This window comes from Eretmochelys imbricata, chromosome 24 (genome assembly GCF_965152235.1).
Source record: "Eretmochelys imbricata isolate rEreImb1 chromosome 24, rEreImb1.hap1, whole genome shotgun sequence".
Classification (NCBI taxonomy): domain Eukaryota; kingdom Metazoa; phylum Chordata; order Testudines; family Cheloniidae; genus Eretmochelys; species Eretmochelys imbricata.
This window is the reverse complement of record NC_135595.1, coordinates 6,997,167-7,059,889: the sequence shown is the minus strand read 5'-3', so window position 1 is coordinate 7,059,889 and position 62,723 is coordinate 6,997,167. Positions and strand designations below refer to the sequence as shown.

At 43.4% G+C, this 62,723-nt stretch overlaps 2 protein-coding genes, 2 long non-coding RNA genes, 1 pseudogene and 1 gene segment (V, D, J or C); 4 read left to right on the top strand and 2 right to left on the bottom strand.

Moving 5' to 3' along the window:
* Positions 1-4,558: 4,558 nt before the first annotated feature.
* LOC144279905 (immunoglobulin kappa light chain-like) lies at positions 4,559-6,151 on the bottom strand (annotated as a pseudogene).
* A 1,066-nt stretch (positions 6,152-7,217) lies between these two features.
* On the bottom strand, positions 7,218-12,355 carry LOC144279567 (uncharacterized). Its single transcript, XR_013348684.1, has 3 exons — positions 12,325-12,355; positions 8,132-8,208; positions 7,218-7,320 (listed from the first exon to the last, which is right to left on the bottom strand). It is a non-coding gene; the product is annotated as an uncharacterized LOC144279567 (long non-coding RNA).
* A 604-nt stretch (positions 12,356-12,959) lies between these two features.
* Positions 12,960-16,568, top strand: LOC144279904 (T-cell receptor alpha chain V region 2B4-like). The segment is given in 3 exon segments: positions 12,960-13,072; positions 14,289-14,627; positions 16,234-16,568. Coding segments are annotated over 3 exon segments (738 nt in total).
* A 1,447-nt stretch (positions 16,569-18,015) lies between these two features.
* LOC144279867 (uncharacterized) lies at positions 18,016-20,058 on the top strand. The gene is made up of 3 exons (XR_013348704.1): positions 18,016-18,122; positions 18,203-18,255; positions 19,279-20,058. It is a non-coding gene; the product is annotated as an uncharacterized LOC144279867 (long non-coding RNA).
* A 2,668-nt stretch (positions 20,059-22,726) lies between these two features.
* LOC144279902 (immunoglobulin gamma-1 heavy chain-like) lies at positions 22,727-29,323 on the top strand. The gene is made up of 6 exons (XM_077841607.1): positions 22,727-22,793; positions 24,012-24,350; positions 26,058-26,369; positions 27,833-27,946; positions 28,027-28,079; positions 29,103-29,323. The coding sequence occupies exons 1-6, from the start codon at positions 22,730-22,732 to the stop codon at positions 29,133-29,135; spliced, it is 915 nt and encodes a 304-aa protein (XP_077697733.1). The 5' UTR covers positions 22,727-22,729; the 3' UTR covers positions 29,136-29,323.
* Positions 29,324-45,171: 15,848 nt separating this feature from the next.
* Positions 45,172-56,696, top strand: LOC144279722 (uncharacterized). Of its 4 annotated transcripts, none has more exons than XR_013348690.1 (6): positions 45,172-45,319; positions 49,781-49,852; positions 50,442-50,646; positions 52,510-52,613; positions 55,115-55,222; positions 56,495-56,696. XR_013348690.1 is itself a non-coding variant. In XM_077841330.1 (5 exons), exons 1-4 carry the CDS (start codon positions 46,095-46,097, stop codon positions 55,217-55,219), a joined length of 327 nt encoding a protein of 108 aa, XP_077697456.1. In that variant the 5' UTR covers positions 46,036-46,094; the 3' UTR covers positions 55,220-55,222; positions 56,495-56,696. The 4 variants fall into 4 exon arrangements, 1 of the variants encoding a protein (XP_077697456.1); XR_013348691.1 differs by lacking the exon at positions 45,172-45,319 and adding an exon at positions 46,036-46,140; XR_013348689.1 differs by lacking the exon at positions 50,442-50,646.
* Positions 56,697-62,723: the final 6,027 nt, after the last annotated feature.

The window sequence follows — 62,723 nt, the reverse complement described above, 5'->3', positions numbered from 1 at the left end:
CCCAGCCCAGCTCTGGGCTCCTCCAGCTCCAGCCCCCGCCTCTGCCCCCAGCCCAGCTCCGGGCTCCTCCAGCTCGAGCCCTGGCTCTGCCCCCAGCCCAGCTCCGGGCTCCTCCAGCTCGAGCCCCCAGCTCTGCCCCCAGCCCAGCTCTGGGCTCCTCCAGCTCCAGCCCCCGCCTCTGCCCCCAGCCCAGCTCCGGGCTCCTCCAGCTCCAGCCCCTGGCTCTGCCCCCAGCCCAGCTCTGGGTCCTCCAGCTCCAGCCCCCGCCTCTGCCCCCAGCCCAGCTCCGGGCTCCTCCAGCTCCAGCCCCTGGCTCTGCCCCCAGCCCAGCTCCGGGCTCCTCCAGCTCGAGCCCCTGACTCTGCCCCCAGCCCAGCTCCGGGCTCCTCCAGCTCCAGCCCCTGGCTCTGCCCCCAGCCCAGCTCCGGGCTCCTCCAGCTCCAGCCCCTGGCTCTGCCCCCAGCCCAGCTCCGGGCTCCTCCAGCTCCAGCCCCTGGCTCTGCCCCCAGCCCAGCTCCGGGCTCCTCCAGCTCGAGCCCCCGCCTCTGCCCCCAGCCCAGCTCTGGGCTCCTCCAGCCCCAGCCCCTGACTCTGCCCCCAGCCCAGCTCCGGGCTCCTCCAGCTCCAGCCCCCGCCTCTGCCCCCAGCCCAGCTCCGGGCTCCTCCAGCTCCAGCCCCCGCCTCTGCCCCCAGCCCAGCTCCGGGCTCCTCCAGCTCCAGCCCCTGGCTCTGCCCCCAGCCCAGCTCCGGGCTCCTCCAGCTCCAGCCCCTGGCTCTGCCCCCAGCCCAGCTCTGGGCTCCTCCAGCTCCAGCCCCTGACTCTGCCCCCAGCCCAGCTCTGGGCTCCTCCAGCTCCAGCCCCCGCCTCTGCCGCCAGCCCAGCTCCGGGCTCCTCCAGCTCCAGCCCCCGCCTCTGCCCCCAGCCCAGCTCCGGGCTCCTCCAGCTCCAGCCCCTGACTCTACCGTCAGAACCACAGTAAGTGTCAGGAAGGGGCCAGCAGCCCCCTCACAGGCATGACAATGTCTTTCCTATCGCAGCAGGAAATCTGTCACCTCCACGGGTGTGGTTCTTTCTGTGACTTCCTGCTGTTTATACTCTAGATGGACAAGTCAGGTTACTTTCGAGTTATATTTTGCAGCTGAGCCACAGGCAGCAGCCATGAAGAGCAGAAGCAGTAACAACAATCCAACAGCTTTTACATAAAAACACCACCTTACAAAATGGCTGCCGTCGTCGAGGTCGGCAGTGAACCAGCTGTGAGTTTCCAGGCTCGGATCCCAGTGTGGGTTATGATTTTTCTCTTCCATCAGCCACTGCATCCTGATCTGGTTGTGATTCCTTGACTGAAACTTCACTTGGGCATAAACCCTTTGACCCTGTTTGACAACATTTCGTACCATTAGTTACCTCCATGCAAGGTCAGATAACTGTTTGAGTTTGACACAGGTGGTTTCAAACAGGTTACTAAGCTTTACTGAATGCTCCTCTTGAAAACGGTGTACATTATTAGCACACAAACGATTGTGGAAACCTTGCTTTGAGAGTTCAGCACATAGCTGAAAAAAGAGTTTAGGATTCAGAGAGTTTTTAATGCACCTTTTAACTCCTCTGAGGCTGCAGTTCTCCCTCCTTTACCGTATTCCCAAAACAGACAGAATGGGCCAAATTCATCCAGGGTGTAAATCCAGCTCCAGGAGAATTATAGTGGCGAATGGTCTGCGTCCTGAATTCACTCCTTTTGCACAACCAGCAAACAGTAGTGTTATACTAAGAGGTACTTGTGACAGCTTGGATTACAAACCTCTGCGATTAGGTGTGAAAGCACCCTTCAATTAATGTAGCTCTTGGACTGAATTAATCAGAATGCCCCCACCTACGGCAAAAGGGAGTTATGAAACCACACTGACTAAGTGGGCAGAGGGGGTTTGCTGAGTATTGCTTGTGTGGGGTGTGTGCAGGGAAAACACACAGACACTGAGAACAGACAAGAACAGAGAGGCAGAGGCAAAGAGCAGGAAAGCCAGGCAGGAGCCTGTGAGTAGCATGATCCTGGAAAAAGCTAGAGAGAGAGATATTTTGGGCCCAGTGTTGGCTGAAGAGGCTTGGGGATGTTAGCTAAGAAACTTCCCCTTTTGTTTTTGGTTCCTCATGCATTTGAGAAGCAGGACTTTGATGCAATCTTGTTTATTTACAAGGAATGAACAAAGAAAACAGGAGAGTCCATCAATTTCTAGTTCCAGCTGGAGCCCGAAGGCCCTGAAATTTGACTGGCCACTTGAGTCAAAGAGTGGCAACAGGCCCGTTAGCGCAACTACTTCACCCCCTACATGTGTTTTCTGACCAATTTACACCCAGAGCCAGATTATCCTGCCACTTCACGGGGAGCTGTGCATGGGGTAATCAGGCTCCTGCTGTGTAATTTACATGACTGTTTACATCAACTGAATTTGCCCAGAGATTCCCATGGGAGTTTCACCTGCTTGTTTCAGGTGGAAATTGGCCCTGGGTGATAAAGCAAACGATGACTGATATAAAGAGTGTGTCAGTCCTCAGATGCAATAGTGACTCCCTGGCTGAATATAGGGCTTTTCTCTACCAAAGAGTTACTGAGCAGCGGAAGGAATACATGTTCAGCAAGGCCAAGCAGAAGGGACTGAAAGAACTGTTTTCAGTTTGTGTCTGTGTGAGAAGTCAGCCCAAATATTAATAGGGCTGCTGAGCCTATCGGTCTGTCCATCTAGAATGGACTGTGATGTGTTGATTACCTGGACTGGAACAGCCGTGAATCCAAGCCAGACTCAGAGACACCATCAACCCCACCAGGAAAACTGCCACCACATGGTGCAATATCTGCAGTATACACCAGCCGGGATGGACTGTGGAGGAAGCAGACTCCAGTGGATCATCAGGAGCTGGGGTAGTCATGTTTGCACCGTTTCATTAAACCAGTGGTTCTCAAACTGGGGATCGTCACCCCTCAGGGGGTCGTGAGGTTGTTACCTGGGGGGTCACAAGCTGTCAGCCTCCACCCCAAGCCCTGTTTCACCTCCAGCATTTATAATAGAGTTAAATATAAAAAAAGTGTTTTTAATTCATAAGAGGGGGTCGCACTCAGAGGCTTGCTGTATGAAAGGGGTCATCACCACAAAAGTTTAAGAACCACTGCGTTAAACCCTTTGGCTTAATTTACAAACCTGGTTCCATTGAAGTGAATGGGATTTTTGCCATTGCCTTCAGTAGGGCCAGGATTCCACCAATGTAGTTGACAAGTCATAGGATCATAGCAATGTAGGGCTGGAAGGGACCTCGAGAAGACCTAAAATCCAGGAGCCTGTGCTGAGGCAGGACAAAGCAAACCTAGACCGTGCTTGACAGGTGTTTGTCCAACCTGTTATTAAAAACCTCCAGTGATGGGGATTCCACAGCCTCTCTAGGTAGCATGTTCAAGTTCTTAACTACACCAGAACCTCAAAGTTAAAAACATCTTCATGCAGTCTCGAAGATAATCACTAATGACATTGCATCAGCTACTTCCTCAAGTATTCTAGGTGTGGAAGGGTGGAGTGTTGTTGCTGTCACACTCAAGGCTGCTGAGCTGTTACAACTTCTCAGTGCTCCTGTCCCTGGAGCTCTGGTGTTATCAGCACCAGCAGAGAGCGCAGCCTGTTAATGCAGCAGACCTCGACATTGCTCAGAGGGGAAGACTACAAGCACAGCTCTTGGGTTGGTGACAAAGGCACTCAGCCAAGTTTATTGCCCTCAAGTCACAGTCCTAATGATTCCCACAAGTACATTAACCAGTGAGTGCCCCCTAGCAAGGAGCGGCTCAGTCAGCAGTGGGAATTTCTGCTGTCCCCTCAGCCACACAAAGGATTAAGGCAAGGTCCCCCAAAATTTATAGACTAAGACAAACAACCGGGATAAGCAACTTTCGTACCACCTTATGTGTCTCATGACATCTGTTTGTTACCTCCCCTTGAATCTTGTTCCTAATATCTCGGACAAAACATCCTTATTCATTATTCTGTCAAACCATCTTATCTTGTACTGGATTAGGGTGGATCTGTACTAGCCTTCTGGAATGAATTTATGTAAATATCTAGTGCCTAGTACTTCCTAGGAGTTCCTATGTTTTAGGAACTTTGCCAAGTTCATGTACTGGACAGTGAACTTGTAAGCATCTGCTTTAATACATGGCCTGACTTTGGTTCACAGCCTCTAGTTCAGGCCTCAGGTCTTGCATCAGCCCCAGTGCTCCAGGCTGTCTCTCTCTCTAACACACTAGGGTGAATTTCATCAGGCCCCTCTGACTTAAATACATACAATTTATCTAAATATTCTTTAACCTGTTCTTTCCCTATTCTGGCCTGAGATCCTTCCTCCTTTTTGTTAATATTGATTGTGTTAAGCAACTGGTTACAATTAACCTTTCCAGTGAAGACTGAAGCAAAAAATGCATTAAACACTTCAGCCTTCTCTCTGTGTCATCCGTTATTTACTCGCCTTGCAGGTTAAGTAAAGTCGTAGTTTCTTTTAGTTCCAGAAGCAAATATAAAATCACTCACGTTCAAAATACCTGGCACTTTTCTTAACACTGCTGCCAGAAGAGTTGAATTTGACTTCACATGTGAAAATTTTCACACTGGTCCAGGTGTCTTTTGGGATGCTAAGGTGACTTATGAGCATTAAGGAGCCATCCTTTGCTTTCAGTGATCGCATTAGCGCCTGTTCTTGCAGATCCCCAGAAACATTCCAGGAAATTTGGACTGGGTTGGAGACTCCGTGGACAATGCAAGCCAGATCAACCGTCCCAGTGGAAATGAGGCTGTGGGGAGATGGAACCAGAAGCAAAACCCAGCTGTTGCTGGTGTAGCTGTCTGAGCAGAATAAAGCAGAGAATTTATTGTTCCATCCTACGTCTGACTCACAACAGATCTGCCGGCTGTTTATTATCTAATTAAGGGCACCAATTTTACTTTCTTACAATTGTACACTTCCACTGAAGTCAATATAATTACACTAGTGTAACAGACTGGCCGTTAGGAATGTTAATCTCATGAGATGGGGGTTCGTTCAAAGTAAAAAATTCTGCAGAAGGAAAAGAATAATTGTTACTAAATGCATTTGTGGCTGTTAGGTCAAAAACAATCTGGCAGCAATAAATAATGATGAGGGTAAAACTAAAGTGCTTTGGGATCTACTGGTGAAAAGCATGAGGTCTGAAAGAAGTGGGTTTATTATTATTATTCAGGAGCTTTTTTTCTTAACAAAATCTGTCATCTTTAACCATTAAAGGAAAAAAATTTAATTGAGTCCCCTAAAAATGCAGAATCTGCTTCTTAGCAGCTCCATTTAGTTATTATTTTTCAGCTTAGTTTCTCCTTTTCAACCATTTCAGCTTTGAAAGTTGTACCATGTTCCATTTTCCTGGTTTTTTTTAACATCTCTGCATTGTTAATCACTTTTCCCCTTGAGTTATACCTTTATCTTTCCTTACCTCCAACAATCAGTGTGGTTCCATTGTTGAAAATCAGATAGCTGCTGGATTAAACTGCACAGTAATAGTCACCAGACTCCTTCTGCTGAACATTGTAGATTTCCAGTGTCATGCCGCGTGTCTCGGGTTTGCAAGCAAACTTACTTACATTTTGATCATTTAAGCACTTCTTGATGCAGGTGGGCCCCTCACCTTCTCTTCTCCTGTACCAATAAACCGAAATGCCACCTCCTTCCAGTTTTTCTTTGGAAGAACAGGGGATCTTTGTCATAGCACTAATTTCGACAAACAGGAATTGCTGGGTCGGGTACAGAGACAACTGTGCTCCCAACACTGCAGAAATAAGACAGATAATGTCATTATAGTCAGCTTTCATTGGATCCCTCTCTGCCATAGACGAATGGGATAGTTCAAAAATAAAACTGATTTAGTCTGATAATACTTATGCTCTGTAAAAGTGGCTGCAGTGTGACTGCTAGAAACCATGCTAAAGCTAGGACAAGTGAATGGAAGTGCACCTAAAATGAAGCAAAACTCTGCTAAGCTACCACAAAAGTCCACATCCTCTTGCACTGGCTATTTTCTCAATGCTGTTCAGTAACACAAGGAGTTTTACCCATGGAAGAGAAAATCAGATACTTGGCAAAGAGCATGTTTGTGGAAAACACAACGAAAGTCTGATACGCTGCTTCAGTGAAGGGTCATTTCTGATGAAGAACACAGCCCAGGAGAGTGTGCTGTGGTGTAGATGGATATCAACTGACTGGGGGGGGAGGGGGGAGGGGAGGGGAGAGGAGTGGGGAGGAACCCACAAGGGATGCTGACTGTTGATGAATTAATATCAGACCCTGATATACTATAGGGTACATTTTCAAAAGCACCTAAGTTGCATTGATTTTCTACGGTATTTTTTGCCCTTAAGTCTGATGCCTTTGAAAATTTGGCTCATAATGATTATGAGTAAGTATAAATACCCAAATATAGGACAACACAGAAGAAAATATTCTACCACATACAGCATGCAGTGTTGGTTTCTAAAGGGTCTGAATAGTGTGCAGTGTTGGTTAATGTGCCACTGTTGCATGGTACAATGCATCCAGCACATGGTATGAAAAACCGAGGGAGTTAATTCCTGCACCCACCCATCCTTCTGCTGTATTTACTGATAGCAACAATGACGATCTGGATCGATAGACGGTAATGATCTTCTGGAGGCCAAGCTTGGAGGACTTTATTTACCATTTAAATCACCAAAGTGAAAGCTGCAGCTTCTTTCAGAAATGACAGAACTGACGCCTCCTTTTATGTGTTCCCAGACTATGGGAGAGGTTGGACCACCAGTCTCCTTACTCTCCAGGTTGGATCCCGTCCTGCAACCTGTGCACATCCAGAACACCCACTGGGGCATGGCTCCGCGTAGGACTGGGCCTTTTTGGCATCACATTTACAAGGCTGTAGAGGTGTCATGGGCTTTATGAGAACCTGCTATGCCACCTATGCCATGGCACATGGCCTGACTGAGGTGCATAGTGGGCAGGACTCGGTCCTGGAGTGCCCCCTGGCAGTCCATTGTAGAATCACGGTTGCATTCCTGCCTCAGTTTCTTGTACTCCATTCTGGGATGGAAGCTGTATTCACTCAGCCTTCCTCTGAGTCTCCAGCCGGGTTGCTCTCCTTCAGGGGTTATACGGGACCTCACCCCACAGTTCTGCTGGTCCTGGGTGGGTCTCCAGTCAGCAGTCCCAGGAATCTAGCCCTTGCCTTAGGGCTTCTCCTACCCCTGTTTCTGGTGGGGCCCTTTTACAGGTTTCTTCAGTCCCTTCTTCAGCAGGTAGAAGCAAAGGAAATTAAAGCAGGAACAAAAAGTAAAATTAGTGCTGCCACCCAGGTCTGGTGTCTCATCAGTCTTTACCCCCTTCCAAGAGGGGATGGCAGGGGAACCCAGGCCTGCTCTTTCCTCTGGGTCCCAGACCAGGAATCCTATGTTAGGCAGTCAAAAAGACTTATTTTTGTTTAACTCTCCGGCTGCCTCCCTGGGCTGCTTCCTACGTCTATGCCTGACAGGTATTGGCAGGGAATTCATTTGCCTGGGCAGCTTTTTCCCATCTGACCCTGTGGAGCTCCTCCCCTGTCCCTCTCCAGGTACATCTACGCTGCGATAAAAAACCTGCGGCGCCAAGTCTCAGAACTAGGGTCAACTGACACGGGCTTGCAGGGCTCACGCTGTGAGGCTATACAATCTCAGTATAGATGCTCAGGCTGGAGCCAGGCTCTGAGACCCTGCAAGAAAGGAAGGTCTCAGAGCCCGAGCCCTGCAACCCTGTGTCAGCTGACCTGGATCAGTCATGCAGTGTAGACATACCCAGAATCTCTTTGGCAGCTGCCCCATTCCATCTGGGATGCAGCTTTTTATCCCAGCTGTTAAACCTGCCATTTAGCTGCAGCTGGGGAAGTGATTGCTTCCTGTCTTAACCCTTTAGAGTCTGCTGTCTTCTAGGATCTATACATCCCATCACAGGGAGGATATAATGCCTCTGCCTGTTATCTGGCTCTTCCATTACTATTGATCTTCTTTCTCGCTATCTCCTCCTTATTTGTGCCATGACATTTAGTTTGTTGCTTGTTTAACCCACCTCTTGTTTCCACTGTCTGTCCCAAAACCAGGGGAGGTGGTGAACATGTGGGTCACTACAGCCAGTTAGTTCATCATCTGAAAGAAAGGGTGAAACTCAAAGTGGAAAAGGGCATTTCTCACAACTGGTGCTACTCAGGCATATTGAATTAGTGAGGAGCCCAGCAGGGCCTTGAGGCTGATAGGAGATTTTCTATCACAACCGTTTTCAGTGAAAAAGTGGGATCTGAAACAAAATGAATTTTTTTTGCTGAAAAAATATCTGCTTTCCTCAGAAAATTTTGACTATTTGTTGAAAACCCAAAAAACAAAAAGTTTTAGTTTTTTTCCTACAAAACGTCAAAAATTTCTTTGTAAAAATCACCCCAGTTTCTGACCAGTTCTTCTCTGCAGCACTTGGACAAAAGGCAGGCAGATGCCCATGCTGCAAGGAAAGGTCAACCCCTCTGTCTGTCATCTAAGGCTAAATCAAATTCATTCTATAAAAAGTTGGACCCCCACTTTACAACTATATGTTACATTGAGCGGGAGCTTTCACGGGAAGGTCATTGTTCGAAATGGTTTAAAGAGGCTTTCTGGGTAACATTAGTAAGACTTATATGAATTATTTAAATGAGTTACATTCAGTTGATGGTGAGAGATATGTAAACAATTTTCACTAAATTAGAGCTAAACACAAACTGAAACGCCCCTGAGGTTTGATAACCTTTGGTGAAGTTGAGAAAATTGTTTCCTGTCTCTCTGCTCTGAGATGAAAACAAAAATAGATAATCCATGCAGAGAGTCACAGTATTTCTGGCCAGACTCAAACAAGGAGCGGAAAGTCTCTTGGGATCATATGTTTGGGTCAGAGTTTTCAGCCCTATTTCCAAACTCAGGGCTAGAGCCTGTTGCTTCATTAGGCAAAATTCCCATTGATGTAGGTGGAAGTTTTGCCTGAGTGAGGACTGCAGAATCACAACCCAAAGCATTTCAGACAGATACATATCCCAGCTAATCCTCCAAAGTTCTTAAGGTTCAGTTGTCACTATTGGGGAAAATGCCATAGGGCAGTGGTTCTCAACCAGGGGTACGTGTATCCCTGGGGGTACGCAGAGGTCTACCAGGGGGTACATCAACTTACCTAGGTATTTGCCTAGTTTTACAACAGGCTACATAAAAAGCACTAGCAAAGTTAGTATAAACTAAAATTTCATAGAGACAATGACTTGTTTATACTGCTTTCTATACTATACACTGACATGTACATACAAGATTTATATTCCAATTGATTTATTTTATAATTATACGGTAAAAATGAGAAAGTCCGCAATTTTTCAGTACTAGTGTGCTGTGACACTTGTGTATTTTTATGTCTGATTGTGTAAGCAAGTAGCTTTTGAGTGAGGAGAAACTTGGGGGTATGCAAGACAAATCAGACTCCTGAAAGGGCTACAGTAGCCTGGAAAGGCTGAGAGCCACTACCATAGGGGACAGAGAATGCAAAGAGTATTGTACCATATTGTGCTATCTTCTCATGGAAGATATGGCCCACTGAGCCCTCATAAATACAATCTTAGGCAAATACTTATGCCAGGGCTTTACTTTATTCCCTTTAGGAGTTCCATTGAAATCAATGGGATTACTCCTGGGAATACAGTTAGCACATGTCTGCAGGACTAGGGCCACAGATCTACAAATGCTTCGTAACATCTTTTTGTGCAGATGGGCTAAGATGATCTTCAGAAGATAAGAGAGAGAGAAAAATAAGGAGATATATTTAGATCTACATTACAAAAACATGTACGCTATTTTTTTCCCCTGTGGTTCAGTGAGCGAGGAAGTTCATTAGCGAAGGCTGGTTCTTTTGTGGTGAAACCGTTAGACAACAAGTGATTACAGACAACAAGAAAATAAAGTGTTTTGCTCTCTGACAAACAAAACAAGAGTGGCAAAAGTAGTGAGTTGACACTGACCACAGGCAGATGCAAATAACCCAGCAACCAGCTCTGAGCTTTTGCAAATGATTTTGATGCTCACAACACAGATACCCTGTTCCCTCCAAAAAAGCCCAACTAAACAAACAAGCAAAGCGAAAAGCCCAGCTAACTGTAAAAAACGAAAACGAATAACTAGACAAAGAACCCCCGCCACCCCCCGCAAGCCGTCAAAACATCACCCTGCAAAATATTAGCCTAACTAAATAAACAAACCAAAAATAATAAAATAATAAAATCTAAAAAATTAAAAACAAAATCCCAGCCCTAACTTCAGTTTTTATCCCCAGTAGGGAGGAGAGCCAGAGACTTCTTAAAGCCCACTAGAGACTCTGCTATTGCTATTACTTTTATATGACAGGTACTCAGATACAGCAGTTTTGGGTGACATGATAAACCCTGGAGATAGACGACTGATCTATGTTAAAAATACTCAAAGTTCTAGACTGCAGCCTGTCATCAATTTTTATGCTACAGGGATATGCACTTCAAAGAGAGTCCCAAATGCAGGTGGGTCGATGGACATGGAGAGCCTCATATATGCATTTTTCAAATGTAAAAGAAAAGAGATGTCGAATGAATCCTTCTCTTTCCTGTAAGGTGCTCTTTGGGAATGAGAGTATATTTATTAGCTGCAGCAAACACTCTGGCTAATTGAAAACACAACAATGCTTTCTGTTTGGCTGAGATAATCTGAATCATCTTCTAACAAAGGGGTTTTGCATAGTAAATTCCTGTGTATCAACTTGAAGAAGGGACTCCTAAAAGTTCAGATATCCCAGACTCCCTTTCTAAAATTGGTTAGAACAGCTTAGACTCTGGGTTAGGGGCTTTTTATCATAGAAATAAAAATCTAATGCCTACAGTAGCTTTAAACTTTGTCTTAACATTTAACATCCACTGGACTTTCATTAGTGAAGATCAGTTTTATAGTGAATGTATATAAAAGAAATGCAACTGGGTGAAATACTCTCCATGTCCTTTAATTAAATTAATAGGGACCAAGCAAATAAACAGTAGCCATACAACACTCCATGGTTTTGTTGCAGTTTTTTAAAAGTTGAGGATTTTTATTTTAAATACAAATAAGTAAATTTAGTAGCAATGAAAGGAGAAAATGAGGAACAGTTAAGGCATAATCAATGGCATTGCAATCTTCTCCCATACAGCTCTACTGAGATGCCTGAATTGCTTCTCTGTTACAATTATAGCATGGATTATTGACTCGATTCACAGGAATTTCATATGGGCATGTCAGCATCACATAATTAACATACCTGTATCATAAATACCTATAGTACTATAGAAGTAACAAATAAAATAATAATAGGATAAACGTCATTAGGATGAAGTGTGTCTCAGCATTCTCTAACTTTTGGTGTTTAGGGCTGCTGGTCCATATCCCCTTGGGATGGAATTCAATGTACAGGTGGTTGGCTAGATGAGAAAAGTTTTGAAATTAATTTTACAAAACATTTAGATTGCTTTAGCCTATTTTTGATCAGGAGATTGGCAAATATGTTAAATTCTCAGGTTTCACAGTAGCAGCCGCATTAAAAAAGAAAAGGAGTACTTGTGGCACCTTAGAGACTAACCAATTTATTTGATGCATCCGATGAAGTGAGCTGTAGCTCACAAAAGCTTATGCTCAAATAAATTTGTTAAATTCTCAGGATGTCGTGTGTTTTTTTAAGCCATCCACACACTATCAAATAGCTGCATTAAAAAAAAAAAGAATATTGAAGCCAAGTGATTCATTTCCAATTAGACTGATCACATTTATAACATGTAAAATGCACCAGGTGTTTTTAAAATTTAAACTTTCCTATTAACCATCCACAGCTACTTCCGATAACATTTTACATTTCTAAGCACCATGACAAATGCAACAGACAAGCTTCAGGTCGTAGCTGTCTTCTCCTAAATTTCATGGATGTTGAAATAGCCTGAGTCTCATATATGGGACACAGGCTAGTGAGGTCCGTGTGGCTGCTTGTGCCATAGTGTATTAAACTTCCCTTGAGCTAGGCATCAATGAGACATGATTTCCAGGTGTTTTTTTAGAATATTCAAATATGTAAGATGACCATGTTTCCAAATACATGAGTGAAAAGGGTTTACAAGAAAGGAATTGGAATGTCTCCATGGGTATTTCAGTTCTTTTTTCTTTCTAGCTCATTTTGAATGTTATTGCAAAGAACATGCATTAGGCACATACCTGTGTGACCCACAATTAGGTTATGTCTCAAAGATCTCAACTGGAATAACCGTATGCTTCCATTTTCTAGACCCATCCATTCCTTTCCCACAGGATCTCTTCCAAAAAGGTTTATTTCATCTGCAATAATAATTAAACAAACAAGCTAATGTATTTTTGTCCATTTCCCACACTTCCATAGTGCATGACAACCCTCTTCAATGATTTCCCATATTCTGTGTTATAATATCAGGGGGAATCTTCAAAGCCACAGTGATGCACCTTATTCTCTTTCTACTGGGGCTAACATCCCCCAAATACGTATGAATGTCTGAAACGCTGAAGCACAGAAAATAATCCACATAAGTTTCAGTCCAAAGAAGGGCTTGTCCCATCCATCCAGATATGAGAAGAAAGATTCCTTTTAAAATACACACTCTACTGTCAAACAGTCACACCTGGAATTTGTTGCGTGATGAATTTTAGAGGCAGCTGAATATTATTCCCCAGGTTTGCCCTGCTGGCTGTCAGAATAAGATTTTGAATGCGGTTATTCATATCTCCTGGCCCTCTCCTTTGTCACACATGTTGCCCCCACAGAACTTTAAGAGGAAATATGACATCTTCCTCTCCACGTGATAAAGTCTCTCATCAAGAGATCCATTAACTAACAGGCATCTACCATTCTCAGAGCATCAAATTTGCATGACTGAAGAAAGCCAGAAAATGTCCTACCAGATAGCTTGGGTGATTCTATTCTGTCTGCGGAGTAAGTATTTTAGCCTGATATTTCATGTTTGTTTTCTATCTTGCTACAAAAAATTACTTTCATGTGCAAGATCTTCTGAAATGCGGGTAACACCAAGAGGAGCTGATGGGGAGAGTTAAACAGTCATAGGTTTTAGTTCACCAACTAAAATACTAAGAGAGGTAATGAAATATTACGTTGTGCTCCCCACAACACCTTGAATATAGTTTAACATTTTGGATACTGTAATGGATTGTTGTTCAAAATCCAGTTCTCTTTTATGCTCATGTATTTTATATAGGCTTCCAGGGGCATTAGTCTTTTTTTTTAGGTGATCAAAAAGATGATTTTAAGCCTGAAGGTCTAAGATAATAAAGCACTCCCTTTCATGTACAATTTTGGTCAAATAACATTCATTTTATTGTTTTTAACTCTGACTCAAGGTTAATATGAATCGGAGACTGCAGTCTAGTGGATAGCACAGAGGACCCAGGAGTCAGAACACCTGGGTTCTATTCAAAATCATGTCACTGATTTGTGGGATCCTGTCCAAATCTCTCCACTTACCTGTGATACAGTTTCTCCATCTGTACACAGGGATAATATTTCATCATCTCACAGGAACACTGTGAGGCTTAACTCATTAATAGCTGCAAAGCAGTTTGATTATCATGTGACAGGATCTAAGTGCCAAATATTATTAGAGTGACCAGATAGCAAGTGTGAAAAATCGGGACACTTTTTTTTGTGGGGGTATAGTTGTGTATATAAGACAAAGCACCTAATATTGGAACGGTCCCAATAATATCGGGATGTCAGGTCACCCTAAATATTATTCAGTAGTATGATTGGGAGGTTTAATTAATTGTGATAAGTGCTTCAATGTCTTTGCATGAGAGGTGATGTAGATGTGCAAAGGGATTGATTAGTATCCATGGGTGCAGAGTGATTATTGTTTGTGTTACAGCTATGCTACACTTGAAAATATGGTAAAAATACTATATTAGAAAAAAAAATGTCAGCAACGTCTGTTTAGTTTAAAATACATCAATTTTCCTACAGTGTATTTGAATCTGAAGAAAATACCTAAGTACGAAAATAAAGTTATCCCACCCCCCATTTTTAAAACAATGGTCATTTTGCTTGGAGCAGATGATGTGTTATATAGAATATATTGCAATGGGTTAGCCTCTTACAAGTGATTATTGGATTCAGGTTTTTGTGTTCCCTTTTATAGTGACTGCTTCACGGGAAGGGATATTGATCCAGCAGAGCCCAGCACAGATCTTTCTGGCCTCTGGAGAAACTGCACGGATAGACTGTAAGCTTTCAACAAGAAGACAGTATATATACTGGTACAAAGAGCTTCAGAATGGAAGTTTGCACGGGATTTACCAGAGTTATGAGTTTGCTGCAGCTCCACATGAAAAATACTCGAGTTCAGTGAACATTCCGGCAAAAACGTTTACTCTGATTATAAGTAACGTACAAAGAAATGACTCTGGGGTGTATTACTGTGGCCTTGCTGTATACGTACATCCGAACTTTGGGAATGGGACCAGGCTAATTGTCACAGGTGAGTTTCCAGTGGGACAATTCCAGAGGTCTGCGGGGTTCTGAGCAGAGCTGTAACTAGGCATTTTAGCGCCTGGGGCAAGCCCTACTGGCTTTTGTCTTGCCTTGGTGGCTGGGCTGGCTGGGGTTGCTGCGGGGATGGCCCAGCCATTGGCTCCAGAGCCGATCCCTGAGAGCTGCCCCAGCCCTTTGCAAGGCAAGCCACAGCCAAGCGGGGTCAGGGCAGGTGGAGCCCAACTGAGTCATGTTTCTTCCGGCCCTTCTGCCTCCTACTGCGCCGGAGAATTTTCCAGCCAGGCTCCCGCAGGGATAAAAATGGCTGTTGGGTGCTGCGGTGACTCAGAACTGAGCTGAGCTTCCGAGCCCAGATCCCCGAGCACCAGCCTCTGCCGTGAGCCCAGACCATGAGCCACGCCTATAAACCCCCTGCTGCTGCTGGCATCCTGCACCATCCAGTGCCAGGCTGAGGGGCTCGCTGTGCTGGGGATCCTCCAGCTTCCAGATCAGGCTGGGGGTGCTGCACCCGCTGCAGAGGCCGGGGACAGCTGACTGCATTCCCTGCTTGGGCAGCTCCAGCAGTGGGGACACCAAGGGGTCTGAGAGCTAGGAGACAGGAGCCTACGGGGAGAGACAGGAACAAGGACAAGGGTGGCTCGGAGCAGGTGCAGGGGAGCAGGTGGGGACAGTGACTGAGGGGCTGTGGGAGGAGTTGGGGAAGCCAAGAGCTGTGGTTGAAGGGGAGCCTGGGAGGCAGGTATGGAGAGACCTTGAAGGCCTCTGAAGGGCTTGGCAGAGCCTTTGGGGCCCTCGTGGGGAGTGAGCTGAAGGGCCAGGAGGGATCCGATCTTTTCTTTCCACCCCATTTTTCCAACCTTGTAGCTTTGTGCCCTGAGCAGCTGCCCCGCTTGCTGAGAGGCAGAACGATCTTGGTAGTGGATATTGTATGAGACTGTGAATTAGGAAACCTGGATGGTAATCCTGAATCATTGCCCACCCATCACTCTGCTACTAAAATGCGGTCATGACTCTTACGCGCCTCGCAGAGTGCTTTGATATCTAACTACTGATGAAAAGTGCATCAGCGCCAGCTGTTATTACTGTCCTACCTTCTGATAGTCACGCTCACGGATTGTACCTAGTGGAAACCACCTGAGCCTGGGCCCTAATGCATCTTCCTGCTGGCCTTAGAAAACTTTATTAATCCGGCTCTTTACCAGGCATTCACTGAGCTTCATGAAAGGATTCCCGCCGTGTGGTTTCAAGGGAAGCGTTTTTCCTCCAGAAACTCAGCAGGAGTTGAACATAAGAATACAGTGTAGTAAAGAAGTGTCTACCCTCTGCAGGTATTCAGAATATTGAGACCATCAAGAACCGAGGGGAACTGTTTGGAGTGGGACGAAGGAGTGTAATGGGATGAAATTAATAAGAGAAATCTCCTTCATGCAAGGGAAGTCCCACCATTTAAGACATGTAAGACTAGACTAGACAGTGCACTAGATACTTAAACTATTCCCCACTGGAAGGGGTAGGAGCTGGGTAGGGACTAGCTGAGATACCGGTAACAGGTCTTTCCAATCTCTAGTTTGGGTGACTCAACTCTCTTTTAGATGCCTCTGAGCCAAGCCTTTCCATCCTGGTTCCCTCCAACCCAGATGATGCTGAGCTTCCCCCCGTCATTCCTCTGCTCTGCCTGCTCTCTGATTTCACTCCTCCCTGGAGTGCTGTTCTTTGGGACACTGGTGAGCAAGTGTCTGAAGGTCAGATGGATACTGGAGCCATAGACGGGAATGGGGTCTTTAGTGTTTGGAGCCTAATGACAATCCCTTCTGCGACGTGGAACCAGAAGATGAACTGCATTTGTACAGCCAAGGAGAGCAGCACAGAGAGAAGCATCAATGCTACAGTCTCCAAAGAAACAGGTCGAGTATCGTATCCTATCTAACCTGTTCTCTCTCCCAAGACATTTATATATGGTGTCTGGTGAAAATTTCACCTCAAGTCAGGACAAATATACAGATTTAAAGGGTTACTGCTGAGCTAAATAACTAAAATAGGGGGAGTGGGGACTAGGTATAAAAACTACCTAGAGGGCTTGAATTGTGGGAGAGACAAGGTGGGTGAGGTAATATCTTTTATTGGACCAACTCTGTTGGTGAAAGAGACAAGTCTGAGCTACTCAGAGCTCTTCTTCAGGCCTCTGTAGCTCGAAAGCTTGTTTCTTTCACCAACGGAAGCGGGTTCAATAAAAGATATGACCCCACCCACCTTGCCTCTCTAATATCCTGGGACCAACACAGCCACGGCATCAAATTCTGAAAGAACGTTCTGGTAGCTCCCCTGTCACCCGCTTTTCCTCGCTCTCTCTTAAAACCATTTTTCTGTTTTATTCAATGAGCAGTGGTAAGAAGAGGGATCTGTGGTAAAACTGCCCCTAGATCTTTCTCCTAATGGGCCTGCTTGAAAGCCCATTGAAGTCAATGGAAAGATTTACATAGACTTAGGGTGACCAGACAGCAAATGTGAAAAATTGGGACAGGGGGTGGGGGGAAATAGGAGCCTATATAAGAAAAAGACCCAAAAATCAGGACTGTCCTTATAAAATCTGGACATCTGGTCACCCTACATAGACGTCAGTCAGTCTTGGGTCAGGCGCTATCTAAGCACTTCTTCTACAAGTGTTTGAAGGGTGTTAATGCCAAGGAGACAGGAGAATGGTTTGGGGGGCTCTGAGATGGAATAACTAGGACAATGGGAGTGAACTGAGCAAAGGAAAAAGTAGGATGAATATCCAGGATTCCCGATAATGAGATCTATTGAGTTGTGGGAGTGTCTCTCAAGTGACAAGGATGAAGCCCTATTTAAAGTTGGACTAGATAGAGCACTAGTGATTGTACTGTAGGGACTAGCCAGGGAGGTGAACTACAGGAGACCCACAATCACAGGCCTTTGCTATCTCTAACATTTATGATCCTACAATGCTCCCTAAAATGGTTTTCATTCTAATTCAGTTTAACTCACTCTAGTCATCAGTGGAACAGAGATTCTCAGACTGGATCAGTGATTCTTAGGCTGAAATAAATCACCTCTTGATAAAATAATTTACAGTGCAGGCAAGCAGAGTTAATAAATAAAAAGACTTAGCTTACCTTGGGCTACCAATGGCCTGAATCCTGCACCAAGTGGTCAACTAGCCCCACTGGCGCCACCTCCAGGTGGGGAGTGTGACAATGACCTGAGATGGTGGATTTTGGAGGAAAGGCCTCCCATCGCTGTGCACGGCCTTCCATGAGAAGTAGATGACACGGACCCACTCTTTTGCAGGGGATTTTTTCCACTAACAAATCTTTGCTCTGCACCTAACGTTGTTCTTTCCTCTCTGCAGATGAGGCCTGGAAAGAAAACTGCAATGATGTGTTATATGTTGGGCTGTCTTGTATTTTCATCCTTGTCGTCATCCAGCTGCTGATCCTGCTCTTCAGAAAGTGTCCAACCAGAGGTAACTTGTTTATAACTCTATCTGCTAGGAAGCAACCATTCATCACATATCCCTATAACTGTCCTTTTGTTCTTCTCCAGCAGGGAGAGCTGTGCAAACAGGGAATCAAATACCTATGAGGCACATTCCACAGGTAAAGTGCTTTTTTAGCCACTGGCACGTCGGAAAGATACAGTATATGAGTAGGATGTTAACTCAGCGTCCTGGCCAAATTCCGACATTGGTGGCTACATTCCAACTACCTGATTTCCTCTGACGTTCACATGAAGAAGCTATCCTTTCATTTCCCTCCTAATGTAGACAGCAACTGCTTTGTAGGGTTTCCAGTGCAGAATTGCTATTGTATTACCATATTCCCGCCTGCCCAAGTGGAGGATGAAGCAGTGGTTTTTATGCTTCTTTATGAGTTTTACATGGACCAAAATAGAAAAAAGTCTGAACAATTGGTCACATTCATCCAAATGTTGCTCCAAGTTACATGGTCATAAATCGAGTTACCCCCTCATTGGCACTAGTGGAATTACTCAGATCAACATTGGTCTGGCAGAATTTGGCCAAAATATTTTTCACTCTCCCATAATTCAAAAGCGGGCCAACTAATGGTCTGCACACTTTTAAAAAAAATCACATCAGGGCCCAGACTAGACGTTAAAACATTTAATCCTTCTAGGAATTTTGAGAAGGAAAGAAGAGTGAAAATAGGAATTTAGAATGGAACAGCTCTAACAAGAGGGAGCGGTCTAATTCTTGTAGCATATTCATTGATGCAACTCCAATCCCACTGACTTCTTGTGGTAACGGAGATGAGAATTTAGCTTGTGATTACTACTGCCATCTTTGGGATCACATTTCTCTGCCATTTGCAACAGCCCATTGACTTCAGTGAAGTTACTATGGAATTACACCAGTGTAGATGAATCTGAATCTAACCTCTTTTCTGTAAATCGCTTCTGCACAATATTCTGCTCTCACTTACATTAACATAAAATTGAATTCCATTGACTTCAGAGGAGTTACTCTAGTTTTACAACAGTGTGAGTAAGAGTAGAATTTATTTTTTTGTCTGGTTACCTAATAAGTAGTACTAGTTAAATGTATGAGATTATAGAGTCGCATTAAGAATATTAATATCTGGTCTTTCCTTTTTCTATTCCAGACCGAGTATGCAGCTGTGAGGTACAAGAAATGAAAAGTCCCTTTTTAACTGACATGGTCTGACAAAATTATTTATGGGGTTTAAAGAAGCTATGCATGAGGGGAAAATTAAAGTGAAAGAGAATTTCTGAGTCTAATGTCTGCACTTTACTAATTACTAAAATGTGAGGTGGCTGGCCTTAAAATACAACTTGTTATAAATGTACCAGTCTCCAAACTCTTTCTGACACCACCTATTTAAATAAGTTGTTTTCTTTTTGGTTATTGTGGAGAATTACTTGCTCTGTTATCCCCACGTCATTAGTGTCAGTGGGAGCTTCGCCATTAACTTCTGTGAGCATAGGATCAAGTCTTTAAACAGGATTGTTTTACATATTTACACAAGGGATTTGATTCTATATTCTTTGTGCCCCCCAAAGTCCTACTGAAGTAGATGGGAGCTTGGAGTACACCGGAAAGCAGAATGGGGCTTTAAGACTTACGAGATGTTTTGTTATCTTTGCATAATCTCTAATTATTATCATCATTTAAAAAAAAAAGCATTTGAAGCTCGAGGAGTTAAGTGAAAACCTAATTTACCAATTGTTCTTATTCTTTTTCCTGTTATGCAGAGTGTTTCATAGGGGGAAAATGCCTTGTTTAATGGGTTTTTTTTAATGGTATTAAATGTGGTAGCAACTGTTCTTGAGAAAAAGTCAATAGGGGTTCTCACAACAAATTTTTTGGTAATCTCAGAGTGTGACCACCAACTCTCACTGGTGGCCGCACGGACACTTTTTCCTAGAATACTTAATTAACTTTAGGAAAAACAAATAAATATGCACATATACAAATACAAATCATTGTAATTTATTTATGTAAGGTGATCTTTCTGCTGACTCAATAATGCTGTGAATGGTGATATTTCTCCACTTGTGAGGTAACTCCCTTCTCTTCATGTGTCAGTATACTAATGCCTGCATCTGTAATTTTCACTCCATGCATCTGAAGAAGTGGGGTTTTTACGAACAAAAGCTTATGCCCAAATAAATCTGTTAGTCTTTAAGGTGCCACCGGACTCCTTGTTGTTTTTGCGGATACAGACTAACACGGCTACCCCCGGATAGTTGCATGTTTATTAATATCACTTTTCTCAGCAAGCCCCAGGACACTTTAAGCCCTGCATGGGGGGTTGGAGGAAGAGGCAGTGGGGGACTGGGTGATGGGATGATGGATGGGGGGTTGGAGGGAGAGGCAGTGGGGGCTCGGGTGATGGGATGATGGATGGGGAGCTGGGGGAGGAATACACACACACACACACACACACACACACACAGAAAATAAAGAATAGAAAATCCAACTTCTGTCTGGGTCTTTCTTTCTTTCTTTCTTTCTTTCTTGCAAACTAGCTGTTGGGAAAATCACAGGCATAGCACACTCTGAAAGCTGGCAAGATTGAACCGGAATTGGGCTAAAAGCATTGTTTATAGTGCAATGGGCTTCCTGCACCGCTAGGGCGCCTCCTCCTGGCTGCCTAGGGGATAGACTCCTTCCAGGTACAACGCCCTTTCCCTCACAGCATGGCTCCTCTCTCTCTCTGGAACTTCAGGTACTCCTTCATGACTCAACCCTCCAGCCAGGTCACCATAGTCCTCCCCTTCTGGGTATTGAAGTCCCACTGGATGATCTGTCTCAGGCAGTCTTCTGGTCCACAGCCCAGACTGTGCCACTTCCCCAGTGGCTGGTAGGGCAACCCAGGCCCACCTCCCCATTACTCCAGGTTCCAATCCAGGGACCCTATATCTGCTTGCACCCAGACCCCTTTGCTGTTTCCCCTGGACTCTGTCCTACTTCTCTGCTCTTATCTTCTGGCCTCCGCATCCCTCTGAGTTTACCAGCCCAAACTCCCTTCTTCCAGGGAGTTACTGCAGACTACTTCCATTGCAGCCTCTTTCTTTTTCTCTTTTTATGGCGAAGCAGAATAGTCAAGCCACCTCCCGCTGTAATTCCTCCATACTTAGCGGTTTATAGCCTCTCGCTCTGCCCATGTCTTTCCCAGAATGTAACAGCACCTTTTTAGTAATATTCCATTTCCTGATACTTTTACTAAACAACATAATGGTGGGTTTTTTATCTAAGACTTTCGAATTCCTCAACAAACTTTTCCCTGTCTTTCTGAAAACCCTGACACACCCGTAAAAGGTGATCAATTGATTCTTTCACCGTACAGAGTGAAGTTAGTTCATCTTTGTGTCATTTATTTGAATAAGAATTTTGTTTAGGGCACAATGGCCAGTTAATACTCAAAACAAAAGCACTTCAGGCCCTGAAGTATGTCATCATCCTTAACTCTAGGGCACAAGTCAAAAAAAATCATCTTCCTCTTTTTTCATGAATCCAATTTTTTTGCCATTCCTCTTTTAAATTTGTCTGTATTGGCTTTTGAATTCCTGTTTACTCAAGAATATTGCTACTATGTCAATCCTTCCATTTCTTACAGCATTTTTCACTGCTTTGGCCGCCATTTTGTTCCCCGTTATCCCAAGATGCACTGGGATCCAAACTAATGCTACATGTATCCCCATCTGCACTAATTCTGTTATTAGAAATATAATTTCACTGATTAAATCACTTCTACCTACTGAGACACCTTTTTTTTATCACCGTTAAGACCAGAGATTGAATTTTAGAAAATGACCGCTGCTGCTGGGCGTATATCTCAGAATCAGTTTAACACTAACATTGTTGCTACTAGTTTGGCTGTCATGACAGCTACATAATGAGATACTCTTTTAGATGTACTAATTCCCAATTTTGGTCTACAATATGCCATCCTCACTCTTCCTGTGTTTTTCTTTTTTCAACCCATCTTCATATATTTGACAAAACCAACTCCACTTTTCATCTATATATTGGTACACTTCCTTTCCCATAAGATCTCTTCCCAAAATGTTTATTTCATCTGCAATAATAACTAAACAAACAAGCTAATGTATTTTTGTCCATTTCCCACACTTCCATAGTGTACGACAACCGCTTCAATGATTTCCCTTATTCTCTTTCTATTGGGGCGAACATCCCCCAAATACGTATGAATGTCTGAAACCCTGAAGCACAGAAAATAATCCACATAAGTTTCAGTCCAAAGAAGGGCTTGTCCCATCCATCCAGATATGAGAAGAAAGATTCCTTTTAAAATACATACTCTGCTGTCACACAGTCACACCCGGAATTTATTGCGTAATTAATTTTAGGGGCAGCTGAATATTATTCCCCAGGTTTGCCCTGCTGGCTGTCAGAATAAGATTTTGAATGCGGTTATTCATATCTCCTGGCCCTCTCCTTTGTCACACATGTTGCCCCCACAGAACTTTAAGAGGAAATATGACATCTTCCTCTCCACGTGATAAAGTCTTTCATCAAGAGATCCATTAACTAACAGGCATTTACCATTCTCAGAGCATCAAATTTGCATGACTGAAGAAAGCCAGAAAATGTCCTACCAGATAGCTTGGGTGATTCTACTCTGTCTGCGGAGTAAGTATTTTAGCCTGATATTTCATGTTTGTTTTCTACCTTGCTACAAAAAATTACTTTCATGTGCAAAGATCTTCTGAAATGCGGGTAACACCAAGAGGAGCTGATGGGGAGAGCTAAACAGTCATAGGTTTTAGTTCACCAACTAAAATACTAAGAGAGGTAATGAAATATTACGTTGTGCTCCCCACAACACCTTGAATATAGTTTAACATTTTGGATACTGTAATGGATTGTTGTTCAAAATCCAGTTCTCTTTTATGCTCATGTATTTTATATAGGCTTCCAGGGGCTTTAGTCTTTTTTTATAGGTGATCAAAAAGATGATTTTAAGCCTGAAGGTCTAAGATAATAAAGCACTCCCTTTCATGTACAATTTTGGTCAAATAACATTCATTTTATTGTTTTTAACTCTGATTCAAAAGTTAATATGAATCGGAGACTGCAGTCTAGTGGATAGACCGGAGGATCCAGGAGTCAGAACACCTGGGTTCTATTCAGAATCACGTCAATAATTTGTGGGATTCTGTCCAAATCTCTCCACTTACCTGTGATACAGTTTCTCCATCTGTACACAGGGATAATATTTCATCATCTCACAGGAACACTGTGAGGCTTAACTCATTAATAGCTGCAAAGCAGTTTGATTATCATGTGACAGGTTCTAAGTGCCAAATATTATTAGGGTGACCAGATAGCAAGTGTGAAAAATCGGGACACTTTTTTTTGTGGGGGTATAGTTGTGTATATAAGACAAAGCACCTAATATTGGAACGGTCCCAATAATATCGGGATGTCAGGTCACCCTAAATATTATTCAGTAGTATGATTGGGAGGTTTAATTAATTGTGATAAGTGCTTCAATGTCTTTGCATGAGAGGTGATATAGATGTGCAAAGGGATTGATTAGCATCCATGGGTGCAGAGTGATTATTGTTTGTGTTACAGCTATGCTACACTTGACAATATGGCAAAAATACTATATTAGAAAAAAAAATGTCAGCAACGTCTGTTTAGTTTAAAATACATCAATTTTCTTACAGTGTATTTGAATCCGAAGAAAATGCGTAAGTACAAAAATAAAGTTATCCCACCCCCCATTTTTAAAACAATGGTCATTTTGCTTGGAGCAGATGATGTGTTATATTGAATATATTGCAACGGGTTAGTCTCTTACAAGTGATTATTGGATTCAGGTTTTTGTGTTCCTTTTTATAGTGACTACTTCACGGGAAGGGATATTGATCCAGCAGAGCCCAGCACAGATCTTTCTGGCCTCTGGAGAAACTGCACGGATAGACTGTAAGCTTTCAACGAGAAGTCAGTATATATACTGGTACAAAGAGCTTCAGAATGGAAGTTTGCACAGGATTTACCAGAGTTATGAGTTTGCTGCAGCTCCACATGAAAAATACTCGAGTACAGTGAACATTCCGGCAAAAACGTTTACTCTGATTATAAGTAACGTACAAAGAAATGACTCTGGGGTGTATTACTGTGGCCTTGCTGTATACATACATCTAAACTTTGGGAATGGGACCAGGCTAATTGTCACAGGTGAGTTTCCAGTGGGACAATTCCAGAGGTCTGCGGGGTTCTGAGCAGAGCTGTAACTAGGCATTTTAGCGCCTGGGGCAAGCCCTACTGGCTTTTGTCTTGCCTTGGTGGCTGGGCTGGCTGGGGTTGCTGCGGGGATGGCCCAGCCATTGGCTCCAGAGCCGATCCCTGAGAGCTGCCCCAGCCCTTTGCAAGGCAAGCCACAGCCAAGAGGGGTCAGGGCAGGTGGAGTCCAACTGAGTCATGTTTCTCCCGGCCCTTCTGCCTCCTGCTGCGCTGGAGAATTTTCCAGCCAGGCTCCCGCAGGGATAAAAATGGCTGTTGGGTGCTGCGGTGACTCAGAACTGAGCTGAGCTTCCGAGCCCAGATCCCCGAGCACCAGCCTCTGCCGTGAGCCCAGACCATGAGCCACACCTATAAGCCCCCTGCTGCTGCTGGCATCCTGCACCATCCAGTGCCAGGCTGAGGGGCTCGCTGTGCTGGGGATCCTCCAGCTTCCAGATCAGGCTGGGGGTGCTGCACCCGCTGCAGAGGCCGGGGACAGCTGACTGCATTCCCTGCTTGGGCAGCTCCAGCAGTGGGGACCCCAGAGGGTCTGAGAGCTAGGAGACAGGCGCCTACGGGGAGAGACAGGAATAAGGACAAGGGTGGCTCGGGGCAGGTGCAGGGGAGCAGGTGGGGACAGTGACTGAGGGGCTGTGGGGGGAGTTGGGGAAGCCAAGAGCTGTGGTTGAAGGGGAGCCTGGGAGGCAGGTATGGAGAGACCTTGAAGGCCCCTGAAGGGCTTGGCAGAGCCTTTGGGGCCCTCGTTGGGAGGGAGCTGAAGGGCCAGGAGGGATCCGATCTTTTCTTTCCACCCCATTTTTCCACCCTTGTAGCTTTGTGCCCTGAGCAGCTCCCCATTTGCCCCATCCTGGTTACGGCCCTGGTTCTGAGACAGAATCTTGCAATTGTGATTATCTGACCACCCTCCGCCCCGTTTCGGTTTTAAGTCATCAGTATTTATGCTGAGAGGCAGAATGATCTAGGTAGTGGATACTATATGAGACTGTGAATTAGGAAACCTGGATGGTAATCCTGAATTATTGCCCACCCATCACTCTGCTACTAAAATGGGGTCATGACTCTTACGCGCCTCGCAGAGTGCTTTGATATCTAACTACTGATGAGAAGTGCATCAGCGCCAGCTGTTATTACTGTCCTACCTTCTGATAGTCACGCTCACGGATTGTACCTCGTGGAAACCACCTGAGCCTGGGCCCTAATGCATCTTCCTGCTGGCCTTAAAAAACTTTATTAATCCGGCTCTTTACCAGACATTCACTGAGCTTCATGAAAGGATTCCCGCCGTGTGGTTTCACAGGGAAGCGTTTTTCCTCCAGAAGCTCAGCAGGAGTTGAACATAAGAATACAGTGTAGTAAAGAAGTGTCTACCCTCTGCAGGTATTCAGAATATTGAGACCATCAAGAACCCAGGGGAACTGATTGGAGTGGGACGAAGGAGTGTAATGGGATGAAATTAATAAGAGAAATCCCCTTCATGCAAGGGAAGTCCCACCATTTAAGACATATAAGACTAGACTAGACAATGAACTAGATACTTAAACTATTCCCCACCGGAAGGGGTAGGAACTGGGTAGGGACTAGCTGAGATACCGGTAACAGGTCTTTCCAATCTCTAGTTTGGGTGACTCAACTCTCTTTTAGATGCCTCTGAGCCAAGCCTTTCCATCCTGGTTCCCTCCAACCCAGATGATGCTGAGCTTCCCCCCGTCATTCCTCTGCTCTGCCTGCTCTCTGATTTCACTCCTCCCTGGAGTGCTGTTCTTTGGGACACTGGTGAGCAAGCGTCTGAAGGTCAGATGGATACTGGAGCCATAGACGGGAATGGGGTCTTTAGTGTTTGGAGCCTAATGACAATCCCTTCTGAGACGTGGAACCAGAAGACGAACTGCATTTGTACAGCCAAGGAGAGCAGCACAGGGAGAAGCATCAATGCTACAGTCTCCAAGGAAACAGGTCGAGTATCATATCCTATCTAACCTGTTCTCTCTCCCAAGACATTTATATATGGTGTCTGGTGAAAATTTCACCTCAAGTCAGGACAAATATACAGATTTAAAGGGTTACTGCTGAGCTAAATAACTAAAATAGGGGGAGTGGGGACTAGGTATAAAAACTACCTAGAGGGCTTGAATTGTGGGAGAGACAAGGTGGGTGAGGTAATATCTTTTATTGGACCAACTCTGTTGGTGAAAGAGACAAGTCTGAGCTACTCAGAGCTCTTCTTCAGGCCTGTGTAGCTCGAAAGCTTGTTTCTTTCACCAACGGAAGCGGGTTCAATAAAAGATATGACCCCACCCACCTTGCCTCTCTAATATCCTGGGACCAACACAGCCACGGCATCAAATTCTGAAAGAACGTTCTGGTAGCTCCCCTGTCACCCGCTTTTCCTCGCTCTCTCTTAAAACCATTTTTCTGTTTTATTCAATGAGCAGTGGTAAGAAGAGGGATCTGTGGTAAAACTGCCCCTAGATCTTTCTCCTAATGGGCCTGCTTGAAAGCCCATTGAAGTCAATGGAAAGATTTACATAGACTTAGGGTGACCAGACAGCAAATGTGAAAAATTGGGACAGGGGGTGGGGGGAAATAGGAGCCTATATAAGAAAAAGACCCAAAAATCAGGACTGTCCTTATAAAATCTGGACATCTGGTCACCCTACATAGACGTCAGTCAGTCTTGGGTCAGGCGCTATCTAAGCACTTCTTCTACAAGTGTTTGAAGGGTGTTAATGCCAAGGAGACAGGAGAATGGTTTGGGGGGCTCTGAGATGGAATAACTAGGACAATGGGAGTGAACTGAGCAAAGGAAAAAGTAGGATGAATATCCAGGATTCCCGATAATGAGATCTATTGAGTTGTGGGAGTATCTCTCAAGTGACAAGGATGAAGCCCTATTTAAAGTTGGACTAGATAGAGCACTAGTGATTGTACTGTAGGGACTAGCCAGGGAGGTGAACTACAGGAGACCCACAATCACAGGCCTTTGCTATCTCTAACATTTATGATTCTACAATGCTCCCTAAAATGGTTTTCATTCTAATTCAGTTTAACTCACTCTAGTCATCAGTGGAACAGAGATTCTCAGACTGGATCAGTGATTCTTAGGCTGAAATAAATCACCTCTTGATAAAATAATTTACAGTGCAGGCAAGCAGAGTTAATAAATAAAAAGACTTAGCTTACCTTGGGCTACCAATGGCCTGAATCCTGCACCAAGTGGTCAACTAGCCCCACTGGCGCCACCTCCAGGTGGGGAGTGTGACAATGACCTGAGATGGTGGATTTTGGAGGAAAGGCCTCCCATCGCTGTGCACGGCCTTCCATGAGAAGTAGATGACACGGACCCACTCTTTTGCAGGGGATTTTTTCCACTAACAAATCTTTGCTCTGCACCTAATGTTGTTCTTTCCGCTCTGCAGATGAGGCCTGGAAAGAAAACTGCAATGATGTGTTATATGTTGGGCTGTCTTGTATTTTCATCCTTGTCGTCATCCAGCTGCTGATCCTGCTCTTCAGAAAGTGTCCAACCAGAGGTAACTTGTTTATAACTCTATCTGCTAGGAAGCAACCATTCATCACATATCCCTATAACTGTCCTTTTGTTCTTCTCCAGCAGGGAGAGCTGTGCAAACAGGGAATCAAATACCTATGAGGCACATTCCACAGGTAAAGTGCTTTTTTAGCCACTGGCACGTCGGAAAGATACAGCATATGAATAGGATGTTAACTCAGTGTCCTGGCCAAATTCCGACATTGGTGGCTACATTCCAACTACCTGATTTCCTCTGACGTTCACATGAAGAAGCTATCCTTTCATTTCCCTCCTAATGTAGACAGCAACTGCTTTGTAGGGTTTCCAGTGCAGAATTGCTATTGTATTACCATATTCCCGCCTGCCCAAGTGGAGGATGAAGCAGTGGTTTTTATGCTTCTTTATGAGTTTTACATGGACCAAAAAAGAAAAAAGTCTGAACAATTGGTCACATTCATCCAAATGTTGCTCCAAGTTACATGGTCATAAATCGAGTTACCCCCTCATTGGCACTAGTGGAATTACTCAGATCAACATTGGTCTGGCAGAATTTGGCCAAAATATTTTTCACTCTCCCATAATTCAAAAGCAGGCCAACTAATGGTCTGCACACTTTTAAAAAAAATCACATCAGGGCCCAGACTAGACGTTAAAACATTTAATCCTTCTAGGAATTTTGAGAAGGAAAGAAGAGTGAAAATAGGAATTTAGAATGGAACAGCTCTAACAAGAGGGAGCGGTCTAATTCTTGTAGCATATTCATTGATGCAACTCCAATCCCACCGACTTCTTGTGGTAACGGAGATGAGAATTTAGCTTGTGGTTACTACTGCCATCTTTGAGATCACATTTCTCTGCCATTTGCAACAGCCCATTGACTTCAGTGAAGTTACTATGGATTTACACCAATGTAGATGAATCTGAATCTAACCTCTTTTCTGTAAAACGCTTCTGCACAATATTCTGCTCTCACTTACATTAACATAAAATTGAATTCCATTGACTTCAGAGGAGTTACTCTAGTTTTACAACAGTGTGAGTAAGAGTAGAATTTATTTTTTTGTCTGGTTACCTAATAAGTAGTACTAGTTAAATGTATGAGATTATAGAGTCGCATTAAGAATATTAATATCTGGTCTTTCCTTTTTCTATTCCAGACCGAGTATGCAGCTGTGAGGTACAAGAAATGAAAAGTCCCTTTTTAACTGACATGGTCTGACAAAATTATTTATGGGGTTTAAAGAAGCTATGCATGAGGGGAAAATTAAAGTGAAAGAGAATTTCTGAGTCTAATGTCTGCACTTTACTAATTACTAAAATGTGAGGTGGCTGGGCTTAAATTACAACTTGTTATAAATGTACCAATCTCCAAACCCTTTTTGACACCACATATTTAAATAAATTGTTTTCTTTTTGGTTATTGTGGAGAATTACTTGCTCTGTTATCCCCACATCATTAGTGTCAGTGGGAGCTTTGCCATTGACTTCTGTGAGCATAGGATCAAGCCTTTAAACAGGATTGTTTTACATATTTACACAAGGGATTTGATTCTATATTCTTTGTGCCCCCCAAAGTCCTACTGAAGTAGATGGGAGCTGGGGTACACCGGAAGGCAGAATGGGGCTTTAAGACTTATGAGATGTTTCGTTATCTTTGCATAATCTCCAATTATTATCATCATTAAAAAAAGAAGTTACATTTTTTGCATTTGTATTTTTTTTTAGTTACTCCTAAATCTTAGTTCCATTGCTATGATGGTGACATGGCTGGTATTATTCAGTGATGTGACTGTACAGCAGCCCACTCAAACTTCTGAAACATTTGATCACTTTTGTAACCGTTTTAGCAAATGAAAATACAGACAGAGAGAGAGGAGTGACGTTGGTTCCCTGTTTGGACAGTTATTAAATGTGCAGAACCAGGAAACAGACTGTTTATAGTGGGGGAGAGAGTTATCTCTGTCTCCCCCCATCTCTACCCCAAACATATTACAAATAAATTTTGGAACATTCCTACCCCCAAAAAAATGTATGGGCAAAATCTGGCCAATTTCCATGTAGATAAAGATTTTTAGATCTAATTTTTGCTAAGTGGTTGCCTTCAACATACAGTGGGACTGAAGCCCTGCATGTCCATCCTTTCTAGCTGTCCGAATGTGGTTTGGCTGGATGAAGGTACGCATCATGGCAAATCATAGGCTAAGTGAAAGAATAACTAGATACTAAAAAGAAAAGGAGTACTTGTGGCACCTTAGAGACTAACAAATTTATCTGAGCATAAGCTTTCATGAGCTACAGCTCACTTCATCGGATGCATCTAGATCCTAGCACCCAAACATAGTTTCAAAAGCTGTGGGGATGTGTGGTGCTCCACTGCCACCTAGTGGTGAAGAGGCAGATCATCTTTTCCCCAGTTATACTGAGACCATTTTACACTGCTCTCCATAAAGCTCTTTCACATTGCAACAGGGCTGAACAGGGCCCTTGATGTGCATCGGAATCAGGACCAGAGTTTTCTCTTTAGAACTGGCCTCAGTCTGAAAAAAGGAAAAGCCTGTAAGGCATCCTGCTAGGGTTTTAGCGCCCTGCTAGTTTGACAGCTCTGGGGACTGAAGCGTTGTATTTATCGAAGAGGCATGTTGTAATGAAAAGCAGGGAGCGGTTTCATGGGCGCAACGGGGAAGGGAATGTTAACAATGAATTATGGTCCACGGTTTTGTGACAAAATATCGCTGGTGACTCCCATTATAACCAACACAAAGACTGTTTATTAACACATAGAATACAATTAAAGCATTTGAAGCTCGAAGAGTTAAGTGAAAACCTATTTTACCAATTGTTCTTATTCTTTTTCCTGTTATACAGAGTGTTTCATGGGGGAAAATGCCTTGTTTAATGGGGGTTTTTTAATGGTATTAAATGTGGTAGCAACTGTTCTTGAGAAAAAGTCAATAGGGGTTCTCACAACAAATTTTTTGATAGTCTCAGAATGTGACCACCAACTCTCACTGGTGGCCGCACGGACACTTTTTCCTAGAATACTTAATTAACTTCAGGAAAAACAAATAAATATGCACATATACAAATACAAATCATTGTAATTTATTTATGTAAGGTGATCTTTTTGCTGAGTCAATAATGCTGTGAATGGTGATATTTCTCCACTTGTGAGGTAACTTCCTTCTCTTCATGTGTCAGTATACTAATGCCTGCATCTGTAATTTTCACTCCATGCATCTGAAGAAGTGGGGTTTTTACCAACAAAAGCTTATGCCCAAATAAATCTGTTAGTCTTTAAGGTGCCACCGGACTCCTTGTTGTTTTTGCGGATACAGACTAACACAGCTACCCCCGGATAGTTGCATGTTTATTAATATCACTTTTCTCAGCAAGCCCCAGGGCACTTTAAGCCCTGGATGGGGGGTTGGAGGGAGAGGCAGTGGGGGCTCGGGTGATGGGATGATGGATGGGGAGCTGGGGGAGGAATACACACACACACACAGATACATACACACACACAGAAAATAAAGAACAGAAAATCCAACTTCTGTCTGGGTCTTTCTTTCTTTCTTGCAAACTAGCTGTTGGGAAAATCACAGGCATAGCACACTCTGAAAGCTGGCCAGATTGAACCGGAATTGGGCTAAAAGCATTGTTTATAGTGCAATGGGCTTCCCGCACCGCTAGGGCGCCTCCTCCTGGCTGCCTAGGGGATAGACTCTTTCCAGGTACAACGCCCTTTTCCTCACAGCATGGCTCCTCTCTCTCTCTCTGGAACTTCAGGTACTCCTTCATGACTCAACCCTCCAGCCAGGTCACCATAGTCCTCCCCTTCTGGGTATTGAAGTCCCACTGGATGATCTGTCTCAGGCAGTCTTCTGGTCCACAGCCCAGACTGTGCCACTTCCCCAGTGGCTGGTAGGGCAACCCAGGCCCACCTCCCCATTACTCCAGGTTCCAATCCAGGGACCCTATATCTGCTTGCATCCAGACCCCTTTGCTGTTTCCCCTGGACTCTGTCCTACTTCCCTGCTCTTATCTTCTGACCTCCCCATCTCTCTGAGTTTACCAGCCCAAACTCCCTTCTTCCAGGGAGTTACTGCAGACTACTTTCATTGCAGTCTCTTTCTTTTTCTCTTTTTATGGCGAAGCAGAATAGTCAAGCCACCTCCCGCTGTAATTCCTCCATACTTAGCGGTTTATAGCCTCTCGCTCTGCCCGTGTCTTTCCCAGAATGTAACAGCGCCTTTTTAGTAATACTCCATTTCCTGATACTTTTACTAAACAACATAATGGTGGGTTTTTTATCTAAGACTTTCGAATTCCTCAACAAACTTTTCCCTGTCTTTCTGAAAACCCTGACACACCCGTAAAAGGTGATCAATTGATTCTTCCACCGTACAGAGTGAAGTTAGTTCATCTTTGTGTCATTTATTTGAATAAGAATTTTGTTTAGGGCACAATGGCCAGTTAATACTCAAAACAAAAGCACTTCAGGCCCTGAAGTATGTCATCATCCTTAACTCTAGGGCACAAGTCAAAAAAAATCATCTTCCTCTTTTTTCATGAATCCAGTTTTTTTGCCATTCCTCTTTTAAATTTGTCTGTATTGGCTTTTGAATTCCTGTTTACTCAAGAATATTGCTACTATGTCAATCCTTCCATTTCTTACAGCATTTTTCACTGCTTTGGCCGCCATTTTGTTCCCCGTTATCCCAAGATGCACTGGGATCCAAACTAATGCTACATGTATCCCCATCTGCACTAATTCTGTTATTAGAAATATAATTTCACTGATTAAATCACGTCTACCTACTGAGACACCTTTTTTTATCACCGTTAAGACCAGAGATTGAATTTTAGAAAATGACCGCTGCTGCTGGGCGTATATCTCAGATTCAGTTTAACACTAACATTGTTGCTACTAGTTTGGCTGTCATGACAGCTACATAATGAGATACTCTTTTAGATGTACTAATTCCCAATTTTGGTCTACAATATGCCATCCTCACTCTTCCTGTGTTTTTCTTTTTTCAACCCATCTGCATACATTTGACAAAACCAACTCCACTTTTCATCTATATATTGGTACACTTCATTTTTAATACCTACTGTCTTTTTTATACCCTGAAGTTTATAAAGTAAATCTAAATCCATGTTTAGTCATGCAACTTGCCATCCGTAGCTAATCTTCCCATGTCTAAAAGTTATGACTTTGTTCAGTTTGTCCTTGTCATTCAACTCCTGCATCCACATGTCCTTGAACAGCATGTGGAGCTCTCACAACATGTGCTATAGTTTGCCTATCAAATTACCAACGATCCTCATATATGTGTTTGGTGCTTTCATCACTGTGGTGGTTCCTATTAACTTTAGCTTAGTAGTTTTATTCATAGTGTAACTGGCATTTTACTAGAAACTATCTGTAGTGAGCATATAAGTATTGTAATAAATGCACTGCACGCAATTTATAGTGCCCGGGCTTATATTAAATCTAATTTTTTAAGTTCTGATTTTGATGCTGACCCGAAAGCTTAGCAGCCATAGTCAATAACTGGTCTATTAAGGGTCTGTATACCATCAGCTCTGCTTTCTTATCTGCCTCCTAATTAATCCCAACAAGACTTTTAAGCAGGTTAATCCTTCCTGTACATTTATCTTTAACATTGTTTATATGGTCTTTCCAAAGTAGTTTAGTATCATATACTACCCCTAAGAATTTGATTTATCTATTTGTTCTCCATTTACACAGAGTTTACCTTCCTTTGTAACTTTCCTCGTCGTAAAGATCAGTCCTCTGGTTTTAGCAATGGAGAACTTGAAACCCCAGGCATTTCCTCAGTCTGAGGTCTCTCATGATGCTTTGCTGATTCTCTTTTATGCCACCACAATATTTCTGCTCCTCACACACAGAGCATAATCATCTGCAAACAAAGTGACACCTACCTGGCATTTCTTTGTTTTGAGAGATCATTTATCATAATATTAAATAATGTTGGGCTGATAACACTTCCCTGTGGTGCACCATTTTTAATAATGTATGTATTCAATACAACTTTCCCAACTCTGACCTCCACACGCTTTTTATTCAAAAATTGTCTAATCCACTCATACCTTATTTCACTCATCCCTACTGCACCTACTTTGTACAATAAGCTTTCCCTCCATATCTTGTCACAGGCCTTTTCAGTATGTAGAAAGGCAGCTATCACCTCAGACTTTTTTGCATTTCCGTTTATAATTTAGCAATGTGATCAATGGTGCACACCAAGGTGGGAATAATAGCAAGGAATTCAGGTTCACATCCGAGGTGTTCAGGAATTAGTCAAAGCAAATGGAGGTGGTGATTGTCACAGGGGATATCATCTGGTTCCCTGTCTCTTGACTCGGTCTCATCAGGACAACTTTTGGTATTAGCATAATGAAGGCCTAAGGGTGTGATAATGGATTCCAGGGCCTCAGCAGATGGTAGGGGCAGTGGAAAACAAAATAGGTAGCTATCCAGCTGGCTGTTTTGGTGACCCCCAGATAAGCATCATCCAGAGGAGTCTGTCAACCTCGTCCCATCAAAATTAGTCAATGAAAACACATTTCTGGTGAGTTTGATTATAACTATTTCCTCCCATTTCTTCTCATTGTTATGTCAACATGTAACCTTACCAGTAACCTTGATGTCTCTCCTTCGAGTTTGCTTCTCATTTACACTAAGGTCCCTTTGCTCCCCGCTGGCAGCGTAAGGAGGCCTTAAAGGGGATGTAAATGTATTTTATGCCTGAATAGTATACAGGGGCCTTGGTGTAAATGAGACGCAGGCTCATCCTGTTTACACCAGTCTTTCTGTCTCCAGCTTTTTCTTACTTTTATCAACAACTTTATATTACAGGCAAAGCTGGTCTTTTGTTATCCTTTATCCGGTTTGGACAAGTTACGATGGTCACTTATACGCAACCTGGTAGAGTTCCCATTGGCTGGATACTCACCAGGCTCTTGTGTTTCGGACCCATCTCAATGGGCCACGTGTGCTCTTCAAGTCTCCTGAGTCTGAACAAGTCCAGGCACACATTGGGAGCACAGACAATCTGTCTAGCACCCCCTTCTGATAGCTGAGACCCGGCAGTCTAACTGTTTGCCCCCTGGGACTAACACACACCTCTTCCCAGAATTCCACCTTGTGGGTACTCTGGACTTATTTCGGGGGCTTACGACAGTGAAAGCAAACAGACACACAGACTTTGCACAGGATTCTAAACACAATTGCTCTTTACTTAGCACAAGAGAGACACAGATCTAGACAAAATAATAAACACACCTATATGCATTGCCCTGCCTGTTTCCTCACCACTCTGGAGAGTTCTTTGGGCGTGGGCAGAATCCTCTGGGGTGTCCAGGATCCTTCTCGTGCAGCTCATGGCTTCTCTTCAGAAACTTGGACCCTCTTCCCCTCTCTAGGTCAGCTAGCTTTCTCTAACCTTGGCTAGTCCTGCATTTAACAGCCAACCCTGCTATAAAAGCATGCTCCTGTCCAAAGCTTCCTGTGAGTCCCTCAGGTTTATATGCCCCACTCCCAACACGTGGCTTCTTTATTCTACTGGTTGGAGCTTTCCATTCCCTCACCCTGCAGAGATGTTGGAGGAACTAGCTTCTCCCATCTTCAGCCAACCCATTGTCCAAAGATATCCTGAACAGGTGACCATTAAGGGTTAACTATCATCTATTGTCCCTGGTCTGGCAGAGACGTGCTACATCCCCCATCAGTAAATGGTGAATTCCTCATACAGACAGTCCCTAATAAACAATTCCACAATAACTTCATAACACAATCAGAATTCATAAGCTATATGTATCATCACAAGGATACTCACCTCCACACAACAGGCAGTTGAATATAGCTGGTGGACTAAAGAAAGGTCTCTGTACTTGCACAGTAGATGCTACACTGTTCCTGCAGTAAATTGTGGGTAGTGAAAGAAAAATTCTGGCTTCCATTTATGGTGGAGTTTCTTTGTATTCCCTAGAGCTGTTGATGTGGGGCAAGGTCTATTTTGTGGAACCCCAGGCTCTAGTCCTATAGAACAGCAAGGAATTCTCTTTTGCCCTGGTAACATTTCCTTCTCTGGTAAACACCACTTTATTTGCCTCAGCCTCTCTAGGGGAAACCCAGAATGTGCCTTTGACCTGAAAGTTAAGGTCACCAATTTTTGCTGAAAGAGGACAAAAATAGAGAACACTAGCAAAACAATCAACTACATGGGGTAGCTGGTTCCAGTAAACTCTGCAACTCATTGGTCAGCCCAATATCCACCCCCGCCCCTGCTGCCAGTGGGGGAGAAAATCTGTAATTTGTTTAGGTGCCCTGCAGGCACATTGTTACGAAGGAGGATCCACACCCCTTCACCCCCACACAAGAGTGTGGCAATTCTGGATAAATGAATGGGACAAATGGGGAGGAGGGGAAGGGGTTAGGGAGTGAGAGAAGTGGTCTGAAGGTGCAGTTTTTAAATACTCTCCTGGACATGGATGTGACAAATAGAAGTGTCACACCTGTCTTGAAAAAAGAAAAGGAGTACTTGTGGCACCTTAGAGACTAACCAATTTATTTGAGCATGAGCTTTCGTGAGCTACAGCTCACTTCATCGGATGCATACCGTGGAAACTGCAGCAGACTTTATATATACACAGAGAATATGAAACAATACCTCCTCCCACCCCACTGTCCTGCTGGTAATAGCTTATCTAAAGTGATCATCAGGTTAGGCCATTTCCAGCACAAATCCAGGTTTTCTCACCCTCCACCCCCCCACACAAATTCACTCTCCTGCTGGTGACAGCCCATCCAAAGTGACAACTCTTTACACAATGTGCATGATAATCAAGTTGGGCCATTTCCTGCACAAATCCAGGTTCTCTCACTCCCTCACCCCCCTCCAAAAACCCACCCCCATACACACACAAACTCACTCTCCTGCTGGTAATAGCTCATCCAAACTGACCACTCTCCAAGTTTAAATCCAAGTTAAACCAAAACATCGGGGGGGGGGGGAGGGGGGTAGGAAAAAACAAGAGGAAATAGGTCTTGGTGATTTGGCCATGAATCCTCTCATTTTGGCTGTATCAGAACATTGTGGTAGTTGCCTCCTAAGTGAGAATAGACAGAAGGATGCTCAGCATTACAGACAGAAGAAAAAAGTCTCTGCCATGGGGAAGAGAATCACACCCCTCCTAGCCAGAGAGCAATCTATCCTCCAACTGTTCCAAACAGGTCTGGAAATGACACTAGTCTGGCCACCTGGTCAGGCCCATATGAAGGAGAGGTTGAGTTATGTGTGCAGTAGGGAAGTTGCAGTATCCATTCGCTAGCGGGCTCCAAAATGGCATTGGGACAGGAAGCTGCCAGTAGCAACTCACAGGTAGAGCTGGTGGAAAAATACAGAAAAAATTGGAAAAGCCGAACAAAGCTCTTGAAATTGTGGGCCCAAGGTAAACAGCATGTTGTAGTCCTAGTTTGAAAATGACAATGGCAGCCATACATATTGTGACAAGGTCGGGCCAGATGGCTACAGGAGAGTGACAGAAGGCAGATATATTAGCCCCAGGTTAAGTAGGTCCCTTTTCTCTGGGTAAGGTAACAGGGAAGGTTCCAGAACAATCAGGAACTTTCTGGAAACAATTAAGACAGAGGCTGATTAGAACACCTGCAGCTAATCAAGAAGCTGCTAGAATCAATTAAGGCAGGCTAATCAGGGCACCTAGGTTTAAAAAGGAGCTCACTTCAGTTTGTGGTGCGTGTGTGAGTAGCTGGGAGCAAGAGGCACTAGGAGCTGAGAGTGAGAATGTGTACTGTTGGAGGACTCAGGAGTACAAGCATTATCAGAGACCAGGAGGAAGGTCCTATGGTGAAAATAAAGAAGGTGTTAGGAGGAGGCCATGGGGAAGTAGCCCAGGGAGTTGTAGCTGTCACACAGCTGTTCCAGAAGGCACTCCACACAGCTGCATTCCACAGGGCCCTGGGTTGGAACCCAGAGTAGAGGGCGGGCCCAGATTCCCCCCAAACCTCCCAACTCCTGATCAGACACAGGAGGAGCTGACCTGGACTGTGGATTCATGAAAACGGCCAAACTGAGGGCTGCCGTGAAGCTCCGAGGTGAGCCAATCTGCCAATAAGCGCAAGACCCACCAAAGTAGAAGAGGAACTTTGTCACAATATATAGGTGAGATGATAGAAAATGACATTTCTGAGTTGGAAAGTTATTTTTATAATTAGTAAAAAATAGCACCTTTCATCCCAAAGAATCTAATCATTTCTTGCAGATTTGCACACATAGTACTACTGAAATACAGCCTCATCTGGATGGAGGACACAGCATCCAAGCAAGTACTTGTTACAAAAGAGTTAAGGAAAGCAAAACTTTAATCAGACACTGTGGTAAACCCCTATTCTTATGGAAAGTACCACAATTTCCTGCAGTTTGATGCATACAGGATCTTGGTTTTTAAAGACGCCTCTGGAAAGACCATCAAACTGCATTTCAATGATCTGCCTCACCCTTAGGAAACAATAACACAACAGTTTTGAGAGAAGCAAGCTAACGAGAGGCGGAAGTCTAGTTTCAGAAACAGAGAGAGATAGTTCAGATGGGGGAAATTCTTCAGGCTTCCTTCCTACACATAACGTTATACTGTGGTAACTAACAAAGCCCACCTCTTGTCCCCTATTATTATCTAAATCACCAAACAATGTCTTTCCTCAGCTACTTCCTTAGGAATGTTGTAATGTAATCCACTTAGGCTTGATTCATTGTTAATTTAGAATAGTCTCATTTACTCATCCATCCAATCTTCAATTTCCCTTTGAGCTGTAGCTCACGAAAGCTTATGCTCAAATAAATTGGCTAGTCTCTAAGGTGCCACAAGTACTCCTTTCCTTTACGTTTTGTTTCCCTCTATTAAAGCTGGGATATGACGTTCAGCTTCCTAAAGCAAAGGGTGCTCGACAACATCATCTACACATCCATCTCCTCACATCATCAGCCTAAAATTAAACCTACCACCACTGGCGAATCAAGCACTCACTAATCATGGTTCGTTAGCTGCTCTGCCTACCCCCTTTGTTCTCAAGAACAGTGATTGATTCTTATCTAATGAGCTGAAGGGTCCTCCACATGTCTTTGATGCCCATACCATGGTCTCTCCATTGGAACTTTGTGTAGTAAGAACAACGTGTGGTTGAGTCACATCAGACTTCATATAAAGTTTACATATACTTTAAAAATGGCATTTGGGTCTCATGAACAAAATCTTTGCGGCTTCATCGGGTTGTGCTTTATAATTGAAGCAGGACAGGTCCTGGAGAGGTTCAGAAAACGAAGCCCTGCTCGTTCTTGGCTTCAGAGTAACTTGTAAAACCATAAAATACTAATGGGACATGCTGTAGTAAGAGTAGTGGGTGTAACCGTGTTGCCTGGGGCAGCCCTTACCGGAAATGTCAAGGTCAGGGCAGGCTGCAAAATGGAGAGTAGATACTCCCAAGACTGGTGGGTGACACTGAAGTTAAACACCCCAACCAGTCACAAACTGCGCTTCTGATCCCCCACACTGGTTATCAAGCAAAAAAAGAAATCACACAGCCCTCTTTATTGCATTCCAGTTCTCTGGTTCCCAATCAGCACCTAGGTCCTGTAGAGTGAGAAGTTATTTTAAACTCTGATCACATATACAAAATGTTCTTCTGACCCCAAAGGGTCAGCCATGTCATCAGGTCAGTATAGGTTTGGATCTTACCCAAAATACCACGCTGCCAGCCAATCCTTTATTGTCTAAAACTAAAGGTTTATTATAAAGGAAGAACAAGAAGAGAGATGCTAAGTGGTAAAACAGTCATATACATACAAAGACTTCAAAGTCCATATATCAGGTTCCTAGCCGTATTGGTGAGTTTGCTGGCTTGAAAGTCCCTCTGGAATACATCCACAGCTTGGATGGATCATTCAGTCCTTTCAGAGCTTCAGTTTGTAGCAAAGTTCCTCCCAGGGTAAGAAGCAGGAATGAAGACAAAATGGTGAAGATGCAGCTGCCTTTTATATTTTTTTGCCTTGCGGCTTGTGCTTCCTTTGTTTCAAACACAAGCTGCCCAGCACATGGCTTGAAAGCTTTTTCTGTCCATAAGCATGCCCATGCATGACTTGCTGAGTCATGAGGTGTACACCTTGCCTTCTCTCAATGTATAGCTGATGATCCTTAATGGGACATCAAGCAGGCTAGGCAATGCTGATGCCAAACTGTCTGGGGGTGTCACCCAGAAGCATAGCACAAGTTTTGTAATACAGACATACATACATACCTATAACTCACAATACAAAGGTGATACAAACATATAAACAAGATTATCATATTTGGCAAATTATAACAGTTTCACAGATATGCCAGATACGCTATGTAAGATAACTCATTACAATTTTACAATATCAGTATTCATAATATCCTAAAGTGTTTCCCAGATTCCATACAGTGTCAAAGTGGGCATGAAGCATAAACACACCAGGTAAATTGATAATGATGAATAAAATATTAGAAGGATACAATTTTTAAACATTTTTTCCCATGTGTCTCACCCATCTGGATGACCTAGCACTTCTAGCACCTTTTAATTGGAAATCTTAAAGGTCTTTTATTGATATTAAAGATTAAAGCCTCAAAGACCCTGTGAATTGAGGTATTAGGATGTCCATTTCACTGATAGGTAAACTGAGCCAATGAGAGTTGGTGATTTTCCCAAGGTCCTATATTCAGTCAAGGCAACAGGGATAAGGATATAAGCTAAGATTACTGATGCATGTTCTAAGTACTGGACCACTGGCTCACATGAAGATATGCCAGGGATAGAATAATAGAATCATAGAATATCAGGGTTGGAAGGGACCTCAGGAGGTCATCTAGTATCTGGAAGGTGGAGAGTGAAAACATTTTGGTTGGTCCATTTGTGCAAGAGATTCATTTTACCTGCCGTTCTGAGCCATTTTCTCCAGCTTGAACTGTGAAACAACGTTAACAAAGACTGAGTCAAGAAAAAAACAACAAACCTCCAAGAACAATATGATTTTATGGAAAATTACAAATGCAAAGAGTGGACCTGATTTTCAATTACTCTGTTTCTGCACTTGGAGTAGGCATGGTGGGGAGGCAAAAGTGCCCCTGTACTCTGGGGCTGACCAGACAACTGCCAAACCCCTTGTATGAGTTAGAGCAGTCCTGAGGCTGCTCTAACTTATACTTGGTTCCCATGGCCTCCTATGGGTCCTGGGAAGGAGAGAATACCTATAATGCAGTATGCTCTATACACACCCCTTATCTGCTCCCTATAGCAAGGTCCGGGAGCAGTATCAGTGCAGAACCATTACAACAGCTCAACACCAGCCAGGGAAGCCACCGGTGGAGTAGGAATTGCCAGGGGGTGCTGTCTCCACCCATTTCAAGCCAAAGTGATATAAAGAGACTTATAGACATTCACTACAGTGATGGGAAGGGTTCTCCCCTTGCTGTAGTTAATCCATCTCCATGAGAGGCGGTAACTAGGTCAACCGAAGAGCTCTTCCCTCTACTTAGCACTGTCCACACCGAGGGTCAGCTCAACTTAACTACATCGCTCAGCGGTGTGTATTTTTCACACCTCTGAGCAACATAGTTGGGTCAACCTAACTTTTTACCGTAGACCTGGCCTTAGTGTAACTTAGCATCAGGCCTAACGAATTTGTCTGACTGGGATGAAAATGGTATAAACTTCATTCTCAGATTGAGTGAATTTTTTGGCTTGCTTCTATTCCTGGAAAAGACTATTTCCCCACCTAGCAGGTGTCTTCTGCTCTAGCTAAATACTGAGACAAAACATGCAACTTCCTCATTATACAATGAAGCCTAGTACAGTCAGTTCCTGACAGAGGATCTCTTTACTGTTTCTCTCTCTGGCACGTAGCTCAAGAAACACTCACAAAATAAAATCTACAGTGAAAACCATCAATGGAGAAAATCCACGGCAGATTCTGAAAAGGAATTGCAGGGATCAGAGATGGAGAAGACCTAGATCCTTTAGTCTCCTAAAGAAGACTTTTTGCATCTTCTTTCTTGTTTAAAAAGTTTTAAAGTTATGAAAAGAACAACAATTTTAAATGAGAAAGAACAGTTTGGAACTATGATGAGGTAATGCTCACCTGACTCTGAAGTGGGGGGGGGGGCAAAGTCAAAAGGGAAGAAAGAATATGATAAAAGGGAAAGACGTTTGCCATGCTCTTCCTCTCTTTTCCACCTACATCTACAGATATCACCACCAAGCGACTGAAGCGCTGATCAAATGGGAGAACCTGGCTGAAGGGCCACCAACCAGCCTGTGGTGAGAAGCATATAAGTTTGTAAGGGCACCAAAAGTGTTAAGATCAGCTTAGACTGCATTTTGTTTTTATTTCATTTGACCAAATCTTTTTGCCTATTACTTACAATCATTTAAAATCTATCTTTGTAGTTAATAAATCTGTTTGTTTATTCTACCTGAAGCAGTGCGTTTGGTTTGAAGCGTGTCAGTCTTGCCTTGGGATAACAAAGCCTGGTACATACCAATTTCTTTGTTAAATTGATGAATTCATATAAGCTTGCAGCGTCCAGCGGGCATAACTGGACACTGTAAGATGAAGATTCCTAGGGCTGTGTCTGGGACCGGAGATATTGGCCAGTGTCATTCGGTTAAATGAACCAAGGAGCAGCTTACATGCCAGAGGCTGTGCCCAGGAGTGGGGGTTCTCACAGCAGAGCAGGGTAAGGCTGACTCCCAGAGTCAAGGACTGGAGTGACCTAGCAGATCACCAGTCCGGATAACACCAGGGGAACGTCACAAAGCTCTACAGTGGCATAGCTACAGCACTGTGGAGCTGTGCTACTATAGCGCCCATAGTTTTAGACAAGCCCTACACAAAGCCAAGAAACTAAACCCAAGGAAACAGAATCATAGAATCATAGAATATCAGGGTTGGAAGGGACCTCAGGAGGTCATCTAGTCCAACCCCCTGCTCAAAGCAGGACCAATCCCCAATTAAATCATCCCAGCCAGGGCTTTGTCAAGCCTGACCTTAAAAAGCGGGTTTGAATTCCAGAAGTCTTTTAAAATGAAACCAGAAGTAACATATTAAATCTGCAGCCACATGCTGTAATTCTCTCAGAGGTCGCAAGCAAAGCAGGATACTTGAATGGAGGACCTCCAAGGAAAACACAGATTGATGGAAGAAGTAGCCCTGCTGACTCAGTACGTGACACTCTTCCCTGATTCAGACTTGTAAGGAGGCACTGTGCTGCTGGAGGTACTCTCTTTTAGACATGTAAAATTAAGGTCCTGAGCCCCTTGTGGTCCTTAAGGATACCATAGAATTCCTTGCAAAACATGGTGTGTTAACCTTGTTATGCTGGCCTAATTCCAATAAGGAAACATTGAGTTCCGCCTACCTAGATCACCCCTCCCTTTACAGTTCAACTGCATATAGCAGGATCCCATTCTATCTATATCAGATTTTTAAACTGCCATCCATCACTGTACCACCTAAGCATCTTCCACATAAAAATCAACAGCGATAGCAAATTCCCAAGTGGTCTTCCTGGAGTTACTGGCACTTCTCCCTTTACAGGGTCAAAACTCTGCTAGGGGTAGGGGGAGTTTTTTTGCTTCTGATTATTTTATTGATTTATGGTTCAGTGAGTATTCACGTCCTCTCCTTAACAGTAGTTTCATGTTGTGGCAGACTGTTAAACTGCTATCATTCTACACTAATGGCGGATGAAGTTATGCCTGTGTGAACTGTGTCTGAGCTGAAGTTTGTAGAATGCTTTGGGATCCATTTGGATTGTGCAAGGTTCTATGCATATGGTAATTATTAGTTTAAAAGTCTAGCTTTTCTAGCCCCAGCCCTTAACTGATGGCAACAGCAAAAGGAGGAGAAAAACATCACGCAGCACCCTTCTGACATCTCTGACATTGTTTCTTTTTGCATTCCTCATTCTACATCCACACACACACCTAAATTCCCTCTAAGCTGCCTGGCCGTGCAGCTGCCTATTAAGCCCTGTGCAGGGGTTCAGAGCTGTGGCGGGGAGAGATGCCTCTCTCCCAGCATGGACCTGCCATGGCACACATCACCTTCATATTGGTGCACATAACAAAATTAGAGGAAATACTGACACCCGCCCTCTTACTCCACCAGCCTCAATACTCATTTTGTCCTCTCTTATGCACATCTCAGAGCCTTCTTCCCTGCAGCCTCCTATGCATGGAATGACCTCTGCACAGCTGTTTCTCTTATCTCCTTCGCCTTGGTCAGACCACTCCTCACAATTCATTTCCATTTCTCATGAGGGAACAGGAAATGTGAGAAACCAAAAACAAAACCCAGAAGTTGGAACACATCTCTGGAGACAGGTCCACACCTGACAGACCTCGGCAATCTCATGAACTCATCCACAAACCCCTTGTCCTTTCTCTCTCCTTCCACCCCCTTTTTTGTCTGTTTGTGCCTCTGACTTCTTATGTGGCATAAAATTTATGCTCTTTGTGGCAGGGACTGCATTCATACTTGTTTCTCCAGGGTGTGCTTTGTTAGAGAATGAGCAGGCTTACCCAGAGGCGGATGGAGTAGACGGGCTTCTTTATTGTGGTACTTGTTCCCCTCGACCCAATTGTCGAGTAAGCACTGAATTAGTTACAGCACACTCTTTTTATCTAAGTTAATATGTAAATACCTACATTTACTACAACACCCCCAAAACTCTTATTGAGTAATATGAACGCCCACACAATGAATATTAATGACTATATACTGAATATAATTATCCCCGCCCCTGTTTACTGTTTACAGCATTAAGCATATTCTACAGACATTTCTACCTTGAAGATATATTTCTTTGCAATAATTGCAGCCAGGAATTCCCTTAATCAGCAGTTTGCAGAGAAGGGAGGAAGGGGCCATGACTCCGAGATTGTTTATGTAGCTGGGAAAAGAAGGCAGGGGGAGATAACACTGCTTTACACACATTTCCCCCACATTTCTTATGCAGCTGCAGCGCTTATCAATCCTTAACAAGCAGAAGGGAAGGGAAAGGGGTAGCATGTTATCTATCAAGCACAGAAAGGTGCCTGTACTTTGTCTACCAAGTGCAGAAGCGGTGCTTGTCCATGCCTCTACTCCCTAAAACCATGTTTGCATACCAGCAGTTTCCCAGGTATATGCTTAACCCCTACATATCCCAACATGCTTAAAAATGTATTTGAAGGAAAAAGTCAAGGTCACTGGTGAAGATCAAGAAATGTAGACGTTGGAGAATCTGTTGTAGGACTGCTTACTAAACTGTAAGTTACCTTTTTCAGAGTAGCAGCCATGTTAGTCTGTATTCGCAAAAAGAAAAGGAGTACTTGTGGCACCTTAGAGACTAACCAATTTATTTGAGCATAAGCTTTCGTGAGCTACAGCTCACTTCATCGGATGCATAAAAGTGGACTTTGTCTTATTATGAATAAGTGGTTCCCAGAGTTGTAGAAGGGGTATTTTCTCCGGTTTCTTCCCCTTGTGGTTGCCTTCTCTCAAACGTTCTGAAAGTAAAACATCTCCTAAAGAAGACTTTTCACATCTTCTTTCTTGTTTAAAATTACTGTTCTTTTCATCACTTTTTCACTTTTGCTAGCTGACTTCCTGACCTTTAACAATTGTCTCTTGGCAAACAAAGTTGGCATTGTTGTTAAAGGTCAGGAAGTTGGCAATCAATGCCTGTCTTCAGTAGGAAACCTTCTCCCAAAATTAAAAACTTCCAGCAGTGCCTTTCCCGGCACTATTCATTGGATTTTCCCTCTGTTTCCACTTGTAGTTTAACGCATTTTAACACGAAGAGCTGCAGCTCAGTTTGTGGTACTGTGTACGGTATATATAGGCAATCCTCTGGGGGGGGGGGGGAAATGTTTGGCAAAACTGTCCTGCCTTTTCTCATAAACCATGAGGGAGTCATTTGTTCCAACCCTTAGAGCAGTGTCATTTCCTTTTATACACCAAGCAACTGCATTGGTTCCTCAAAAAATTACAAAATAGGACAAGGCTAAGAAGCAGGCAGTGGGCTGAACCAGCTGTGACAGAATGGGCTTTTTACTAACAGCAGCCTTTGTTTTCCAGACTTTACTGGGTAAATATTTTACTTTAACTTTTCTGTGGATTGCAGTTAATTAAGTGATGCTGTTAATTGTACTGATCAAGAAATTGTACCTACCATGTGCTTATAAAGGAAAGTTGCTTCTTCAGCAGTTAATAATCATTTGTTTGGACTCTTATTTTGATTTGGCCATGTGATTAGCATAACAAATGAAGAAGAGAGGGAACAGTGAATAAATAAGTGAAAGAGAGGGATCAAAAACCACCTGAGTAAAGTGCAATAGAAGTAAAGCTTACAGGGTACAGTTTTATATTATACCATCCTTTCCATGTAAAATTGTATCCTAAAATACTTTACAGAATAGCTGCATGTAATATAGTTAAATAATAGCGGAGACAGACATGAAGAGGCACAAGAAAGGAAGATGAGAGTTTTCAGTGAGTATCTGAAGCAAGATGTAGGGTGGCTGAGGAAGAGATGCAGAAATTCTTATGATCCGGAGAAGGTGGCTCTTGCACCATCGTGAGGAGAGGCAATAAGGAGACCATTTTTAGATGAGCAAGGAGGACAACAGGGAGCGACAAGGTATGTAAGAGGGACTGGAATTATTTTTATGGAGTATTTTAAAAGCAAGGGGGACAATTTGGATCTTAAAACCAGAGTAGGGTTAGCACAGGCGTGATGCAAGTGTTCTTACTAGGTGCCCCAAAAGACACATGCAGTGTCTTCAGAAGGGTGCTCTGACGCACAGGTGTAGGGGAAGACCTTCCGGCTAATGGTTTGCTTCTGAAGGATGAAGCACAATAGATGCTGTTTGGGAGGCACTACTCTCCTCTATTACCTGAATGTGAAATGAAATAAAGCCTTTCAAAACTGATAGGAAATTTAGTAAGTGGAAAAATCTACTGCAGCCGTCAAACTGCCATGTGCTACGATCCCGTAGATTGCTCATTTTAAGCAGGGTCAGGCTGGCTGGAGCAATTCTTGATGGGAGTCCTTCAAGCTACATTTTCTGAAGTGTCAGAAGCAGTTTCAGAAAGTAAGGAGGCATCAGTTCCCCTTTTAGATCAGCACAGTACCAAAGCCCTATGTTGACGACAGATGGCATTGTGCTGCAGGACCTGCCACCTTTCAAATTAGATGTAAAGCCAATGTCCTGTAAACTTGATTCACTAAAGATCTTGTGAAACCTTTTTGTAAGAGTGGGGTTGTTGTTAACCCAGGGGTTCTGGCCAAACTCCAACTTACATAATTACATTCTGTCTTCCTAAATTCCCAGCAGCCTCTAATAGGAAAAGCATTCTTTTCTTCCTCATCTGTTTGATAGCATTGCTGTTAAACACCTGTCACATTTCACCCCAGAGGTTTTTGCTTTTCAATGATGGGCACAACTATTAATAGGTTTGTATAAAAGTCTGTTGGTGAGCTCCATTAGGCATTTTATGATCCTTATGGATATATACTATCGAAACATCTTATCATTTTCAGTGGTTTTTTTTCTACAACACAAAATATTAAACTAACTTTGCTTCACCTATACAATTCAGTCGCTTTTGGCATGTTTTTAATAGTATTTGATACACACACAAAAATGAAAAAGGTCTTAAATGTAATTTGCTTTTTTCTTTTAGCTTTAGCTTTAATTGCATACTTTCAACTTCCTGTTTTTAAATTTATTTACTTTTGACTCTGATGGAGAAAATGCCAAATAAGCTGTTATAAGCACTGATGTCAGATCACCACTTGCTGGGGATTTCCAGATGGAAATTACAGGTTCTTTTCTAACTTCCCTCCTTACCCTTCAACAGCCAATTAATAAATAACAAATACACTTAATTTAAATGTGGCACAAACAATACTAGATGATATCCATAGTTCCAATATAATGTTTTTAAAGGAATTGATTGGATTGGAACAATGCTTTTGAAGAGAGGCTGCTAAAGCAAGTTTAAGACATGGAAGAATTTGTAACTAGGGGCAGAGGTTAAAGTCTATACTATAAAAGCAAAAAAGGACAGCACATTTTTAAAGACTGAACAATTATTTAGGGCTTTATTTACATTTGAATTGGAGATGGGTGCAAGCTAGACAATTCAGATGCAGGTTCAGTTTTGGGGATTCCAAGCTTCCTTCCAAGTTCTGGGGTGCTTTGGAAACACAGGGTGACAAGTTGGCTCACAGAGAAATCTAGATCTGAGTTTGGGTCCAATTTCCAAGCATCTTTACAGACTGGGTTTATTTAGATTTGGGCTTCTAGGTCAGTCTGCTCTATAGACTCTGATTGAAAAAATTCAAGCATCTATTTCAAACCCCTCTAAAGTGTGATGGTGTCAAAATGTGGTATCCCAGTCCACCCCTCATCAGAATCACGTAATAAATATGTAAGCTATCAATAATCTTATCCCAAATAGTGTAATAAAGGTAAAGCCAATATGGGCCTCAAACTCAAGGTGATGTTCTTCTATTTCCTGTCCTGATAGCATATGCATTTGCCTAATGAGTAACAGAACACTAGACCTAAACCACAATGAAATGAAATAGCAGGAATATCATGACAGATACAAGAGGCATGGCTAAACACCAATAACTCTCATGCCTTAGTTCTTTACAAACATGCAGAAATCAATTTATCTGGTAGGTAAATAGATAATTCTCTCACAGAACAATGAACAACCATTGGGGGTGAAAAGAAAAAATACTGATTAAAGACACTGAACCACACCCCAACACTGATAATTAAAAAGGCCAAGTTGGGATCTACACATGGGAGCATGCCTATGCATGAGAGTAACTATTTGCACAAATGGGCCTTTCCCCAAAATCCAACGGTCTTCCAATATTACAGTCTGAAAAGGAGTTTAAACTCAGACTTTTGAAAAAATTTATTGACTGATATTTAGCCATTTCCCCTTTCTTGAGTCTTTAAAACTGTACAATTTCAGAAAGGCTAGGCATTTAGAAAGCTTATTCCAATCAGAAGCGTAATCTCATTTTAAGAAGCTTGAGATAAAGGAAGTAGAGAGGGCTCGATCTTTTTTCAGAGAAAGCAGTAATATTATTCAAAATCCAGTTTATGGTGTCTAGACACTAAGGTAATGGGAGAATTTTTTTACATTCATAGACATATCATAGAGAAATTGATATCCACGTTAAACATACTGACCCATAGAAGAGTACAAAAAACTTTAGCATTGGATATGTGATCATTGCCCAGCATGGATCAATAGCTCCAAATACATACCTTTAGAGGAAAATATGAGTTCTCACACACAATTCTAAGTCATTTTGTAATATGATGCCTTTCATCCAAGGTTCTCAAAGCTAATAATGAGCCATTCTGTGACCCCCTTACTCCCGCTAGGGAGCAATTACTGGCACAAGAAATCCCAATAAATCAATGTCACTATTCATGTGAGTAGCTGTTCACCAGTGGGAGTGAGGCATTCACAGTCTGACCCTATGAGAATCTCAGTTCTCAGGATATATGAAGACAGGTTTGTATTGTTTTTTTGCACTAATGTATTGCTTTCCCCACTCCTCCCCAGGAAATGTATTGCACTTGTATTGTATTGCACTAGTGTATTGCTTCCCCCCTCTCCTCCCTCCTGCCCAGAAATGTATTGCACTTGTATTTGTATTGCACTAATGTATTGCTTTCCCCCCGTCCCACCAGGAAATGCTGCTGGAGAAGGACAGAAATCATATGAAAATTTTTTCCTTTGGAACTACACATTTTATTTCTATGGTGAGAGAACATACTGCACTTTGATCAAGTTGTATAAAATATGTAAACAGATCATAAACATTTCAAGACGATCTACCCTGAATTTAAGCTTTTTCTTGCATCTCTTTTAGAAAAACAATATTTTTCGGTGTTTTCAAATTTCTTTTGACATGTATTGTTCACAGCTTCTGTGCTGTTCAGAGAACAGGCACAGATTTTACAATATGACTGAAAAGGAGTGTAAGTGGCTATGTTCACTGCTGTTGAACCCCTGGTGCCAGGTCACAGTGTTACAGTGGTCTTAGCCTCTAGCAACCCCTATTAATCTCTTCTTGTGCCCTGCGATGGCCTGTTTGTGGCTATGTCTTCTATGGTTTAGCCCACGGGAGGGCAAACTACGGCCCGTGCGCCGGATCTGGCCCGTCAGGGCTTTCAATCTGGCCAGCGGGATTGCCAGCCCCATGGCGCAGTGGGGCTAAGGCAGGCTCCTTGCCTGCCCCGGCCCCACGCCGCTCCCAGAAGCGGCCGGCACCACCTTAGTTTATGCCAATTAGTTTATGCATTTTTTTTTAATTATTTTTTTACCATTACACCACTGTCCCTAACCCAGCTCCTCCGGGAGCCTCCCCAGATACTCTGATATGCCACAGGAGCCGGCAGCGTGATATCTAGCCAGTCTACCTCCAAACTGCACCCAGAGAACCTCTGTATGTGCTCATGCTTCATACCATCCACTTCCTCACTCTTGTGTCCTGTCCTGATGCTGAATGGTGGGACCTGCAGTCACCTGCACCTGAGGAGGGCGAGGAACCCAGGTGGGTCAGTCTGTACTCCACTCTGGTTCCAAGGCGCACCAGAAATATTAGTTGGAGGCTCCTCCACGGAGCTGTAAGCACAGGTGTGTACCTGGCATGGTTCACAAACTCCCACAACCCCTGTCCCTTCTGCGGCAAGAGAGAGCCCGGCACACACATATGTAGGTTGTAGCCCCTTTTCTGGCTCCTCTGATCATCAGTGTCTTTGCAGTCTCTGCCACTGGTTGTCTCTGCTGCTGTTTTCTGCCACAGTCATCACCTCCGCCTTTCACCCCAACGCTGTTCTGAGGTTCCACCATTTAGCCCAGTTCTCAGTGATTTTAGCTCTTTAGTGATTTCACTGGGTAGTGAGGAACCTCTCTGCTGACTGCCTCTTCTGCACTGTCTTTTCACCGCAATACTGTCTCCATACTAGGGCTCAGGTTCATCTCCCTCAGATCAATTAACAATGAGTTCTGCTCTAGTGGTCACTCAGGAAAAATGAATCTAGTTGGCTCTTAACACTGGGTGGAAAGTAGAGAGGAATCAAAAGGCTTCTAGGACCCTTTAAACAGGTCCACACAACCAGGTAAGAACACCCATCCCCATGCCCTCTAATTCTTATTTGGATTTGGCATCACTACGCCCTGCTTACTGAATGAAGTTAAATGTAGGGTAGCCCCCTCAAACAGGGCATGCTAAGTACAGACCTGCTGCCCTTTACTCATACAATAAGGATAACAACATTTCATTATGCCTGTATTCAATACTAAAGTGAATTTTAACCCAAAACAGCCAAAATTGATCACTTTGGCAATGTGGGTCTTTCTCTTGATTCTCTCTAGGCAGAGGTATGTCTGCAAAGTCTTCTCCTCAGATCTTTTCCCTAGTTCATCACTAGATGTCAGGGGAGAGCTCATTCAGATCCTACTTACACAGAAATGTACCTTCTGAATGTGCAAATGTGTACCACGTGCAACGGGTGCAGATTGTGTCCCTCTGATGGGTAACATTAAAGTTTGGCTATTAAAACATATACCCTTGAATGACTTATTTTACATTGTTTCCTCTATATTCCCATCCTAAAACACACTCCAACCCCAGAAAGGCTGTGGTTGCATGCAAGTTTCAGTATATCGCAGGAGAAAAACCCTCTGTTGTGTAACACTTACAATTGCTCAAGTACTCCAACAAGCAACCCATACATTAAGGACACGAGGAAATTCGGTTATGAGGACACACTGCCCAGAGAGCAAATCAGCAGCTTGTATGAAAGGCAGTCACCACACAGCCCCATTCAACACATGCATATCACGCTTACGGGACGGCCTGTTGGTATCTCCCTGCGTGTTCTGAAGTATTACCCTGTGCAATTATGAATATAAATACTGGTGCAGACCTCAAGTTAAACATGAACATTGTACCTTGATATTTAAATAAAATATTAAGTAAAATATTTAACTTTATATTTAAATTGTTCCTGAAAGAGCTAATAAACAGCTAAGTACCAATATTTACATGTACCGAAAAATATCAGTTTTGAATTTTCTGATGAACTTTGTGAGTCTAAAGTGTTAATAGAAAATGTCACAGCATCTAAGTCCAAGACTGTCTCTATACTCTTCTGTCTTCCTGTATGTGCTCATATCCTTAACTCCAGCTTAACAAAGCTAATTTTGTTTGGGAACTTCTTGTGTTTTCCAATGTTCAAAATGTTTGACATGCACAGAGAACAAAGTAGGCTGGGAGAGGGGTTCATCTGTTCTGATGTGTGATTTTAAATAGAACATAGATACTCTGGGTATGTGAGAGGCACCTTCAATAATTATAAATATATTTGTACAAGATGCAACCAGACTCATCCAAAACCATTTTGTCATTTAGACAATTACACGTATGATGATGATCCTTCAGAAAACTCCACAGATTATTATTCTCCAGAATTCGTCACAGTTGATTATAGTGAATTCAAAACTTCATTTGGAAAGGTAGGTTAGTTTCTTTCCTATTCCTCAAAACACAAAGATGCAATCATTATTTGCAGTAAAGGCTGTTGCAATGAAGTGGATAGATTTCTAAAAATGGTCAGATAATTTATTTAAAAAAATATGCTAAGAAAATCATCAACATATTATTCAAGGAGAGGGATATTCACCTGTATGCAAAGGGCCACCATAAAGACTTTGCATCACTTAAGACCCCTTCAGTCCCATCTTGAAGATCACCCTAATATTATACATTTAACTCAGATCTATACACAGGGGGTGCCACAGAGAAGCTGGTCCGTGAGAACAATCAGGCCTTCAGCCTACTCGCAACAGGCTCTGCTAAAGAGAATGAACCAAGCCCAATCCATCTGGGGACAACTGATTGCCTAAATTGCTGGCCAGCAGCTAATTAGTTAAGGAACACCTTCTGAGAAGAATCAGAGGGGTAGCCGTGTTAGTCTGTATCCACAAAAACAACGAGGAGTCCGGTGGCACCTTAAAGACTAACAGATTTATTTGGGCATAAGCTTTTGTGGGTAAAAAACCCACTTCTTCCGATTCATGGAGTGAAAATTATAGATACAGGCATAAATATACTGGCACACGAAGAGAAGGGAATGAATTGGCCTTCTCTGACTGACCCTGACTGAATTGGCCTTGCCAGCACTGGTTCTCCACTTGTAAGGTAACTCTCTTCTCTTAATGTGCCAATATATATTTATGCTTGTATCTGTAATTTTCACTCCATGCATCTGAAGAAGTGGGGTTTCTATCCATGAAAGCTTATTCCCAAATGTATCTGTTAGTCTTTAATGTGCCACTGGACTCCTCGTTCTTCTGAGAAAAGGAACATTCCTGAAGGCAGAAAGAGGAAAGCACCCATGTGGAGGGCTTCTCAGGGGGAGCTAGTGAGGGAGCTCACTGGGAAAGGACACCAAGGCAGAATGCTCCTAGGTGGGAGAGGTTGGAGGGAACTATGAATGCCAAGTTCCAGCAAAAGCTGGTCCCAATGGACAGACTTCACCAGACAGCAGCAGGAGCACCAGAAAAAAGGAATTATATGCTGCTCCAAGGAAGGGTTGTCATGGTATCACGTCTGTGGGGACCCTGAATCAAGAGGAGACCCTTCCCCACTGGATGACAAGAGACCCTGACTCCAGAAGAGGGGTTTGGATCAAGAGGACCCCACTGGCCAATGATCTGGACATAAATGGGAGAGATGGATGAAGATTAATTCAGCTTCTTCCCCCTCCACCTAGGATGCTGGGGTGGAGCCCTATTTGTGTAAATGTTCCACCCTTGGGTTAACTAAACCCAAACCGTGAAGGGGCACTGTTCAAATAACATAAGCCTCATTGGACTTATTGAAAGCCCAATGGGGGAAACTGAGACAGAGACATAACTGCAGCAGTGAACTGTGCCACCAGTAGATGTTTCAGGGGTGAGGGCCCTCATTACAGGCGGTTTATTTACAAAAACACTTACCAAATTCTTGATTCAAAAATGTAAAATTAAATAAATCTGGCCACAAAATATTCATCAAATACTCAAACTGAAACCCATAACAAACATGCTGAAGATATGGTTATTTTTGCAGTTAATGCAGAAAAAGCAAGTGTCAGGGAAAATATTTACTGCAACAATTCTAGTTCCACTGTATAATGGAAGAGTATCAAACTCACCCAAAATCACAGACACTCCTGCATATCTAGCATAGAATGGATTCAGTTTTATCTTGTCATAACATGGATTTAGTCTGTTTGCCAGAAGCTGGGAATGGAAGACAGGGGATGGATCACTTGATGATTACCTGTTCTGTTCATTCCCTCTGGGGCCCTGGCATTGGCCACTGTCGGAAGACAGGATATTGGGCTAGATGGACCTTTGGTCTGACCCAGTATGCCCGCGCGACAGGCTGATGGTTAGGGTGTCGTCAGTAAAACCAAGTGCATTAGGGAGTCAAGGTGAGTGAGTAATATCTTTTATTGGATCATCTTACATAGGGTGACCAGATAGCAACTGTGAAAAATCGGGACGGGGCGGGGGATAATAGGCACCTATATAAGAAAAAGTCCCAAAAAACAGGACTGTCCCTATAAAAATGGGACATCTGGTCACCCTAATCTTACAGAAGTTGTTCCAATAAAAGATATTACCTCACCCACCTTATCTCTCTAATATCCTGGGACCTACACAGCTACTACTACACTGCATAAACCAAGTGCATGATTACTGAAGGGCTCTAGAGGAGGGGGATAGGAAAAGGATATGTCACCTCTTCATATATCTATTAATCTGTTGATATCTCCTCTCAATGCCGCTGCAAGACTCAGCAGCCTTGCTACTCTTAAAGACAGTGAACAAATATCTGCTAATGAGTCTCCAAACTAGCTGAACCACTCTCCCCAGTTATGTCCTATAGACACGACAAGGGGCAATGAACCTTAACTCTAGCTTTGATGCAACAGTATTCAGAATGACTGATTTTGTTAACTTTACAGGATTTGACAGAGTCTGCAGGATCATCACTCCAGGGCCATCTTCCCTTCTTTGTCCTTCTCCATCTTCTATGGTTTTTGCTACAACAATTCACACTTCTTTTGTAGAAGGTACTGAGGTTCTGTATTGTTACTTGGGTATTTGTGTGTCATCACTGTTGATTTCTTGATCTAGCAAACAGTTCACTAGTTTCCAAGGCAGCAGCAGGCTGTGTGTTATAACTCCAAGTGGAAATTACAACTCATTCTGAGCACCCAAATATGTGCTAGGAATTTCAAAGCAAAAAGAAAGGATCCTGTCACTGCTACATAAAGCTTGCAATGTAAAAACCAGATAGGACATGAGTGAGAGCCAAAGTCAGACAAAAAAGGGGAAAGAAAGAAGGGAAAGGAGTACAAAAATTAGATTATGCAGTAACTTGGTAAGACATGGAAACACCTTGGTGTATCCATTAATTTCAGTTATGGGGGGTAGTTGGCTATGCTTTCACAAGTGACATGGCAGAAGCGAGTTCTTAGAAGGGACCCAAATGAGGCTGGAGTGGAGGCCTGGCAAAAGAAGCTACAAAAGCTGGGCATGGGAGAAAGAAATGAAGGGGGAATCAAGGTTGATCTCAATGGCAGAATGGAAAAAACTGGGGGAATGCAAAGGGAGACAAGGTTGGAGATGAAAGCAAGGGTAAGGACCTTGAAATTGATATGTAGAGCAAAGTAGAGCTGGTGGATGGATATGAATTAGGGGATGATCAAAATGACAGGTGGGAAAGATGATTTGGTGGCAGAGTTTTGGATGGACTGAGGAGAGACATGGTAAGCATCCAGAAGACCACAGAACAGGCCGCAATAGTCAATGTCACAGTTTAGTAGGATATGGACAAGTCATTTAAGATAAAATTTTCAAAACCGCCTATCTGATTTATGAGCCTAATTCCCATTGACTTTTGGGACAGAACTTTTGTCATGGCTCAATCAAGTTCAATGGACAATTTACAGCAGGTAAGGATTTGTCTCTGAGATTTCAGTACAGTCATGATTCAAGGCTCTTTCAAACACACAGTGACGATATGTAAATCTCATCCTCCAAAAAAACACATCTTCATTAGATCCTAGCAAATGGTCTCTTATATAAAATGTTGACTTCTCTTTATTGGAACAATTTTATTGTCCTTTGCATTCTTTGAGCTGTGCTCAGTTGCACTAAATCTGGTTTGATGTTTGCTCCTATAATTTTATGCAAACTGTTCATAATAAAATCCAAGCTCAGTTGACTTCAATAGACAATTCACACCAGTTGAAGATTTGTCCCTTATCACTATATACTGTAAATTAAAAATAGATGGAAAGTCACCATTATAACTTGTTTATGTTTCCCCTTTATTTCAGATGTGAACAGCTTTGCTTTGAATTAGAACATTCCTCAAGGAGGAAAACAAAGAACACTGCCACACTTGTAAATTACTTCCCCTACAGTGAATCAACCATCTTTTTTTTAAGTGCAGTTTATGTATTTATTTAGGAACACAAAGATATAAAACAGATGTAACAGATATGTTTCCTCATAAGTAGTATAAATTGCATAAATGTTGACTAGCTCTTCATATCTTCTGTATTTCTTCCTCTCACATTTCCTCACTATCATTCACTGGGTTCTATTGTAAATATAAAATATGTGCCAATAAAATGAAGCACTGGCTGATCACTTCAGATCTTTTAGTGCTATCTGATGTTCTGACATCACTAGATCAGCTGATGATATCTCCCGGGAATGCAAAGGGAACTATACTAGCCATTGGATCTACTCTTGAATAGTTTCAGTTGCATCCAGAAACGGTCTGTCTTATAGACAGTTGAAACAAACAAGACATAAAGGGGACTATGGAGTAAGCATACTTACTGGTTCACCTCCCCTAAAACAATCACCTCCGTCCCATTACATTTAAAATGGATACTGCCCACTGGCCATGTTTATATGGCTGTGTTCCTATTCACTCTAGACAGGTCTCTGGCTTCCTATTGACCACAGATCCTGCAAACTCTCACGCACATGAGAGTCCTGTAAGTAGATATGTCAGAAAGAGAGAGGGCTCAGACACAGATGACAAATGATTAGATATTTCCATATGAGAGACTGAAAAAAGTGCTTTGGAAAGGAGAAGAATAAGAAAGGACATGATTGAGACATACAAAATAAAAAATGGTAGAAAAGCTCATTCAGGCACTCCCATGTACCCTCTCACATAGTATAAGATCAAGGGAACATTCAAATGAAATGGAAATGCAACAAATATATAACTGACAAAAGACAATGCATTCTTACACAAGACATAATTAACATGTGGAACTCAGGGCTGCAAGATTTCTCAAGAGATTCTCTCCTGTGTTGATTGGCTGTCTGCCTCACTCAACAACTGCCCCGCATTGCCTCCTTCTTCCTTCCTAGAGACTGGGAGTGGATGGGTCATTACACAAAGTAAAACTATTTCCCCATGTTTATTCCCGTCCCCCCCCTCACCACTGTTCCTCAGACGTTCTTGTCAGCTGCTGGAAATGGCCCACCTTGATTATCGCTACAAAAAGTTTTCTCTCCCCTCCCCGCCCCCCGCTCTCCTGCTGGTATTAGCTCATCTTAAGTGATCACTCTCCTTACAGTGTGTATGATAATACCCATTGTTTCATGTTCTCTGTGTATATAAATCTCCCCACTGTATTTTCCACTGAATGCATTCGATGAAGTGAGCTGTAGCTCACGAAAGCTTATGCTCAAATAAATTTGTTAGTCTCTAAGGTGCCACAAGTACTCCTCTTCTTCCTTCTGTCTCTCTTCTCATCTGCTCTGTTCCCATCACTCCTCTCTCTTTCCTTGTCTTTCCATTTAGCTAATCCTTGATTAATTGAACATACACACTCTTAAAAAAAAATTCATCTAATTAACATAACATTTCCCACAATCCCATTGTTCATACTGCTTCCAAGTTAAATCCTTTCCCCCAGTTCTTAATGTGTAATGAAAGAGGTGCCGGGGCTCAAGCAGTATTTTTACTTTCATAACTGACATGGCAAGCCCAGAGGTGCTATGAACTGCCAAGCCTAGAGGTGCCAGCAGGCTCAGCCCTGGCAAGCCTTGGCACAAATTAAGCACTGCTTTCCCCTACCCCATGTCTGTCTTGTCTATTTAGTTTGTGAGCTCTTCAGGGCAGGGACTATCTATTACTTTGTGTTTGTACACAATGAGACTCCATTCTTGGCTGGTCCCTAGACTCTGCTGTAATAAACATGATTAATAATAGTATCACTGGGGTCAAGAGCTTAGTAGAGTTAAAAAATGGAAATTTGTTTGTATAATGAGAATATCCGCAGTTATTTTACACACAATACTTTTTTTTAAAAAAAGATATAAAACCTCTTTCAGGCCATAAGCCAGCCACTAACAGACTGGAGTTAGGAAGAAATTTCCCATATAGGAAGGTTATTCTGTAACTGTCCATAACAATTTCTTGCTTCTTCCTTTGAAGCATCTGAAACTGGTTACTGACAGAGATGGAATACAAGTCTAGTGCGACTATCAATCTGAGCTGGTATGGCAATTCCTATGCAAGTAATGATTTGCAATATTGGGCCTGTTTTATTTCTGATCAAGCAAAAATAGTCTTGCCACAATGCATATCTGGCTTAAACTTCTGTGCAACACATGAAAAGAGGGTGGAAATGGAAAGTAAACCAAAAGCAGAGTTGTGAGGACTTTCAATTCAGTAGCAATTGTTTTTACAGGAGGGCCAGGAAACTCAGAGTGGAGCAGAACTCCATCCTGTTGGCCCTGGACAAATGCAAAGACAGAGCAGCTGGAGAGAGGTCCTGGCAATCAGAGACCTGGAAGCATGGCAGAGCAGCAGCAGAAGTCTCAGGAAGGGGTAGGAGTAGTAAGAGAGGTGGGTATGAGAAATGGCCTGAGTGAAACATAACTGTAGGAGAGGAGCTGATTGTAAATATGGTTCACACCTTACTTGACTCAGGCCAGAATCAACATTTTGGGCTCATCAGTCCCTTCAGAGTAGAAGGCGGAATTTTTCAGGAAAATGACATGAGTGTGTTTAGTCATTTCCCACACACAACAAAGTCCCAGTTCCTTCAGCATCAGTTTCCAGTAATTCAACTCATGCTGTCCTGTATTATTGTTAGTTACCAGCACCACCTTCTGGATTTTTAATGAATTACCATGATGATCTTTTCAAAAAGCTACAAGGAGTCTGGTGGCACCTTAAAGACTAAGCCCTGGTCTACACTAGGACTTTAGGTTGAATTTAGCAGCATTAAATCGATGTAAATCTGCACCCGTCCACACGATGAAGACCTTTATTTTGACTTAAAGGGCTCTTAAAATCGATTTCCTTACTCCACCCCTGACAAGTGGATTCGCGCTTAAATCGGCCTTGCTGGCTTGAATCTGGGGTACTGTGGACACAATTCGACGGTATTGGCCTCCGGGAGCTATCCCTGAGTGCTCCATTGTGACCGCTCTGGACAGCACTCTCAACTCAGATGCACTGGCCAGGTAGACAGGAAAAGAACCGCGAACTTTTGAATCTCATTTCCTGTTTGGCCAGCGTGGCAAGCTGCAGGTGACCATGCAGAGCTCATCAGCACAGGTGACCATGATGGAGTCCCAGAATCGCAAAAGAGCTCCAGCATGGACCGAACAGGAGGTACGGGATCTGATCGCTGTTTGGGGAGAGGAATCCGTGCTATCAGAACTCCGTTCCAGTTTTCAAAATGCCAAAACCTTTGTCAAAATCTCCCAGGACATGAAGGACAGATGCCATAACAGGGACCTGAAGCAGTGCCGCGTGAAACTGAAGGAGCTGAGGCAAGCCTACCAGAAAACCAGAGAGGCGAACGGCCACTCCGGGTCAGAGCCCCAAACATGCCGCTTCTATGATGAGCTGCATGCCATTTTAGGGGGTTCAGCCACCACTACCCGAGCCGTGTTGTTTGACTCCTTCAATGGAGATGGAGGCAATACGGAAGCAGGTTTTGGGGACGAAGAAGATGATGATGATGATGATGAGGTTGTAGATAGCTCACAGCAAGCAAGCGGAGAAACCGGTTTTCCCCACAGCCAGGAACTGTTTCTCACCCTGGACCTGGAGCCAGTACCCCCGAACCCACCCAAGGCTGCTTTCTGGACCCGGCAGGCGGAGAAGGGACCTCTAGTGAGTGTACCTTTTAAAATACTATACATGGTTTAAAAGCAAGCATGTGAAAGGATTACTTTGCCCTGGCATTCGCGGTTCTCCTGGATGTACTCCCAAAGCCTTTGCAAAAGGTTTCTGGGGAGGGCAGCCTTATTGCATCCTTCATGGTAGGACATTTTACCACTCCAGGCCAGTAACACATACTCGGGAATCATTGTAGAACAAAGCATTGCAGTGTATGTTTGCTGGCATTCAAACAACGTCCGTTCTTTATCTCTCTGTGTTATCCTCAGGAGAGTGAGATATAATTCATGGTCACCTGGTTGAAATAGAGTTCTTTTCTTCAAGGGACACTCAGAGGAGCCCATTCCTGCTGGGCTGTTTGCCTGTGGCTAAACAGAAATGTTCCCCGCTGTTAGCCACAGGGAGGGGGGAAGGTTGAGGGGGTAGCCACGCGGTGGGGGGAGGCAAAATGCAACCTTGTAACAAAAGCACATGTGCTATGTATGTAATGTTAACAGCAAGGTTTACCCTGAAAGAGTGTAGCCACTGTTTTATAAAATGTGTCTTTTTAAATACCACTGTCCCTTTTTTTTTCTCCACCAGCTGCATGTGTTTCAATGATCACAGGATCTTCTCCTTCCCAGAGGCTAGTGAAGATTAGAAAGAAAAAAAAACACACTCCCGATGAAATGTTCTCCGAGCTCCACCACAGAGGACTGCCCAAAAAAAAGAAGGCTGTCATTCAATAAATTTTAAAGTTGTAAACTTTTAAAGTGCTGTGCTTAAAGTGCTGTGTGGCATTTTCCTTCCCTCCTCCACCACCCCTCCTGGGCTACCTTGGTAGTGATCCCCCTATTTGTGTGATGAATGAATAAAGAATGCATGAATGTGAAGCAACAATGACTTTATTGCCTTTGCAAGCGGTGATTGAAGGGAGGAGGGGCGGGTGGTTAGCTTACAGGGAAGTAGAGTGAACCAAGGGGTTTCATCAAGGAGAAACAAACAGAACTTTCACACCGTAGCCTGGCCAGTCATGAAACTGGTTTTCAAAGCTTCTCTGATGCGTACCGCGCCCTCCTGTGCTCTTCTAACCGCCCTGGTGCCTGGCTGCGCGTAACCAGCAGCCAGGCGATTTGCCTCAACCTCCCACCCCGCCATAAATGTCTCCCCCTTACTCTCACAGATATTGTGGAGCACACAGCAAGCAGTAATAACAGTGGGAATATTGGTTTCGCTGAGGTCTAAGCAAGTCAGTAAACTGCGCCAGCGCGCCTTTAAACGTCCAAATGCACATTCTACCACCATTCTGCACTTGCTCAGCCTGTAGTTGAACAGCTCCTGACTACTGTCCAGGCTGCCTGTGTACAGCTTCATGAGCCATGGCATTAAGGGGTAGGCTGGGTCCCCAAGGATTCATATAGGCATTTCAACATCCCCAACAGTTATTTTCTGGTCTGGGAATAAAGTCCCTTCCTGCAGCTTTTGAAACAGACCAGAGTTCCTGAAGATGCGAGCGTCATGTACCTTTCCCGGCCATCCCACGTTGATGTTGGTGAAACGTCCCTTGTGATCCACCAGAGCTTGCAGCACTATCGAAAAGTACCCCTTGCGGTTTATGTACTCGCCGGCTTGGTGCTCCGGTGCCAAGATAGGGATATGGGTTCCGTCTATGGCCCCACCACAGTTAGGGAATCCCATTGCAGCAAAGCCATCCACTATGACCTTGCACATTTCCCAGGGTCACTACCCTTGATATCAGCAAATCTTTGATTGCGTGGGCTACTTGCATCACAGCAGCCCCAACAGTAGATTTGCTCACTCCAAATTGATTCCCAACTGACCGGTAGCTGTCTGGCGTTGCAAGCTTCCACAGAGCTATCGCCACTCGCTTCTCAACTGTGAGGGCTGCTCTCATCTTGGTATTCATGCGCCTCAGGGCAGGGGAAAGCAAGTCACAAAGTTCCATGAAAGTGCCCTTACGCATGCGAAAGTTTCGCAGCCACTGGGAATCATCCCAGACCTGCAACACTATGTGGTCCCACCAGTCTGTGCTTGTTTCCCGAGCCCAGAATCGGCGTTCCACAGCATGAACCTGCCCCATTAGCACCATGATGCATGCATTGGCAGGGCCCATGCTTTCAGAGAAATCTGTGTCCATGTCCTGATAACTCATGTGACCGCGCTGACGTCGCCTCCTCGCCCATATCGCTTTGCCCAGGTTCTGGTGCTGCATATACTGCTGGATAATGCGTGTGGTGTTTAATGTGCTCCTAATTGCCAAAGTGAGCTGAGCGGCCTCCATGCTTGCCTTGGTATGGCGTCCGCACAGAAAAAAGGCGCGGAATGATTGTCTGCTGTTGCTCTGACGGAGGGAGGGGCGACTGACGACACAGCTTACAGGGTTGGCTTCAGGGAGCTAA

Coding starts and splice junctions, on each gene's coding strand:
- LOC144279902 (XM_077841607.1), top strand. CDS start 22,730: ATGACTGAAGAAAGCCAGAAAATGTCCTACCAGATAGCTTGGGTGATT. Junction 22,794..24,011: donor GATTCTACTCTGTCTGCGGA/GTAAGTATTTTA, acceptor TCCTTTTTATAG/TGACTACTTCACGGGAAGGG. Junction 26,370..27,832: donor TACAGTCTCCAAGGAAACAG/GTCGAGTATCAT, acceptor TCCGCTCTGCAG/ATGAGGCCTGGAAAGAAAAC.
- LOC144279722 (XM_077841330.1), top strand. CDS start 46,095: ATGGGCTTTTTACTAACAGCAGCCTTTGTTTTCCAGACTTTACTGG. Junction 49,853..52,509: donor CTACACATTTTATTTCTATG/GTGAGAGAACAT, acceptor TTTGTCATTTAG/ACAATTACACGTATGATGAT. Junction 52,614..55,114: donor TCAAAACTTCATTTGGAAAG/GTAGGTTAGTTT, acceptor TTAACTTTACAG/GATTTGACAGAGTCTGCAGG.